Genomic DNA, 71925 nt, shown 5'->3' on the forward strand with positions numbered 1-71925 from the left:
TTTGAGATGTATTAACATGTATTAATCTAATAGGTTTTTCCATGCAGTTTACCTGTATTTATTTAGATTTCTTTTGGGTCTGGGTCAGGGTTCACCACAGGGGCGGATCTAGACAAATATTCATGGGGTGGCAAGAGGGTGGCATGGAGATTTTAAGGGGTGGCAGAAATATATATGCTAATTTAATACCAAACGATCCCATATATCAATATTTGCTTGGAAAACCCCCAAATGAGGATATTTTAACTCAAAAACATTCCATTATTGTGGTACATGAGTAAAGCATTGAATAGAAAACCAAAAGGTGGCATTAGAAATATATATTTTGATTTATTTATTTATTCATTTATCAACCCCTTAAATAGTAGGAGTGTCATCTTTTGCTGCATTTACTTGCACTCGGACATTTGAGTCTTGTAACAGAGAGTTTCCGAACAGCCACAATTAAAAAATAAATAAATAAACTGTCTGAAATTGGGGTGGCAACTAGGGTGGCAAGGCATTTTTCTAGGGGGGCAGCTGCCACCCCCTGCCACCCCCTAGAACCGCCTATGGTTCACCATAAGGCAACGTCCAGAAACCAGGATAAGACGTAAACATGCAACAGCGGTTTCTTTCAGAGAACTCCGGCCAGCATAATCGTGTTTCTCAAAACTGGTATAAGGGTTTATCCATGTTTCTTAAATAGGGATGTGATGTTTACATGCACAAACACAAAAACTACTTCAAAAACCGGATCATAATCAGGACACTCAGTCCGTGTAAACCTGGTCGGCGTCATGAGGTCGTCTCTTGAGTTTCTCCACAGCAGCAGCAGGAGCCTCTCAGGTGATCCTGTCATGAGGAAAAAGTTGGGTTTACTCCAGAGCCTCGTGTTCGTCCCGCTCCGGTCTCCGACTGGGGACGGTGTCTCTGGGACTCCGTCCCATCACTTCCTGGTTTTCCAGAAGTTGGAGGATGAAATGATCATTAATGTGTCAGGACCAGTGATGGGAGTAACGGCGTTACAAAGAAACGGCGTTACTAACGGCGTTACTTTTATCAGTAACGAGTAATCAAAGAAATTACTGTTTCCCCTGTTACAACGCCGTTACCGTTACTGACAATAAAATGCGCCGTTACTTGCCGTTACTTACTACTACTAATTATTATTATTTTATTATCCTATTCAAAAAATGTGCGTCTTGTGGAGAAAAAGCGGTGTGTCAATTTTCAAACCGGTTGGACTTTGCAGTTTTTTGTAACTTATCAACATGCATGGAGAATGACTGAGCACAAATAACAATACATATATGTGTTCCCTGATGGCAGAGCAGATAGTATCTCTGCCTGCCAAACAGAAGACCGGGGGTTCAGTTCCCCACGTGAACAAGCTGGCATCACTACTGTAATGAATTACTTTTTCAAAGTAACATGCCCAACACTGACAATGATAGATGAAATTTGACAGCAATGTCCACACTGCAACAGCAATGCAAAAATATGTGCATTAATAAGAGGATTTAAGAAAAGAAAAAAGTAATCATAAAATTACTTTCCCCAGTAATTTAATTACTCTTCTGCAGCAGTAATTGAGTAGTAATCAAAATTACTTTTTTACAGAAGTAATTAGTCATTGTAACTTATTAGTTTTGTGAGTAATTGGTCCCAACACTGGTCAGGACAGTCTGAACTAAATGAGCCGTCTCTTCTATTGGATTGGATTCATTCAGTCCAATCCAATATGAAATCCAATGTAAATCAAGCAAAAAAAAAAAAAAAAAAAAAAAACTGTCTGGCTAACTTTACTCTTAAACAAAAGAAGTTACCAGCGAAGTGTCTTCTGCCGCTGAAAGTGCTTTTTCTTCCTTTTTGTCAGCAGGTGGCGGCGGCAGGTTTTATTTTGGAGAGGACAAGGCTGAAGTGAGCCGAGCAGAGAGGCGGTGAGACGCCCTCACCATCTGCTCTGTCTGCTTCACAGTCACAGAAAACAGAGTGGAAAACACAACGTCTGTCACAACGCTCAAGTTTACCGCCGCAACTTCTGCTGCAGCGTCTTGTTTTTTTCACCTTTACCAGCTCAATTTAAAGGCTCAGTAGTTTTTCTGTTTGGAACTGAATGGAAGTGAAGGAGGTTTGGCAAAACTGATTTAAAGGACCCTCTCAGTGACTTCACATGTTTAGTGTAATATCCAAAAAGTTGAACATCTACAAATCTTCATGTTCCTCTGCTCTCCTCCCAAAGCGAGCAGTGGGGTTTCAGAGCTGCCACATCACTCCTCCTCCCTTTCCTCCATTCATTCCACTACGATATGAACATGAACTTTCAGAGCCTTCACACTTTCTTCACTCCAGTTTTCCATCAGCCCAATAAAGTCCTCCACATGAGTTTTCCTAAAAGCAGCAGCACTGTTGGCTTTTCAGGACTTTTTCACACTGAAACGCTCCCTCCTCCTCCTCCTCCTCCTCCTCCTCCTCCTCCTCCGCCGGGGAAAATAGTCCCTGGGGAAACGTTTTGCTTTCCACAGCCAATTATCAGCTGTGTGGTTTCTGAATGTTGAAGCAGGACATCATAAGGCGGCTGTTTCATCCAGAAACTCACATTTTGCTTCTGTGCTGTGAAATGTTTAGTCGCTCTGCACGATTTGCAGAGCGGTGAGTTTGCAGGCATGTGAACATTATGAAACCAGCGTGCCTTTATAGCTGCACAGATTCTCTTTTTCTCACTTTAGGTATAATGGCAGCTGCCTGCGGTTACGTAAACATGATGTATGGTGGAGTGTTATCACGGCGGCGAGCTGGAGAACGCATTAAGAACCCAACGGACTCGTTTATTTAGGAGTCACTATACGTGACAGTGAAAGGAGAAATTAAAGGCCTGCAGGAATAACTGTGCACTGTGCTCTGCATTTTCTCTTGTATTTTTAAATAGCCCAAGGAATGCTGGGACATTTTTGAGGTGAAGGGCTGATAGTTTCTCCCTGTCAGTATCAGCACCCGCAGCTTATTTATCCATTCATGTGGTTTGGTGTGTTTGTGCTGGAGTGTGGGCGGCCGAGTCGATTAAAGTGCCGGCTCTCTGAAGAATAAAAGATAATTTCCTAACAGCCGTCACATAATGGCAGGTAATTTCATCCCTTCACTTTTATTAATTACTCTATTTAGTTCTTGGTTGTTTGTCTGTTTGTTTATTTGGCCGTTTGTTCCTGCACCTGGACGTGTCCCTTGTACGAGGCTGGATTGGTAATTCTCACAGGGATGCTGTTTGTTTCTGCAGCCTGTTGTGCTGCTACTGTTCTCCTCTTCTGTTTAATGTTCTGGTTTAACTGTAAAGCACGTTGCTTTGTGTCTGACGGGATGAAATGTCCTTTATAAAAGTTTGGTTTAATAGTGAATAACTGTGGGAGAAGGAAGCACTCATGGCTTTGATCTGCTGTCAGCTGTAATGTAGGGGAGACTGGGGTAAGATGAGCCATTTTTCATATTTACGATCACTTACCCCATACACTTAATAAGTAATTAATATTTATTTTATTTATTTATTTATTTATTCATTCAATATTTCATATTTATTTAATATTTAAGACATTTAGGCTACAGCCAAAATACACTTATTAAGTGTATGGGGCTCCAGCTCAACTTACCTCTGGCCAAATGGCTCAACTCACCCCAGAGCTACCATTTTGACTTGTGTGCACTTTTATGCTAGGTTTATGACCTCATGTTGTAGCTCATAGATACCACAACTGGTGTATAAAACAAATTTAAAATGATCTGTTTTGGTCTTAACACAATTCTCATGAAACTGATGATAGATTGAATTCACTTTCAAGAGTAAAAAATATTTTTTTGGAAATAAACCACTTTCTAACCACTTTACCCATGTGGCTCTTACCTTCACAGACTCCATGAAATGATGCCTTCCTCCTAAATATTTGGTCAAATGATCAATGCTTTTTACCGTTTCCTGGTAACAGGGGGTGGCTCAACTTACCCTTAGGCTCAACTTACCCCAGTCTCCCCTAATTCATTTCTGACTTTTATTGAATCAATAATCTTTGTTGGTGGTAGAAAGATCCCCCATCAAAAGGCCTCTGTCCTCCTGCCAGTCTCACATTATTAACAACAACAAACAAGTGGATGCTCTTCATCCACTTTCCTGTTTAAAACCAGCCCAGCGAAGCCTTGGCTGTGACTTAAACAAAACAAAAAAACAAACAAAAAAAAAGGATATTTCTGACAGAGTCCAGCAGAGTTTATGTCCGTCCTCTGGGGGACCTCAACCCAGATTTAAGGGAAACCTGGGATGTGCAGCTCCAAGAGGCTGAGTGAAAAACAAACACGAGAGGTCAGTTGCCATAGTAACAGATGCTCTGGTGCAGCCCCGGTCGCAGGTTGACTTGAACCGACCCAGAGCTCTTGGTCAGGAAACCTGGAGCCTGCAGCCGTTCAGCAGGGATGTCTGTCGAGGCCACGGCCCGGTCCGTCCACGCCGAGCCCCGCCGAGCCCCGCCGGCCGGCTGGGGTCTGCAGGGACGGCCTCCTCCGCTGGAAACTGTCACAAAGTCTGCCGATAACAAAGTGACAACTCTGGCTTCTCTCACTGGAGTCTCCAATTCATATTTTCTTTGGTGTTACAGCCCTCCCATGGCAACAGCTTGACACCCCCGTTTTAATACTTTACTTTGGAAGGAGGCATTTTGTTTATTCCGCTTGCATTTTCCAAAACATTTTGCATAATCCTTACTCTCCCTTATTTTCTCTGCTGTCTCTTCTTGAGAAAAAGGAGAGCTGAGACAATCCTCGGATATGACTGAGCAAGCTGGGCTAATGCCAAGGGTTTTTTTTTGTTGTTGTTGTTTTCTTTCTGGTCAGATTTCAGCTGAAAAGGATGTGTGGTAGATCAACAGCTGGAACAAATCTTGTTTAATTGGTCAGCATTGTTCACCAGCTCTGCTCTCCTTTTGCAGCAGCTGCTGTTGTATTTTATTTCTTAGGAGAGCCTCTATCTTCCATAGAAATCGAATATAAAACAGTTCATACAGCTTCTACGCTATGGAACTGCATTTAACTTCCTCTACAGTCGTGGAATGTGCCCCTGTGATGTGTGATGCATGTGTGATGTATGGAGTTAGAGTATGGAGTGGTATACAAACAATTTATCTTAAATACGGTATGGTTGAATATGTATATTGAATGATTTCTGTGCAATTTCTGATTATTTCTATAGCTCCTCCTGCACCTTTTGGCTCAGCGCTGACACTACACTGGGTTTATCTGCACTCTGCTGCTGCTGGCTGTGTAAGTTCACCCTGAACGCACCGTGACACGTCCCAGCTGACTGAACTGAACCTGGGGTGTGTGTCATGTCGGGCTCCTTCCTCTCCGAGGTTGACGTTATGTTTTGGGTTGGTTAAGTCTCCCTCCTGAGACACTCCACAGTGCTGTTTCACAGGGAGGATGCACATTTAAATCAGCCTCTGAGGTGAAGTGTGCATCTTGTTCTCCTCGCTGTCAGACTGATGAGGCCCCGGCGCCGCGTGGAGCCGCGGCCCGCTGCCTCGCATGAAGACAGGACTCACTCCATCCTCCTCTTTATTTACAGCGTGCAAAGCTCCTCACTCTGCAGCACTGCCATTTTCTCACATCATTAAGCTCAGTTACAAAGTGTTTCTGTCAGGACCTTTCATTCAGATCAACAGTGCCCCCAAAGGCCAGAGCGAGCTCATTACACCAGCAGCCGACACACAGCTCTATGCTGTGATACCTAAAACTGTGATATATTCTTTGAGGACTTCAAACAATTTGATAAAATCTAGTTTATGATTCATATTAACACACACACACACACACACACACACACACACACGCGCAACGCATTATGATGTAAATCACACACACCATTCACCTGCAACATCTAGACAATGTAACCTTTAATACTCACTTTACCTCTTTATATTACATTATCTGTTAAAAAAAAAAAAAAAAAAGGACATCTAAAAGATTCATATTTTACTCACTGGACATTAATCAGAGATTCATCTGATCAGTGCAATTACAAAAAGACAGGTTTCTAAAACTGTCCGGACAAGAGAGGATGATTTAACAGTTTGACAGCTGATGGATCCAGGGGCGAGTGACACCCAGCATGAATGGAGGAGAGCGAGACAGAGAGACGACGAGCTGGAAGGGGGACGGAGGCGTTTCCCGTTCCTGCAGCGGCTCAACCAGAGTCCTGCTGCTGTTTACTGCCGGGCCGTCCGCCAGGGAATGACAGGTATTGCGATGAGTTTCTATCAGTGTGTGCCAGCTTCCACCGTGCCGTTTAGTCACTGCGGTGAAAAATAAGGCCGAGTGTCTCTGGAGGCTCTCCAAAGCCATCCGAAACCGTCCAATCAGCTCCCAGGGAGGCCAGGAGCCTCCGTCTGCTGTCAGAGCAAGAAGTAATCAGGAATAAGGAGCATCCTCAGGCACTGTGGGTGCACACACACTCACACACACACACACACACACACACCAGTGATTGGATGAGGCTGCGGCTGTGCTCAGTCGTCGGGCTCGATCACACACTGCTCCACGATCTCTCTCAGGTTGGGGTTTTCCATGGCGGCCGCCACGCGCTCCTTATCGTTGATCTGCTTGTTGACTGCAGACACAAACACAGTGTCAGGTCTGGTTTTATTTCTACAGCCCAAAATCACAAATTACAAATTTGTCTCAAGGAGCTTTACAGGAATACAACATCCCTCAACATCACATCAGACGAGGAACAGCTCCCTGAAAAAACCTTCAACAGGGAGAAAAAATAGGAAGAGTGTGTGTTTCTATGACTGGCAGGACAGAGTGAGACATGACAAAACACTACAGCTCACACACACACACACTCTCTCCACGTACTGAAGGCTCTTCGTGCTGCCCTTTTTCTCTGGTATCTGAACTGGACTGCAAATTATTGGCAGCTTCATTAATCGATTAGTCTTAGCATTAAAAATCAATTAACTGATTCATCTTAATTACAAAATACATTCAGTTTATGCTTATGAACATATTTTCCCTCTATGAAAGCTTTTTCTTTAACATTTAATATGTGGATGCTGGACTTTTAAAACATCTATGTAATAAATCAATCATCTATTAGTTAGAATTAGCAGTCAAATTCTTATTTGATCACAGTTAATTGATCACTGATTAACATCTAAGTCTGAAGAACCAGCTTTGTTTTACAGCAGGGAGTTACTGTGCTGTGGTGCACCAACTCATTTCCAATGAAACACTTTTATATCTGTTATATATCATTTATATCTCCACTGTACGCTGCAGCAGTCGCAGTGTGTTTCTGAACTGTTATTTTATTAATTCATATTTATTTTTTAAAGAGAGAACACGACCTGTTCAAAAGACATGAGAAATGACATGGAAAATTGTGTCGTGCCCTCTGTCCCCCTGTTCCCTCAAGCAGGTAGATAATTAAATATGTAAGACAGTAAATACATAAGACGGATATACCAGGACATAGTATATAGATACAACTGAAAAAGAAAGACAAAATAAATAAATTAAAATAATAAATTCAGGAATAAGACCAATATAGCCTATATAGCTCCCATTTGGTACTTGAGATATTAAGTGGAGGAAATGAAATGCAACAGCAAAAGTATGTTGATCCATTTTCTCCACAGGATATAAATATGAAGTTTTCATTCGAGCCCCTCGAGGCTCAACTTATTTTCTCAAGTTTTAAAAAATGCATCATATCCTGTCACATCCTGGGGTTTGCAATTTCTCCATTTTAGAGGAAAAATGTGACATGCATGCCGTCTTGCCCCCAGAGTGTTTGTTGATTTTTTTTTTTTTTTTTTGGTGTCGCAGTGCATTCTGGGTAAAGCAAGCCCTGGATTTATCGAACATTTGCTTCAAATGCACGCACAGAGAGCAGAGAGCGGCTCCAGAGCAGCACAGTGACGCAGCACAGGCTCAGCGTCTGGCTAAAGGCACTTCAGCAGACGGCGGGCGTCGAACCCGGCCTCGCTGGGTGCTGCTCAGCCACACCGAGACACCACCACAGCGCCGCACACACACTTCACTTCTCTGTACTGTGTAGCTCTGCTTGATCTGAGGTGGTCATGTGTGGGTTAAGAATATATAAACATGTACACACTTACTGTCCTCCTCGGTAGAATGGGTTCCTTCAGAGATGTAAATTTCCAACTGCAGAGAAGAAAGAGACATTAATGACATTAGAATGCCATTTAAATGCAGTGTGTGTGTGTGTGTGTGTATTTGTGTGTGTGTGTGAGCTTTTCATTCATCTGTACTGAGACTATTCTCGATGTCAGCTCGACCAGACAGGAAGGCCTGCAGGACGTCGGCGTTTAAGATTGAAAAACTAAACTTGAGTGTAACGTGTGAGGAGCACAGAGGAGCAACATCCTCAAGCTGCTGATGAAACAGCGAGTCAGAACAAAAGACACAAAGAGACTGAAATCACAGCCTCCATCATGTCGCCGCTCACAGGGTTTGAAATGTACTCCCTCAACGGGCCAGTCAGAGTTGTGTTGAAACTTGAGGTTTTGTCAGAATGAAGCCAGAGAGGAAACACTGATGGAAACGCCGGAGCAGGACAGCTGCTCCGTCAAGAGAAATTACATGAAATGAAACCAGGACTGCATTTTGTCCGGGCTAATCCCAGACAAAAGAGCAGACATGGAACCTGGACGGATGAAAAATTAATGTGAAATGTCTCCTCGCTGCCAGCGGACCTGCAGGCCTGACCGCTCACCTTGTGTTTGAACGGCAGACATCGCTGCAGCTTCACTTGTAGACACAGGCCTGCGAACACAGAGGAAATCACCATCAGACACACACACACACACACACACACACAATACTGATCTGTGAGATGATGAACTCAAACACAAAACTGCTCAGGAAAATAAAGATTACCAGGCTTTTATCAGGCTATTAATCTCTGAGGGGAAAATGAGTCGCTGCGGCAGGAAACAGTAACAAGACACAGCAAAGAGCAAACAACATAATGAACAAGAGATTAAATGAGGGTCCATCAGAGCACCTAATTACACTAATTAACAGAGAGCTTTATAATTATGGCATTTATGCAGAATGAGCGAGATAACATCAAAGTGACTGAAGAGAAAAAGAGTGAAACATGTTGTATAGACAGGAAGGAGAGAAATGAAGCACCCTGATCAACCAGCAACCTTTTACTGTGCAAACCAAACAGTGAAAATATGAAAACATAAGCAGTGTATGCTTTAAAATATACATTCACACTCTACTGCAAAGGCTACGCACATCTACACACACACACACACACGCACGCATGCACATACACACTGTGGACTGCTGGACTGCGAGACTGCACACTACTGGGTCTGCAACTCATTATTTTCATTGACAGTTAAGCTATTGAATATTAGTGCAATTAACTGATTCATTATTTTGCCTGTAAAGAGTCAAAATTAAAGCCAAAGTCTCATGGGAGGTGATCAGAGCCCAAAGTGATGACCTCACTTTGCTTCCTCAGTCTGAGCAGCAGCCAAAAAAATCCAAAATATTCATTTTATACAGATATGAACGGAGAAAAGTAAGACACTCATGGCATCTTGGTGATCTTGGTGAAATGGGAATCAGACAATGTTTGGTATTTTTACTAGAGATAGACCAATTAATCCGGTCGAGATCTGGCATTTTGAGATAATGGGCATTGTTGGATATCTGCACTCACTAAGCCGATAAACAAAAAAAATTCTGCAGGAACATCGGCTGCTGTGGAGCGATGTTAGCGCTCCCCCTTATCTGCTGATAAATAATGTTGTTAAGTGCAGTCAAATGTCATTTATATTTCATTCATATGTTTTTTTTATTACAAAAGTTTTTTGATTGCCTGTAGACATTTCTTTAGTTGATGCATTTTTTAAATTTAAAACCCCTGCACTGCAGACAGAGTGCACATCTACTTAAACATTAACGTTAAAGTCCCTGTGAAATAACCTCACGTGGCTTGTACTTCTTGTTAAACAGAGGATTTTAGTGACAGTGACATCATCCTGCACACGTGGGTTTAAATTAAAACTTCAGCCAATAAAACCTTCACATATCTTTAAACATCCTCTCTCGTTCACCTCATCCCCTCAAAATAAAATTCTGTTTCTCTGCCAAACCGAGATCCTGTTGGTTTGCACTTGTGAATGATCCTTCCCTGCACCCAAACTTCCTGTTTCAGCAGGAAAAACGTCAAATCAAGAAAGGAAGAGTCCATTTCATGGGGTCTTTAAATAAATTCAGCACAAAAAACATGATATAGGCATTATATATCAGCCTGCTCTCTAAGTTTCAGCATCGGTGGTGGAAAAATAAATAAATGATAAATGACTAAACTCACAAACCTGTTAATTTTCTGTTGATCAACTTGTTAGTTAATCAGCTAATTGTTTCTGCACTAATAATGTATATTCCCACTGGTGAATATGACATAAGCAGGTAGTTCATGTGCGCCTTCCTTGTGAACATGGTCAAAGTGACAGCTCTTGAAGGAATCCATCACAAAGGCATCCACCCTCCATGAAAAAACCCTGAACTATCCCTTTAACTCCCGGGCCTGCTTCATGTTGATGTCAGTTGTGTTATCAGCGGCCTGACTCACCAATCAGAGTAGCCAGAGAGCAGTGCGGGACAGTTGGGGAGAACCTGATAATGATGAGGTACTCGTCCTCCCCGATCTCCTGCACCTCCACACTTTTCTCCGTCACCACGTCCAGCTCCTCCAGCGTGTTGGGCTTCTCCGGGTCCCGGATCGAGCGGATAACATCTGCCAGCAAAGTAAAAGCTTATTAGTACACAAAAAAATAAAGGTAACACTTTGTGACAATATGCAAACCGAATTATCTTGTGTAGCGTGTGTTCCTCAGGTTAGGTTATTTTCCACTGCTGTTTAACTGTTAATACTTCTGTTGAAATTGTTCATATTCCTATCTTTTTATAATCCTTGTTCATAGTGTCTATATTGCTTACTGCTATTTATCATGTGTATACTGTATATTTCTTCTAAATTTGCACATTGACCTACCTCTATGCACATTTTATACACCCATGCACACGGTTTTTTCTGTTTTTTTTTTTTGTTGCACATTGCGTTTTGCACACTGGGTTGTACTTAGGTTATTCTGTTGTACTCAGATCTTATTCTGTTATACTTAGATCTTATTCTTTATTTCTGTTTTTTTATTTACTTAATTTGTAATCTGTGGATACTGCTGAAGAAAATGTGAATTTCCTGCGGGATGAATAAAGTATCTACCTACCTAATGCTTACTAAAATAAGATACAACATACAGCACCTGTTCTGAATTTCTTCTCAATTCTGCTGAATTGTTATGTCCTGTGTATTTATTTTAATGTCACTTCATTCATTTGCAAACACCACAACCACAGTGGCAGATCATATCCAATACTACCCAGTTACATTATGTTCCCTCCTGCAGATTACTAGTTATCTTTAGAGCCTTTTATCTGTTGTTTTATTGTACTTGTTTTTATTATTGTAAAGTGTCCTTGAGTGTCAAGAAAGGCGCTTATAAATAAAATGTATTATTATTATTATTATTATTATTAGAGAGTTACGCAAAACCCCATTCAAGAAACTGTCACTTTAATGCTGCCTTGCTCATGGGCAAACTGCTGGGAGGTAGACCATAAGTTAAGACCTTTCACCCAATGCTTACAATCCCCTTTAAAATTCGGCATAGACCCAGTCGACCCAGCAGCAGCCGATTAAAAAACCCTTCATCTTTCAGATTGGGTTCGCCTCGTAACCCCATAATCCTCTTTCATTAAACACACCGCAGAAAAGTAGTGTGACCCCAATCCAATAGTTTTACATTCTATTAAAATAAAAGCTTTTCTTGGCAGTATATATAGAGTTATAGAGTATATATTGCTGCTGCTATTTATTTATCATCTGTTTATACTGTGAATTTGGACATTGCCCACATCTATGCACATTGTATACATCGATGCACACTGGTTTTATTGGCTTTTTATCATCTATTTATCATCTGGGTGCTATTTATTTATTTATTTATTTATCATCTGTTTATACTGTAAATACATTGTATACATCGATGCACACTGGTTTTATTGGTTTTTTGCACATTGTTTTTTTTGGCACATTGGTACTTAGATCCTTAGATCTCGAGGGTCATCTTTTATTCTTTATTTTTGATTTACTCTGTGGATACTGCTGGAAACTGTGAATTTCCTTCGGGATGAATAAAGTATCTAACTAACTAACTAACTAACTAACTAACATAGCGCATGCCGAACTTACCAGAACACCCACATAAATCATGAAAATCTTGAATCATTTCCTAACAGGTACGGATATTTACTAATTATCAATGAAAATTAAAAACTGCGATTTTTTTCCATTGAGATTCGTGTCACCTTAATTCAGCGTTGAGATAAACCGACTCGTTTGGGGCTAAAGAAACAAAAAATCTCTGACTTGAATCTCTCAGGCTGAGTCTTGTCAAATGAAAGTTAGTAGTTTAATGATAAATTATAAATGTGAGGGTCCATGACTCGGCTAGCCTGGTTAGCCGCGGTAGCTAACGTTAACACTCCTCACCGTAAACCTCCAAAGCTTTCTCCTCCATCTTTTGGCTCCTCAGGACATCCTTCTTGTCGACCAGCCCGGAAAACTGTAAAACCTTCGTGACGGTGAGCGACACAAGGCTGGACACTACTTCCATTTTTCAGAAAACGCCATAACGGACAAACTGTGAGTGACTTTGACAGGAAAACACGAACTAAACTGAACATCGGACACAAGCGGACGACGGAGCGCAGCTTTAGCGGATCTAACAGCATGTGGACCGTCTCCGAGGCTGCGCTTAGCATCAGGCTAACCGCTCAGCTGTATACAGATCGATCACAGCGCAGCTAATCGCCACTTGTGTGTCGAGTCGCTTCAGACAAAAGCAATGGACGACCGATCAAGATACGCGGTTGTTTCTCGCTGTAACCGGCGAAAATGTCCTTTTAGTCGTTAATTTTTTGAATAAAATCATAATTTAAGGTTATTTAATTGTACTTAGCTGTGGACTTTCGTGTACATTTTGAGTTTACTGTTATATTCAGGGTTGCCAGGGTCTGTGAGACAAAAGCAGCCAAACAGCAACTCAAAACCAGCCCCAAAACCCAAAGCCCAACCTGGTTGGTATAAAAAGGGCCCAAAAATCAGCCCAATACCAGAACTCAAAATATGCCCATAAAAATCCATATGTGTTGCTTTTAAAGTCCAGCAGCATTGCTATAATTGCAAAATGCACTATAATATCTATAAAATAACACCATAAACATTAAAGGCAATTTCCCGAAACAGTTCTTTCACCTATTTAATTTACAGCAGGGGTGTCAAACTGGTGCCATGGAGGGCCAAGAGGCTGCAGGTTTTCATTCCAACCAACAACTCCACCAGGTGATTTCACTGATCACCCTACCTCCAAACAGAGAGGCGGGACTAATCAGTGAAATCACCTGGTGGAGTTGTTGGTTGGAATGAAAACCTGCAGCCTCTTGGCCCTCCATGGCACCAGTTTGACACCTGTGATTTACAGTATATCAGAACTTAAAATATAATATGGGATACCTTACTTCAGCTGACAGGCACTGGGCACGAGTGGTGCTGATGATGTGATTGGTCATTGGTTTGACAGGATTTGTGCATAAACATGGGTCATTCAAAATATGAATCTTTATTCATGTCTGCCCAAGCCCAACCCGCGGACAAAATTTGTTACACTTAAAAAGTAGCCCAATTTGGCGGAAAAATCGCGGACTTGGCAACCCTGGTTATATTGGTGTCGGCTCTCAGTTAAGTTGGACTAGTTCCATGTGTCCTATTGGTCAGGCTCGGTCAGCTGACAGCAGCAAACGGGACATGTGACTGTCAGTTTACATGTCAGGAAGATGCTTCATAACTTTGTGATGCCACCATCATTTTTCTCGCCTGGACGCACGTAAATAATAAGATTTGGTGATGAACTGACACTTTAAGATACGAGTTTAAGTTTAATACGTTTTCCTGTCGAAGCGTCAGCATGTTGGAGGCTGCTGAGCCGCGGGAGACGAGCTCCATCGAGGTGGCGGTGATCCCGGGGAGCGGGCGGTGTGAGGAGGTCGGGGCGGTGCGGAGAGCCGAGCTGGCCCCGGCCGGCTCCCTGCTCTGCGCCCTGGAGCTCCGCGGCGGCCTGCGGCTCTGGGACCCGGCGGACAGCGACGCTCCGCCGGCCACGCTGGACGGCAGATACAGCGAGTGAGTCAGACAGCCGGACCCTGCACTGAAATATCATTTATGGTCAATATGAATATGTGCAATGGGGGGTCAAACTCACTTTACGCTGCTTTTTATTCGCAGCGCAGAGTGGTGCACCCTTTTAGGCTGTCGTACGTTATCTATGTGACCTGCATTTGTACTGCAGTTAATGATTATGTCCAGTTTTGTTTTTCCATTTTTATTTTCATTAATCGATTGATCAAGTCAAAAATAATCAGAATCAGAATCAGAAATACTTTATTGATCCCCGAGGGGAAACTGGGTCAGCTGAAATTGCTCAAATTCTCAAGAGAAGAAAATATTATAAGCATAAGTTAAATAGAAGAAATAGAAAGAGATTAGAAAATAGAAATATAAAAAGAGAGATTTTTTTTCCTACTTATGCATTAATCCTGTTTTTTTATGTGCATTATTTATAAACATGTGCATAAATATTACAAGAATAAATACACAAATATGAAATTGAACATATCTAAAAAGTATGCACAGGGATTTTGCACTGTTGAATTATTGTGAAGTTCCACAGGCATAAATTATTGCACAGTTAAAAAGTTAAATGAACGGTTAAATAGTGTGTAATAACAAAAACGCAGAGCCCAGTGTGACATCTCCAGACTGCTGTATTTATAGTCCAACACCATCCAAAAAATTATAAATGACTGGAACGGTTAATCTGTTTTGAAATTCTAATTCTAATAGTTGTTAATTGATTAGTCAGGTAATTGTTTCATCACTAGTTCAGGTTACATATTTTCCTCAGTGGCACCAGCTGATGTAAGCCAGTGAAGACGGCTTCTTTCAGACAAGGGAAAATTCCTTTTTGGATCAGCAAGGTAAATGTATTTGTGTTGTGTTGCAGCTTTGCGTGGGAGGAGCCGTCAGTCCCGGGTCGAGGCTCCGGCGGCTTCAGGCTGCTGGCCGTGGGATCGCAGGGCGACCTGAAGCTGCTGGAGGTGGAAGCAGAAAGATCAGCGTCCATCTCTCTGCTCTGCGTGTCTGAATGCTCTGCAGAGCGGCTGCTGCAGACGCTCGCACAGCACGACCTCAGTGAGTAAAGTGTGACGGCTGACATCCTAAAACCACAGAAACACAAAAAACATCTCACACACACAGTTTTTAACCAACAGGGTCCGTGTCAAACACATGGAATCCATAGAGTCAGAATTTACCATGTCATTTGACGCGTTGAATTTCTGAAAGTTTTTTTTTGGCATCTTCTGCTTTTTAGGCATTTTGGTTAATTGAGTGTTTCAGATAAAATTGGAAGCATGACCAAAATCTTACAATCTAACAAAATAAGATTTCTTCCCCCACTTTAAATGTTTATTGCAAAGTTCACATGAATTAAACATGTTGTGAGGTTACAAAGCCACAGGGTGACCATGCACTTTAAATTTCCCATGAAGCGACCTCACATGACCTCTAACCCCTGTCAAACAGAGCTTCTTACACAGTGACATCGCAGTAATCCTCTGGAAATTCAACTCATCTGTCAAATTAATTGCTGCCGTATACCTCGGTTTACTTACATAGAAGATAAACAATAATACTGTACTAATAATGATAAAAGCCTGGTGATCAAAAGTAGGTCAGTTTAAAAAGCAAAAATCAGTGCAGCTCAAATTAGAGAAGAGCAGTGTAACACAGAAAACGGTGTGGCGTCTTTGAGTCGACAGGTATTTCCAGCTGTAAAATCAGCACAATGTTTCCTCGGCAGGTGCATCATTTATTCTTTATTCTTTATTTGCGTCCCCGTTCACTTGCAGAAGGTGGTCGCTCATCTACCTGGGGTCCCATGCAAAAACAGCAAATAATTAAAAATCACACTGCACCAATAACACAAAAAAGACAAATCAAGCCAAATGTAAATATCAGGAAATAAGTAAAATAACTCTGCATATAAAGCCTACAGTGAAAACAAACATTTAAATCTCCTGTTCTGCACGTTTTCCCTCTGATCTCTGAGCGGCCTCGACCCGGTGTGTGCCGTAGTGTGCCGTAGTGTGTCGTAGTGTGTCGTTGTGTGCCGTAGTGTGTCGTAGTGTGTTGTTGTCTGTTGTTGTCTGTTGTTGTGTGTTGCTGAGGGGAAGTCGACAAGGGGAAATGAAACGGCGAATGAAAAGCAGGAGCCTTCAGAGCTTCACACATCCCACAAGGCTGATGGGTTTTTCCCAGTCAGGAGCTCGAATCTACTCACACTTCACTGTTTTCATGCTGCAGCTTGAGCCTCACGTTTTAGGCCTAATTTTACTAATCAAAAGCAGCGCTGAATGCTCTACACAGTGATTTTTGACAATGATTAAAAAAAAAAAAAAAACAATGATTACCAATATGGCAGCTGATATAGTGAATTTTGGAGCTGGAATGAAAATAGACCTTTTCTGTGTGAGTTGCTGCACTGATTTTGCACCAATATGACAAAAGTGCTGTTTGCTTTCTTAGAAAAATACCTTTATTAAAGCATATTCAGCGTTATTATAATGAACATTGAGAAAATAAAGAGTCAGAATCAGAAATGTTTTATTTATTTATTCGCTGTGTGTTGCTGAGCCGTGTGTGTGTGTCTCTGCAGGTGTGTGTGAGCCGCTGGCGGTGCGGGTGCTGTCGGTGGCGGCGGGCCGCTGTTGGCTGCTGCTGAACGGCGTCGTGCTGCTGCAGCTGAGCGCCGACGAGCTGCAGCCGCTGTCCTGCTGCAGCGTGCGGCTGCCTGAGCCCAGCACACACACCGACACACACACCGACACACACACCGCCGTCCACCACTGTCTCTGCAGAGGAATCCTGTTCGTCCTCACCGCCTCCGGACTCATCTGTATCCTCTCAGCTGAAGATTATACTGACATTAATACTAATGATAACAATAATAACTGTAATGTTGCAATGGTTGGTGATATTATTTTTAATACCCCATTATTTGCTCTATTTGTGTTTATATTCTAACCTATGAACCTGTTTTTTTACATTACAGTCTAATTTAGCCTGATTTAATATCTAGTATAATCTGATGTAATATCTGTTTATGTTTTTTAATTTAATTTAACATAATCCAAACGGTTAAAAATGTCCAATTGGGTTTAATCTAATCGAATGTAATGTAAAATAAATGGTGTCTATTCTAGTGCCATATAATGTGCAATGCACTGTAATATAGCTAATGTAATCCAAATTATGTTTAATCTATTCCTCATTGTATATTAACTAACTTCATCTCGACTAATCATCTGATATTATCTAATGTAATCTAATCCCAGTAGTCTTTTATGTTTAAACTTTAAATGTTGAATGTATGCCTAATTGTGTTTAATCTAATCTAATCCCAGCAGTGTTTTCCTTAGCGTGACCTCCAGGTTTGTACGACAGTGTGGACGGCAGTCAGCTGGGCAGGGTGGATCTGCCGGCCTACCTGAGCTCCGGGCTCGGGGAGGAGGAGCCGGCCTCCCCTCCCTCCTTCTCCTCCTCCTCCTCCTCCTCCTCCTCCTCCTCCTTCTGCCTCCTGCAGGTTTCGGCTGATCTCAGCACAGCTGTGGCCGTCACCCAGTCCCACAGCGCCGTCGCCATCGACCTCAACCACTACTTCAGGTACCGCAGGAGGACCCGACGGGCTGAGAGGAGGGAGGGGATTCATGTTATTGTTTACTGTAAAGTGAGATTAAATTATGGGATTAGGGATTAGATGAGATTAAAGTGGTTAAAATGAGAGAAGATGAGATGAGTGGTGGAATGTAGGTGGTATAGGATGAGATAAGGTAAGATGCAATGTTGAGACAAGACAGCATGTTGAGATAAGATGATAAAATTGGCAAGGGTGAGATTTTTTTAGATGAGGAAAGATTAAACAAAATCAGCTAAAATGACATAACATAAAGTCAGATTACATAAAGTCTGCCTTTCCCAACATCAGTGAAAGAACGTCTGGTTCTAAAGAGCTCACTGAGTTCCAGGTGCTGCTATAATAGTGATGTAACAGGAAGCCACCGCTGCAACAAGTCAGCTGCTGAAGCTTCTTCCCTCCTAGATATTCCACCATCAGCTGGAAGTGGGATTATTGCAAAGTGGAAGCGTTTAGGAACCACAGCGACTCGGCCACCAGGGGGCGGCACCACGTAAAGCTACAGAGCGGGGTCGCCGAGCGCCGAGGCTCATAGTGCGTAAAAGAGTCCGACGCTCTGCCGCCTCAATAACTGCAGAGCTCCAAACCTCCTCTGGCATCAACATCAGCACAGAAACTGAGCGCCGGGAGCTTCATGGCCACCAATCAGTCTCCTCTATGTGTCGGTCTGATGGACAGTCTGGGTTTGGGGAACGCCAGGAGAACGTTCCCTGCCTCCAGGAGAACGTTCCCTGCCTGAGCGCATTGTGCCGACTGTGCAGTTTGCTGGAGGAGGGGTCACGCTGTGGGCTGGTGTTTCTGGGCTCGGCCTCGGCCCCTCAGCTCCACTGAAGGGAAATCTGAACGCTTCAGCTCACCGGCACATTTTGGACGATTCTCTGCTTCCAGCTCTGTGGGACCAGTTTGGGGAAGGAAGGCCCTTTCCTGTCCCAGCATGACTGAGCCCCAGTGCACAGAGCAGCTCCATAAAGGCGTGGCCGGCTGAGTTTGGGGTGGAAGAAGTTGAGCGGCCCGCACAGAGCCCCGACCTCAACCCCATCCAACACCTTTGGATCAACTAGGACGGAGACTGGGACAAAGGCTCTTCTGGACAAACGGGCAGAAACTCCCACAGACATTCCAACATCTGGTAGAAACTCCCACAGACACTCTAACATCTGGCACAAACTCCCACAGACACTCCAACATCTGGCAGAAACTCCCACAGACACACTCCAACATCTGGCACAAACTCCTACAGACACTCCAACATCTGGCAGAAACTCCCACAGACACACTCCAACATCTGGCAGAAACTCCTACAGACACTCCAACATCTGGCAGAAACTCCCACAGACACACTCTAACATCTGGCACAAACTCCCACAGACAGAAACTCCCACAGACACTCCAACATCTGGCAGAAACTCCCACAGACACTCCAACATCTGGCAGAAACTCCTACAGACACTCCAACATCTGGCAGAAACTCCCACAGACACACTCTAACAGCTGGCAGAAACTCCCACAAACACACTCTAACATCTGGCAGAAACTCCCACAGACACTCCAACATCTGGCACAAACTCCCACAGACACTCCAACATCTGGCACAAACTCCCACAGACACTCCAACATCTGGCACAAACTCCCACAGACACTCCAACATCTGGCACAAACTCCCACAGACAGAAACTCCCACAGACACTCCAACATCTGGCAGAAACTCCCACAGACACTCCAACATCTGGTAGAAACTCCCACAGACACTCCAACATCTGGCAGAAACTCCCACAGACACTCCAACATCTGGCAGAAACTCCTACAGACACTCCAACATCTGGCAGAAACTCCCACAGACACACTCTAACAGCTGGCAGAAACTCCCACAAACACACTCTAACATCTGGCAGAAACTCCCAGAGACACTCCAACATCTGGCAGAAACTCCCACAGACACTCCAACATCTGGCAGAAACTCCCACAGACACTCCAACATCTGGTAGAAACTCCCACAGACAGAAACTCCCACAGACACTCCAACATCTGGCAGAAACTCCCACAGACACTCCAACATCTGGTAGAAACTCCCACAGACACTCCAACATCTGGCAGAAACTCCCACAGACACACTCCAACATCTGGCAGAAACTCCCACAGACACTCCAACATCTGGCAGAAACTCCCACAGACACACTCCAACATCTGGCAGAAAGCCTCCCAGAAGAGTGGAAGCTGCTCTGCTGCAAAGGACCAACTCCAGATTAATGCCTCTGGGTTCAGGATGGAGCTCAGAGAAGCTCCTGCAGGTCTGATGTGGAGGTCCAGTCCAGTTTCTACACTGAAGGGAAAACAGCTGCAGACCTGTCCTGTGTTCCTGTTTGTCTCAGTCTGACTTCTCCTGGCAGAAAACTTCATTATCTCCATCATCTCTTTCATTAAGCCCGCAGACAGGAGCCGCCTCGGCCGGTCAGACTCGGTTATGAAGATGCACCAGACAAGCTGTCTCCATGGTTACAGCCTGATATTTAGTTTTCTTCATCTTCCCTGAAATCAATTGCAGCCGCTGAGATGAAGAGAGCAGCCTCCATCGACGTCCTCACAGCTGCCTCCTGGTTTCCCATCAGCCCTCGTCAGGTTTTATTTGGCCTTTATCTGATCGGGCGGCTCAGCTGAGGAGAGAAAGAGTTGTTTACAGCAGCAGGCGGGGGAACGGCAAGAACAACAATCATGCCAGTAAATTTTATACTGACAGAAACATGACAGCGAGGAAAAATCCACACAACACAGAGAGAAATGCAGAGCTGCACAAACATTTGAAGATTTTATTCAATGAGCCGCCTGCTGATGAGAGTTTTGGTTTGGATTTCGTATTAAACTGCACGCCGATTCTTTTACTTATACTTTTCTTCTGTAATTTTAATACAGCTGTGGTGCTTTTGCCAATAATTCTAGTTTTGTCCCATATCTGTCGCTATTTCAGACTTAAGTTAATTACCTCTAAAGCACCTGGACTAGTCTTAGTTTTGTTTTAGATAACAGGAAACAATGACATTCTGTGATTGGTGTAATTTCTCATGATTTAAGCTCCATGAGCATTTTTAATATTTTGTGTGAAGCACTTTGAGCTGCATTTTATGTATGAAAGATACTAAATATATAAAATGTGATATTATTATGTAGTGAAATTAAATTATTCTTCCTTCAGCTTAGGACGCCTCAGTTTTTGAGCAGTTCAGCTTTTTTCTTTGGAGATCTGAAAACAAACAAACAAACAAACAAACAAACAAACCTGGCATTCGAGTGACAAATAAACCACATAATAAATTCGACAGGCAGACACACACATTGTAAAACATACAGTTGTATAAAGGTAGAAGATGTGAGATATCATTGCTTTAAAAATAATAAAACAGTCAGGATTCAAAGTGCCTTGCGGTCTGTTGAGTTTGAATTTGGATGATTTTATGAGAGCCTGACCCGACAACCTCATTTTGAAAACTCATTTTGAAAGTTTGACCGTGACCTCGGTCCTGGTTCTCAGAGCGGATGCTGCTCAAACTGATGACTCTGTGTTTTTTTTTTTTTTTTCCCGCTGCAGAACGTTTCCGGACCACCTGCCGGGCGCCGGGCCGGCCGCTCGCCCCGCCCTGCGGCCGCAGCAGCCCTGCGACCAGGACGGCCTGTCCAGCTCGTCCTGCAGCCTCGCCGGCCTGGGACTCAGCTTCAGCCCCGACCGGTGAGCCACTGACCGCACCGCCTCCAGAGAGATAATAATCACAAATATAATCACAACATATGGTTATCATTATTATTATTATTATTATTATTACCACACACAGACAGATGTTAGATAGACATTAGACAGACGGACAGACGACTGATCAGGTAAAGCAAAATAATAAGATAACAACCAAAATATAAAGTTTGACCATGCAGAATTATGTTTATTTCTGAGGTTTTTTTTTGTTTGTTTTTTTGGAAATTATGATGAGCCCCACGTCTTATTTGTGATTATTTCAGCAGAATTAAATGCAGCTGATGATGACGATTCATTTTTCTTTTTTTCTTTTTTTTTTTAACATTTTGTGTTCATTGAACGTTGATGTGTCGTTCCTCAGTGATCTTGCTTTTAACCATCTGGGTTTGACCTGATACACTATTTATTTATTTATTTTTTTTTTTTTAATGTTATTTCTCCTTTGTCATTGCCAGTGATGTAGCTGAGATGTGTATCTCCATCAGTATAAATGTGGTATGAGATATCACCAGTAGGGCTGCAAGTAAAGATTATTTTCATAGCTGATGAGTTTATTGTTTGTTTGTTTTTTGGGAAGCAGCAAAGTGATGTCTTCAGACTGTTTCCTTTTTCTGACCAGCAGCCAAGAAAGTATGAATGCAACTGATGTGATCAGAGAAAAGGAAATCTTAGTGGTCTTAGTCAAGTCCAGCTACGCAAATGTTTGGGGTTTTTACTTGATAAATAACAAAATAATTATTAACACTAGCATGTATTAAGATTCTGTTGACCGACCAAATGATGAACCCGATAATATTTTCAGCTCCAGACTGATTCACGTCTTCCTCAGAGTTACTGAGGCTTGTTCTCCTGCTCAGGTTTCTGTGTCTCCTATCGGTTCTCCTTCACTCTGACCTCCAGCTTCCTCTCCACCTTCACCTCCAGGTCCTGGGAAGCTCGGCTGGCCTCCATGTACAACAAAGCCCAGCAGGCTGCTCCTCCTCCCCCTTCGCCTCCCTCCTCCTCCTCCTCCTCCTGGTTCTCCCTCCTCCCTCGTCTGGAGTCCCACCAGGCTCCCTCCTGGGCCCTCCTGTCCCGCAGCAGGGCGCCTCTGGGCGGGGCGACCGCTACGTTCTCTGTCCCCGAGGCGTCCGTCCCGTCCCAGCTCACCGTCACCGAGTTCTCCTCCCTGCTGACCTTCGTCTCCCCCGGCAACAGCCAGACCACAGTGGCCTTGTGGGATTTTGAGTCCCGGAGCGTGAGCTACCACCGGGCGGAGGGCGAGGCGGCGCCGGTCCAGCGCTGCGGAGAGCGACAGCACAGGCTGCTGCTGAAGGGTCAGTCACACACGGCAGATTTAATGAACTCCAACTAACCATGCTCAGTTTTTACATACACCGCTTTTATTGTGAAGGAGGAGCAGAGGAGAAAAACATGTGGAGCAAATTCACCAACAGGCAGAAATATGTGTTGTTCCCATGGCTTTAATAAGCCTTGAAGGTTTGTGGATCTGTGAGGAACAAATTCAGGCCTTAAAAGATTTTGAAAATAGATAGATGTCATAGAAAGGACTTGATTTTACATTTAAATATTTTACCCAAATTTATAAGTATGCCTCTGGTTTACAATTTTTTCTCCTCTTCATATCCTGAGGAAAACCTGATGATGGAGGTTTATGTTGTAACCCGAAATATGCAGATTTTCACTCCTTGAATTTCAAAGTCATTGAACTTGTAGTCCAAATGAGTGTGGGAGGTTTTTTTCACAACGTGTTTATGTACAGTAAGAAAATCTGAGCTGGAACAAACATCCAGACAGACGAGTACAGCAGGTTCAAAAAGGTCCCGGACGTTTTTAATAAAACATGATGGCATTTGTTTGGGACTTTTTTTTTTAATGCCACATCAGGAAACAGTCAGTATTAACTTACCTACCCATCAGCATGAACCAGGAAGTGTGTGTGTGTGTGTGTGTGTGTGTGTATGTGTGTAAGACGTCAGAGACTTAGACTGTTTAGACAAGGCAGCTTCATTTATGTTGCACATTTTCTGCACAGCAGTTTGTACAACGTGCTTTACATGAAAGGACAAACTACATTCAGTCGTTTATAGAAAAACTATAACAAGACTTTGAACCTAAAGCAAAAATAAATAGATATAAATACAGAACGACTAGAGGACACAACAAGATTATATTCAGGGTTCCCACGCGTCCTGGAAAACCTGTAAATGTATAGGTTGGTTTTCTAATCTGTAAAAATATGGAGGCAAAACAAGTTCAGCTGAGATTACATATTCAGATTTCACAAGTTTTAGGCAGGTTTTTGGCCACTTTGAATGATTCTGACGTGACCTGTGAGCAACAGCTGACATGGAATCAAGTCGTTGAAAATTCTTGATAAAACTCTTAATAAAACAGTGGGAACTTTGATTATTAATAATCAGCACAGAAACACTGAACACCTGAACAGCAGCAAAAAGTCACAGACAGAGACTGATGCAGCGAAATGCAGGAGATTAAGAGAAAAAAACACTGATGGTTTTCCTGTCTGTCTGCCTCTCTGTCTGCCTGTCTGTCTGCCTCTCTGCCTGTCTGCCTCTCTGCCTGCCTGTCTCTCTGTCTGTCTCTCTGCCTGTCTGTCTCTCTGCCTGTCTGTCTCTCTGCCTGTCTGTCTCTCTGCCTCTCTGTCTGCCTGCCTGTCTCTCTGTCTGCCTGTCTCTCTGTCTGTCTGTCTGTCTGTCTCTCTGCCTGTCTGTCTGTCTGCCTGTCTGTCTGCAGAGGCCGGTCTGTTCCAGGTCCTGTTCTCAGTCTCCCAGCAGGACCTGCTCAGCCGGCTCATGTTGTTTGGCAGCGCTGCGACGGTGGACGCCGTCTGCCACCTGAACAGCTGGGGGCGCTGTTCCATCCCCATCCACGCCCTGCAGGTAGGACCCCACAGCTCCTTCTGACCCACCTGAAGCCCAGCAGCTGATGTCCAGCCTGTTATTTCAAACCTTGAATGCATTGAAAACGTATTTATTTTTCCCTCGGCCTGTAGCAGAAAAGGCTTTATTATATTTGATTTATTGTTTTTCTTTGGACCTAATTTGTTGAAACTAAAATCAGAACAAACTGATACTAGGACGCACATTTATCCCAAAACCCATCAAATATTTTAGGAAATCAAATGAAGCTGTCAAAAAGTAGTTGCACTGTCAATGCATATCTATCTATTTATCAATCTATAATGTTATTATCATGCAGACATGACCTCCTGACCTCTGCCTGTAAACAGAGTCTCAGCCAGCTCTCTGTGTGTTTCAGGCCGGGCTGAAGAACCGGCAGCTGGACACGGTGGATTTCTACCTGAAGAGCAAAGCGAACGTCCTGGACCCGGCCGGCGGGGGGCCCGGGGCCTCCACACACAGCCTGACACACAGTACGCTCTGCTGACCACAGCTCGGCCGCCAGGGCTTCAGTGTTTTCCTCACAAAGAGTCAGACAGCCAGACGCAAACTGACAAACTGAGGCAGGGAGCACAGCCAGTCACTGACATGGCACATATTATAGATAGATAGATAGATAGATAGATACTTTATTCATCCCGCAGGAAATTCGCAGTTTTTCAGCAGTATCCACAGATTACAGATTAAGTAAATAAAAAATAAAAAATAAAGAATAAGATCTAAGTACAACAGAATAAGATCTAAGTACAACCAAGTGTGCAAAAAATAAAACGTGTGCATGGGTGTATAAAATGTGCATAGATGCAGGTCAATGTGCAAATTTAGAAGAAATATACAGTATACACAGATGATAAATAGCAGTAAGCAATATAAACACTATAAACAAGGATTATAAAAAAATAGAAATATGAACAATTTAAACAGAAGTATGAACAATTTAAACAGCAGGAATATAGATTTAAGTTTGTCTCCTTTCTAAATAAACACCCTGTGCAGAATACGAGCAAACCTAGAGACCATCCAAGGCATACTGTTCCGTTGAAAAAATATTTAAAAAGCCAATATTATTACATATTATTATTACATTTTTATTATTATTATATTATTACATTGCTAAGTTGCTGATCAACACGTTTCACCTCCAAGAGCCTTCATCAGGGTGCAGAGGGGCAGGACTTTACAGTCTGGTTTTGATTCTCAAATAAACATAAGAAACATAAAAAAAAAAAACAAAAAAAAAAAACATATATCAATACTGAGAATAAACCAAAAAAAAAAAAATGAACACCAATACAAACAATAGTGTAACTTAAATTAAAATTGCAGTTGCTTAGAATAATAAATATTGACTGCTAAATATTCAAAATACACGTCACCAAGGAAAGGAAAGAAATGAACAGAAACAGATACAGTTAAGGGATTATCAGCACAGTCAGCAGCAGGTTTTGAAGTGTCGCTGCTTCAATCGCTGTCAGCAAAGACGAGCGGCAGCTTTAAAAAGAAATCTGAAACGGTCTGGATTAACCGCATAATTTCTGCATCTCACCGCAGGAAAGCTCACAGCTCAGTCGGAGACGTGATGAAGTGAAGTTTTGTTTTCCTTCACGGCTGCAGGCGTTACATGAGCGTGTGCAGTGACGTGGACACTGAAAGTAGTTCCCTTTAAACTTAAAGCTACATTAATCAGTATTACATGCACTTGTCTGCGATGGACTGGCGACCTGTCCAGGGTGTTTCACTGCCTTCCGCCCTATGAGCGCTGGGATTGGCTCCAGCAACCCCCCGCGACCCTTGTGAGGATAAGCGGTTTAGAAAATGAATGAATGAATGAACATGCACTTGTTTTACAATAAAATGACCCCTTACAGCATAGGTCGGCAATTAGCGGCCCCCGGGTCACATGTGGCCCGCAAGCAAACACATCTGGCCCGTGAGATTGTTTGAACTAGAGAATGAAAATAAAAAAAATAAATTATACTTTTTAAAAATCAGACTGACAGTCTCAAAAAAGCTCTTTATTTGGAAACTTCATTTTTCAGAACAGAAACATTTCAATCGATCTAAATTCTTATTTGTTATATCTGGATACGAGGGTGAATGAGCGCATCAGCGAGGTGCAGCGTGGACGCTTAACATGCAAAAACAAATGATGTCAGCGGACAGCGCCTGGTGCTGAAATTCCAATATTATAATATAATATAATAATTATAATATAATATAATTTGGTTGTGGCCCGCCATGTAATGGCTTGGAAAAAATCTGACCCGAGGCCAAACTTAATTGCCGACCCCTGCCTTACAGTGTGAGAGTCGTCACTGTGGCTCTAATTTCCACCACACAGTTTACAGCCTGTTCTTATTTCCTGGTTTGATCTTTATAATAAGCTCCGCCTCTTCCTCCTCTTCCTCCTCTTCATCCCGACGCCTCTTCAACTTCTTTCAAAGCGTCTCTGAAACGTCAGATCAGTGGCGCGTCTGCAGCAAAAGTTCATTCAAAGCAGCTTCACCTTGTAGCTGAGAGCCTGCAGCTTCACCTCATGTTCAGACTGCAGCTCAGAGACAAAATAATCCCAGTTAATCCAGCAGGAGCGTTGTGAGCGAGGCATGCATCCCTCATTTACATAAAAAAAAAACAACACATTTTTTCACCTTAACTTTCAGTTTGGTACAACAACAACAAGCAGCCTGCTGTGAACCTGGAGGCAGGACTGAGTGAGTGTTTACAGTTTGAGCTGTCAGCGCCCTCTAGTGGTCAGAAATCAGTGGCAGCAGCTTGAGGTCAGCTGAGTAAAAACGTCATGTTAGGTAAACCTGCGTACATTAAAGATGATGTTTGAGCTGTTTTTCATGCATGTTGAGAAAAATGGTGGTCTGTTCCTTTAACTAAAATGACTCTGCTGTTCTCCTTTAAGCAGCAACACATAGAAACCCTGTGTTTACGTGCACGTGTGTTTACATGCACGTGTGTTGACATGCACGTGTGTTTACATGCACATGTGTTTACATGCACATGTGTTTACATGCACATGATGGAAAGTGTCTTGGCATTCAGCTCTGTAACAGCAGCAGGTGTGTGGATTGGCTCTAGGTGTCCATGAGGCTGTCCACAGTGTTAACAGGTGTGTGTGTGTGTGTGTGTGTGTGTGTGTGTGTGTGTGTGTGTGTGTGTGTGTGTGTGTGTGTGTGTGTCGCGTGCAGGTATCCAGGAGCTGTGTCCGGCGTTGGATCTGCTGTGCTCGGCCGTCAGAGACTCAAACAGCGAAGCTCAGAGTCGACAGTTCTCCGAGCAGCTGCTGCACATCACCATGAGCTTCATCCACACACAGCTGCGCTCCCTGCTGTCACACACACACTGTGAGCCCGCACGCACACACACACACACACACACACACACACACACACACACACACACACACACACCGAATTCACTCATGTTACACACATCAGCAACGTGTCTCTGTGCCACATATTTCACATCTCTCATTGATTCTCTATTAATATTTTTCTTTTTAATGACTTTTTTGAAAGCAGAGTTACAAAGTGCTTCACAATTAAGAGCAATAAAAGTCAAAAGACGGTCTTCCTGACCGAAACATCAGCTGCTTTTATGTTCTCAGGTCAGAAAGGCAGATGGAGTCGCCTAGTGCAGAACAAATTTAATCCACAAACTGAAGTTTGGAGGGAACGTCTCCTTCCATCCCTCTGAAGTGTTCTCAAGTGTGTGTGTGTGTGTGTGTGTGTGTGTGTGTGTGTCAGGTGAGGATGTGGGCGTGCGGAGCTGCGTGGACGTTCTGGACCGGTACGTCACTGAGCTCCGAGGCTACATGAAGAGGTTCCCCTGGCCAGCAGGGGGCGACGGCACCAGCACACACACAGCAGCAGCTCCGCAGGAGGAGTGGGAGCTCCTGCCTGCAGAGGTGACAGCAGCACAGCCACAGATTTACACACACACACACACACACACACACACACACACACACACACACACACACACACATTGAGGCAATATTGTAATTTGGAAAATGGTCTGAGGTGAATTCCCTCAAACTTGGAGAATAATTTGTTGTCGTGGACAGAAGTGAAACGCAGGAACTTTACTGGATTTTCATTAGTTTCATAATTCTGAAGTAAAATTCTGCAGTAAAATTGCTTTTTGTTACAAAGTGTGTTGGATGTTCTCATATTTCAGTTTTCATGTTTCAGTTCAGGAAAAAGTCTTGACTTGGTGTTTACTTTGAGATTTTCAGGATAAAAATCCATAATCCAATGTTGTCCTGTAGTGATGGCACATCCTTGGAAAAACTGCTAATGTCGCTCATTAAATGCGTGTGTGTGTGTGTGTGTGTGTGTGTGTGTCGCAGGAAGTTGTCCGTCAGGCCATCCTGACCAATCAGATTCCCCGGGCCCAGGCCTTCCTGCGGGGGCGGAGCCTGCCGGAGCGGCGGCTGTGGGACGTGAGGGCCGAGGGGCTGCGTCAGGTGTTCTCCTGCCTGCAGCGCCGAGACCTGCCCACGGCGTCCCGGCTGCTCGCCAACATGGTGAGTCAGAGTGTGAAGAGCCACCTGCTTTTATATCTGTTCAAACACAACAGAGCTGCAAGCAGTGATTATTGCCATTGCTGATTATTATTAGTATTTAATTTTTTTGGATTAAATGATTCATGTTTTAGTCTCTGTGAAACATAAGGACAGAGTCAGATGAAAAGCTGATCAGAGCCTCAATTTGACGAGCAGCTTAAAAAAAAATAATTTTTTTAAAGATGTGAACAGAGGAAAAGAGGACACTTTTAGCATCTTGGTGATCTCAGTGAAACTGGATTCAGCAAATATCTGGCATTTTTCCTTTACAATGACAAAAAACAGTCATTGATTATAATCAGAATTATAACTGATTAATGTTCTGCCCATTGACTCATCAGTTAATTAACTAATTCTTTAAGGAAGACTGTCAGTTGTCTGTTGGGTCAAATTAGTACCTACAGACTGAAGTCGAGTCAGAAATGAAATGCGTTGTGGTTCAGGTGTGGTTACAGTAACACTGTCCCTGCACAGGGTTTATGAGTGGCTCATAATTAGATCATTAATTAGGGTGTCAACATTTTGTAAATCATTAATAAACAATTATGAACAAGTTACAGCACAGTTTTCATACATCAGTGCAGGCTCGCTATTTGGCTGCAGTGCATCCATTCTGTTAAATCTTACATCTTACTATTGGTTTAGCTTACTTTACTTGATCTTGCCTAATAGTGAACCTGCATGGATGTATGAAAACTCAGTTATAACTTGTGTGTAATTGTTATTAATGATTTATAAATTCATGATGATTTATCGTCATTCATAAAGCCTCTGTAAGGGCAGTCTTATTGTAAAGAGGTGCTGAAAGTTTATACAGCGTAAGAATAAAATTAAAGTTAAAGGTCAAAGGTAGACTATGCAAAATTACCCAGGATTGAATTGAGGATTTGTGTTATCATAAATCAGTGCAAAATAAATGACAAAACATATAATTTAATATTTGGCTTCAGTGGTTTCCTGCATGTTTCTCCTCTGAGTCTGAGAGACTTAAATCAGCCCTGGTAGTTTTGGCGTACTGCACCTTTAAGAAAATGCCAGTGATGATAAATAATTTTTAAAGTGCATTCTGAGCATTGAGGACGTTGTTGGCAGCAGACGGGCAGTGTGTGACGCGCGCGTGTGTGTGTGTGTGTGTGTGTGTGTGTGTGTGTGTGTGACGGCTGGACTGTGTGTTTGCAGGGTTTCAGTGTGAAGAAGCAGCTGCACAGTATCTGCCTGTACACCGACGACAAGGAGCTCAGGGAGTTTGTGGTGAGCCCGGCGCCTAACACACACACACACACACACACACACACACACACACACACACACACACACACACACACACACACACACACACACACACACACACGCCAGACGGAGTGTGACACTGTTATTATCTTTATTTCACCAGGATAGAGATTGAGCGTAAAAGATTGTGATTAAAAACTGAGATAAAATTGTAAGGTTTCTTCTCCACACTTTCTTTTAGGGTGCACTTATCAAGCAATAATTAGTTGTGTATTTATGTGAGTATTAGTAATTGATTAGTTCTGTATTTTTCATTATTAACAACTTATAGGCTCCTCATTTTGTGTGCCTTGTTCTACTCGTCATAAACAATTATTTAGGACTTTTTCTCATGAAGCTCATAATTAATGCTGACTAATGGTTAGTAAGTAGGTAGTTACACCTCAATTAAATCCTTTTATATCATTATCTCAGTGTTGGACTAATAAAGAACTAATTACACAAGAATAATTAACTCTAACTAATAATCTCTAAGATTGAACTCTATAAACTTCAAATAAGTGCCTACAGAATATTGAGACTCCTAAACTCTTAATACTTAGTGCATCGAACAAGGCATGAAATGGAGAGCTAATAAGCAGTAAATAATGACTAATACAGAGCTAATAAATTCCTCACACTAATTAACACCTAGTTAATGTCTGAAAAGTGCTAAAAAAGTGTTAGCAGCAAATCTGCATCATATTAAAACTGGTGTGTGTGAAATGATTTCATTTTATAAGCACCATATGAGCTCTATTATGTGCACACAGATATCGAAAAATGACATAACATCATATCTGTAGTCTATAACCAATACACATCATTAAAAAAACACAATATGTAGCCTTTATAATGCAATGAACAGCCTGCAGATACACACAACACACAAACTGTGCATGAAAAATATCTGTACAGACTCAGAAAGGAAAGTTACAGGATGCAAACACCAGTGACTGAATGACGTTCATAAAGCAGAACATAACTAACCCAATAAAAACTAAAGGGGAAGTCTTGTTTTTACACTTGTGATATCACTATTTAACCCTTTAGCACATCGAGTGTGTGAAGTAAAAATCCAGCAGACGCCTCTTTCGCTCAGCAGGTTCATCATATTATCACCTCTTTCTGGGGCTTTTATTTTTTATGAAAATCTCGAATGAGTCTTGGCCGAGAGCAGCAGCACATAAAGTTTCAAACAAAAACAATTTAGACAAAGAATTTCAAATAAGCAAACACACAAATTGCACAATTCTAAAAAACACACCAGTATTGAATATTGAATAACATCAGTCATATTTCCATATGAGGTGAACGCAGCAGCACACAGAGACACTTTATTGGTTGTTAGCCTGTTTACGGCTTCCTGATCGTAACGAGGGTGTTGATTGGCCGGGGGTCAGGTGGAGGAGCTGGCGAGGCGGAGTTACTTCTCAGACGAGGAGATGCAGAGCGTCAAGTTCATCCGGGAGATGGAGGGGCTGGTTTCACTTCCTGCGACCCGCAGCCCGGCCGGCGGCGCCACGCCCAGGTAACGACACACACACACCGACATTATCAGCCGAGGAGTCGATTAGTGCACTGACGGAGGATTCATCAGGTTTGCTGTCGTTTATCAAGTAAAACAAGGTAAAAAATAATGTTGTAGATCAGCTTGTGTGAATAATTTTCTTGAATTAAGTGTCATTTTCTCAAACCTGGTGGCTGATCTGCCTTGTTTCAACAGATTTATACTTTAAAAAAAATAAAAATCCTGAAAAAAAGTGGGAAACAAGTGGGATTACCTCATCCCACTGTCCGATTTCTTACCTCATTTGAAGAAAAACAAGATTTTACAACTGGAAATGATTATAAAAGTGTAGTTCATTATGCAGATGCTCTCCGGTGCTCCTCGTCTCCCCCTGCAGGTTTGTCCAGGCGGTGCGGAGCGGCTCGGCCGGGGCGGAGCAGGTGGAGGAGCTGGTCCGGCTGAGGAGGAGCGAGGAGGCTCCGGGCCTGTGGAGGAGACTCCGGCTGGACTGGGTGACCCACTGGGACCAGACGAGCCGCAGCGGCGTCCTCCTGTCCCGCCTCCACGCCTCAGGTACCTGAACACACCACAACACACCGTGTCAGAGAGCCGCCGCTGAGCCAGGTGCATGGTGGGACAGCAGGTGTGGGCTCCAAGGCTGCTGAAAAAAAACATGGAAGGAAAAGGGAAAGGAAGAGAAAGAACATGAGAGAAAGATGGAATAAAGTAACAAGAAAAGAGGGAAAAGATAAAGAGGGTTTAACATTCCTGGCAGCTGGATTTCTGTCATGTGAAATGGTTTCCCCATTTGATTAATCTGGCAAATTTGCGTCTTTGAGACTGTTACTTCAAGATACTTTATTAATCCATAAAGGAAATTGGTGTGTCACAGCAGCAGCTTTCACACAAACACACACACACATAAAAAACAGCAACCCATAAAATATACAATTCATTAAATAAAACGGATTTAAATAATTAAAGACCCTCTAGTTGAGGTAGAACAACTTATTGGTCATTTAAAAGCCTTATGGCCGCGGGCAGAAAAGACCTTCTGTACCTCTCTGTCTCTCTGTCTTACCTTGAATAAAAAGTGATTTGCATTGGAAGTGCTTCCCATCTTCTTAGTGAGACGTCAAGAAAAGTGAGGATTCAAGGTTGTTTGGTGAGGAATCAAAGTGATGTTCTTAAAAAGTCCCGTCACTGCTGACAGGTCGTATTTCATAGATAGATAGATAGATAGATACTTTATTCATCCCGAAGGAAATTCACAGTTTTCAGCAGTATCCACAGAGTACAAGATTAAATAAATAAAAAATAAAGAATAAAAGATGACACTAGAGATCTAAAGATCTAAGTACCCAATGTGCAAAAAACAATGTGCAAAAAAACAAAAAACCAGTGTGCATCGATGTATACAGGGTTCCTTACAGAACACAGAACAAGGTGCTGCTGTGGTACAAATTCAAACCTGCCATATTAAGTCAAAGGCAACCAGACTTTCTCTGTGACCTTGAAGACGTTTGGCTCCTCATCCAAGATGCTTCCACAGTTCTTATGTGAGCCACGAGTTCCCTGAAGTTTTGGACGAACAGGCTTTAATTTCCCTCAGGATCAGTAAAGTGTCCACCTGTGTGTCTTTACCATCATGCAGAAAGTCCAGTTCCTTTGACCTCCCAGTAGAAACATCCTGATGGAGTCGACTGGGAGCCCGTTTAGTTCAGAGAGTGGAAGCATGACGCTGACCTCTCCTCACTCTGCTGTGTTTCCATCGTCCAGCTCTGGTTTCCTGCGACGCGGCGGTGTTGTGGCGTTACCTGACCTCCCTGCACGACCAGCGCCGCGTCGTCGACTGGATCCAGGACGGAGAGGCGTCCGGCGCCCCCCGCTGGCCGGAGCTAACCCCCGAGCTGGTCAACAGCGACACGGCCTGCAGCAGCTACATGAGGGAGAAGATCCTGGACCTGCTGGCCAGGTAACCACAGCTCCGACCCGCGGCGACACCAAGCCCATTAAAGGGCAACTAAACCCAAACAACAAGAATAATATGTAAAGTCTGACCTCTAGTGGTGACAAGTCGGCTGCCTGGCCTTTTTGTGTTCGGTGATGTCACCGCCCATAGAGCAAAGTGGTGACATCACCTCTCACCAAAAACCTTCCTCTGTCCTCGTCACCACCAGAGGTCAGGCTTCACAGAGATTTGGGTTTGGGGTTTAGTTACTTCTTAAAGATTTGTGAAGTCAAAATGTAAAATCAACTTTATAATATAATAATATCCAGATTTTAAAAAGTAACCCAAAGATACCTTTCTTGTCACTGTTCGCTGTACGATGCCTAATCAAGAAGAAGGGAACTCTAAACATATAAAACTATATAAAACTATACTATAAACATATAAAAGTAAAAAGAAATATAACAGAGTATAAGATACAAAAATATAAATACATAATATAACAAATAAAAGTTATATATACACAGAATAAAACAGTAAAGATCAATTTCTTACTCTAACCAGCAGTCAAACAAAAAACCCCAAATTATTAATTTTATGAATAAAGATATGAACGGAGAAAAGGAAGACAGTCTTCACTGTAGTGATCTTGGTGAAGCTATAACCCACAAATGTTTGGTATTTTTACTTAATAAATATAAATGACGGGCATGATGACTCATTTCTCAGAAGTTTAATGAGTTAATTTTCTGTCGGTGGATTAATTAACCAGAGAACTGAGCAGGACTCAAGGTTTCCTTTCCTAGGACGGCGACGGAATGAATTCACTGACTTAACATTCACTTTCTACAGCCTAACCCCAACCTTAACCAAGAAGCCAAAATGACCACCGGAAGTGTGAAAAATTCCCTCGCCATCCTAGGAAAAAAAAAATGAAAGTGTGAACTGAAAGTCCCTTCTACTGAGATTCAAGCTCTGTGGTGTTAACTGAGATATTTTGTGGACAAACACTCGTGGATTTTAAACTGTTTGCAGACTGACAGTGAAATGTGACGGTGTAGATCTTAGCAGTGACAAATACGAGTTGAATTGCCAGAAAAATGTAATCACATGTTTCTGAGCAGGAGAGGTGTGTTCGTGCCGGACGAGCTGGCTGACCTGGAGCAGCTGTTATGGCGGCTGGCTCAGGGCGGGGGTGTGATGGCCGCCTCCCCCCCGCTCCCTCAGCACCGCTCGCCCCACGGCCTCGACCTCCACAGCCTCTTCATCACCTTCTGCCTGGAGCGCAGCCTGCACTACCTGCTCTACAGCTACCTGGAGCACTACAGGTGTGGTTTCAGTCAGGCAGCAGCCGCTCCGCTCCTGAAGCTCCGATTAGTGACGTAAGCAGCTGCTAACGAGCGCGGCGTCTCTCCTCCGCAGATTGACGCCCAGAAACTGTCCCATCCTGGCCAACAGGAGTCTGTCGGAGAGCCAGCCGTGGTTTGACATGCTGGTGAAGATCCAGGAGATCACCAGAGATCTGTCAGGTACCGCCAGCAGAGCCACCTTGTGGATGAGCTGCCGGTCAGAAGGAAAACACAGAAAGTACCAGGCAGCAATTAAGATTCTGCTGTGTTTTTGGTTTAGCAGAGCCAGAACGCAGCACACTGCAAAAACTCAAAATCTTACCAAGATTATTTGTCTTATTTCAAGTCAAAAATGTCTTATTCCTAGTCAAAATATCTCATTACACTTAAAATAAGACATGATCACCTCAGAAGTAACTTGTTTTTAGACAATTGTCTCTTGTTTCAAGTGAAAATTTGCTTGAAACAAGTGAAAATTTGCTTGTTTCATTGGCAAAATTTGTGTGATGAGATATTTTGACTAGAAATAAGACATTTTTGACTTGAAATAAGACAAATAATCTTGGTAAGATTTTGCGTTTTTGCAGTGCACAGCAGGACTCTGGCTCTGTTAGACCGAAATGGAACTGAACCTTAATTAATGTTATTAGTTACACCTGCGTTCACCTACTGTTCGCCATGGCTGCTGTGAAAATGGTCTGTTTTGCTGAAAAGGGGCGTGGCTTTGCACAAACGGCATGGCGATTTTCAGCTGAGACTTTGGTGGAAGTCCACGCTCTGCCGTCTTCTTGTTTTTCCCTTTTTGTTTGTTGTTTAAGCTGAATCAAGTTGAATTACTCTACGCTAAAATCACTGCTTGAATTCTTATATTATGTCACATTACATTAGATTGGATTTGGACTTGATAAGAGAAAAAAAAAAAAAAAGGATAAGAACTGAATCCTTAGCTGGAAAGTTTACATTCGAGTGCCAGTGAGTTGTTTTAGTAACTGTCTGTCTGTCTGTCTGTCTGTCTGTCTGTCTGTCGTCCCTCCCTCAGATCCAGCTCTGGTCTTCCAGGCCAGTCTAACCAGTGCTCAGGTGCTGCTGCCGGGCGGCCAGGCCTCGCTCAGCAGTCTGCTGCTGGAGGGCCACAGTCTGCTGGCTCTGGCCACCATCATGTTCACACCTGGAGGGATAGACCAGGTAGAGCAGCGTCTGCATGTTCAGCTCCACTCTTTTCTCTAATAATAATAATAATCCATTTTATTTATAGGCGCCTTTCTGAACACTCAAGGTCACCGTACAATAGCAGCAACAGTCAAACAAGCAAACCACACAAAACATCAAGTCTATCTACGCAACATACACTACTCACAAAAAGTTAGGGATATTTGGCTTTTGGGTGAAATTTATGGAAAATGTAAAATGTTCATGCTACAGTGATATTATATCATGAAAGTAGGGCATTTAAGTAGAAGCATACACTGGTGATTTCCTCATCTCAAACAATTTCTTGAAACAAAAGCCAACAACAGTGGTGGATATACCACAACAAAAAATGTCAGTGTCAATAACTTGTCATGTGCCCTTGAGCATCAATTACAGCTTGACAGCGACGTCTCATGCTGTTCACAAGTCGACTTATTGTCTGCTGAGGCATGGCATCCCACTCTTCTTGAAGGGCGGCCCTCAGGACATTGAGGTTCTGGGGTACAGAGCTCCGAGCCTCTACACGGCCACTCAGCTGATCCCATAGGTTTTCTATGGGATTCAGGTCTGAGAAAGTGCAGGCCACTCCATCTGAGGTACCCCAGTCTCCAGCAGCCGTTCCCTAATGATACGACCTCGATGAGCTGGAGCATCAAACACCTGATGTGAATTTTGCCGTTAAACTCCTTGTTAGAGAACAGCAACTTGTGCAAAAAGTACTGAAACACTGAACAGTTGGACATGTGCATTCAAAAGTTTACAGAAGGTCACATTAAGTTCACCTGGAAAGGTTAGAATGCATTTTAGGTTCATCCTGAAATTTCATCCGAAAGCCGAATATCCATAACTTTTTGTGAGTAGTGTAGATGCAGAGAGCAGGGTGAGCTCATTCCAACTACAGTGAGTAGGCCCGTCTGAAGAAATGGGTCTTAAGTAGGGATTTAAACAAGGTTAAGGAGGTGGCATGCTGAATGGCCAGGGGGAGAGCGTTCCAGAGGCGGGGGGCTGCACGGCTGAAAGCGCTTGATCCCATAGTGGCTAGGCGAGCCGGAGGGGAGACAAGCTGGATCTGTTTCTTTTTTTCCTTCTTTCTTCTGGAGCCGTTGTTGCTGAGACTTTCTGCTGCTCTGTGGCCTCAAAATGACCCAATATGACCAATGAGAGATTTAGACATGAACATATTGCAGAGGAGAGTCACTGACTTAACATTCACTTTCTACAGCCTAACCCCAACCTTAACAAAGAAGTCAAAATGACCACCGGAAGTGTGAAAAATTCCCTCGCCATCCTAGGAAAAAAAAAAAATGAAAGTGTGAACTGAAAGTCCCTTCTACTGAGATATTTTTTGCAGACTGACAGTGAAATGTGACGGTGCAGATCTTAGCAGTGACAAATACGAGCTGAATTGCCAGAAAAATGTAATCACATGTTTTTGTGTAGGAGAGGCGTGTTCGTGCTGGACGAGCTGGCGGTTTTAGCAACAGTGCTGAAGTCACCTTGTTGCTTTTGGGAAATTTAATTTCTGTAGAAGCAGAGTAGGGCTTTCTGGCACAGTTTTTCTTACTACAAAGATCCATGGAGAATTTAAAAAAAGCAGTAGTCGTAGTGTTAAATGGTGTTACAGTCGATAATAAAACAGGATAAAATGTCGGGTCATGTGGGAGCTGGGGAGCTGAAGCAGCAGCTGGTGCTCAGAGTGACGGTGTGATGGTGCTGCTGTGTGCAGGTCGTGGTTCAGGGCGACAGGTCAGGCCGGGCGGAGCGGGCCGTCGACCCTCAGCTCCTCAAGATGGCGCTGGCCCCCCACCCCAAACTGAGGGCCGCCCTGTTCCCCACCGGGCCCCGAGGACACAGCCCCTCCTCGGACATCTCCATCTACCACCTGCTGCAGGTACGCACCCCGGAGCACATGTGTTAAAGCCTTGTGAAGAAATAAATGCCTGGATCACTAGAATTAGTTTTGTTTTGTTTTAATTGGTTTGATTTTTCCAACCAAACAGAACCTGAATGCAACACTGTTTACTTTGGGGGTCCTGGATGTCAGAATTTCCCAAAAGAACATAACAGCAATGATAAAGATTTGGCTAAAAAATAAAAATCCTGTCACGATGGGCAGCCGAGATGTGAATCAACATTAAAATCAAATCCAGCATGGATCCCTCTGCAGGAAGGTCAGAGGTCAGGCGCTGGTGGGGGTTCAGGGTTCCTCTGGGTGAACGTCGGCCTGTTTAAACACCTTCCATCCAGCAGGCAGGTGACCAGAGATCTGCCTGATGAAGCTGCAGAGATCTGACAGGCTCAGGCTCCATCCTGCTGTCAAGCTGCTTTCCCAGCATGCCCTCTGCTCTGATGCCGGGTTTTAATGAGCCCGAACATCCCGCGTGGCGTTCAGGGACCAGAGTTCACCAGCTCCAGTCTGCTGTTGGTCACGTCAGGTTGAGTCCTTGTGAAGTGATTCATCCTGAGTTTTCTCTGCCTTGTGTTGCTCTGCAGTCGCTGCAGCCTCTGGACCCGTCGCGGCTGTTCGGCTGGCAGACGGCGAACACGCTCAACTCCACCGGTAAGACCCAAGGTCACCGCAAGGTCACCGCAAGGTCGTTCTCCTCTGCCACCAGCCAATCATCACTCTCACTTCACTCCTCCTCACCAGGCTGAATGAGCTCCTTTAAAACTCTTAGAAACACTTAATGCATCTTTTTATTCTTTCTTTAATTTGCTCCACCTCAATTATGATGATTTATTATTATTAATATTAATAATCTTTATTCTATTTTTATTCTAGTTTAATTTTCTCTGTGCATTATTCTTAATTTGTTCATTTTTCATCTTAAGGGCATTGCACCTCTGTGATACAATGCAGCCTTTTTTATTATAACATTGTCCTGATTATTGTACCTGGCAGCTGCTGGTGTGATTTGTTGAACTGTATTCATGTGGAACTGGACGATCCCAGAAAAGTCCAGTTTCCCAGGGTCAGTAAAGTAAACATGGGCGTGAATCCTGTTGTGTTGGACGTGTGCAGAAACATCAGAGCTGCCTCACTTCTCCAGCCCTCACCTGGTCAGCAGGTTCGCCCTGGTGGAGAACCTGGACTACCTGTACTACCTGCGTCACGGCCGGCCCGCCTTCGCCTTCGCCACCTTCCTGGTCCAGCAGCTGAACGGCTGCAGCGACGTCAAGACGCTGTGAGTATGACCGCCTCAGACAGCTCCTCACTTGAAGACGCTTCATGTGGGTGGAGCCCGCACCAAATATCATTATCACAGACCCGACCCGACCCGACATTTTCGGGTCGGGTTCGGGCAGAATATGAGAACTCTAATCATCTGTAGGGCCACATCTGTAGGCGTCTAGCGGCCTCTGCAGGCGGGATTTGGAATAACACCCATCTGTGGAATTAGGGGCTGATGGGGTTGATGGGAAATGTGCTCTTAATGTGGAGAAAAAATGTGGTAATAATATCATGATGGCTAAGCACCCTGTCCACCCTGGTCTTTGGTGTGTGTGTGTGTGTGTGTGTGTGTGTGTGTGTGTGTGTGTGTGTGTGTGTGTGTGTGTATGTGTGTGTGTGTGTGTGTGTGTGTGTGTGTGTGTGTGTGCGTGCGTGCAGGCTGCAGCAGGCCTACAGGCAGGTGTACAGGCTGGCCCTGCAGTGTTTCAGCGTGCCGTCCGTGGCGTCGGCGGCCGTCTGCTTCTCGGAGCTGCTGGGCGTCTGCAGCCTCGCGCTCAGAGTCGACATCAGAGCCATGAACGCCGTCCTGCAGCACTGGAGCCAGAGCAACACACACACACCGCCGGCACAGCACCTACACACACTGGGTGAACACACACACACACACACACACATATAAACACACACTCCTCCACCCATTTCCACTCGTCTCATCTCTCTGTCCTCTCAGTGTCTAAAGGTGTGAAGCTGGCGGAGGCGGAGCCTGGAGCAGCAGAGGAGCTGATTGGCTACCTGGAGGCGGCGGTGACGGACAGTTTGGAGCGGAAGGGCATCGGCAGGTAAGCTCCGCCCCCAACACTGACATCACACACTGGGGTCACCTCTCCACGAGCTTCTGTCTCTACAGCAGCCACATCTCAGTAAAGAGCTCAGAGCCCCGAGGTCTTTTTTTTTAATTAGAGCTGCACTGCAAAAACTCAAAATCTTACCAAGATTATTTGTCTTATTTCAAGTCAAAAATGTTCCTAGTCAAAATATCTCATTACACTTAAAATAAGACATGACCACCTCAGAAGTAACTTGTTTATAGACAATTGTCTCTTGTTTCAAGTGAAAATTTGCTTGTTTCATTGGCAAAATTTGTTTCTTGTTTCTAGCTAATTTTCACGTATTTCAAGTGAATTTTCACTTTTTCCACTGGAAAATTTTGCCAATGAAACAAGCAAATTTTCACTTGTTTCAAGTGAATTTTCACTTGAAACAAGTGAAAATTGTCTAAAAACAAGTTACTTCTGAGGTGATCATGTCTTATTTTAAGTGTAATGAGATATTTTGACTAGAAATAAGACATTTTTGACTTGAAATAAGACAAATAATCTTGGTAAGATTTTGCGTTTTTGCAGTGTGGATCGAACCTGGTAGCCTCTCTCTCAGGTTAGATTTTCCTTTTTCAGTGAAGCCTCTGAGTCACAAACTATTCAGGAGCCAGGAGCCGCCTCCATCAAACGTCACATTTCTATTCCACAAACAGTTGCTTAACAAGTCTGTCCCAGTCTAAAGGATACAGCTCTAGTTCCTTTAGTCCACTTTGCACTGACTGAATTTACTGCAGTGGCGACAAGTGAAAGGAATGTGAAAACTACATGTAACGTAAGTGCAACTTGTTCATGATGTTATGCATTAATGCGAAATTAAACAATTAAATCTTCATCTCATCTCATTCATTCATTCATTCATTGTTATTTATTCCATTCATGAAAATGCACAGTAATGAAATTAGTACAAAAAAAAATTCACAACACATATTTCAAATTGATGCTTTTCATGATTAGAAAGGAGTAGAGAGAAGAATATAATTCTTATTTTTGTCTGCCCCTTACTTGAACACAAGACATCCTAGATGGGCCGTCATCTCTTTGCTCATCATTGACTGCATCCTTGATTACAACAACTTAAAGCAAAATAACCCATTAAGCAAAAATGTACAATCTCAAAACAAATAAAGATGAACATCCAATTAAATTTCAGAAGCATATTTCCTAATTTGTCTGTCTTTATACCTTTTTTTAAATTGCACAATCTCTAAACAACCCTTTAAGTCATTTACACCGGCAACAGAAATACACATTTGTTTTAAAGTGGTCCGAGTAGCCATCAATCTCATCTCCTGAGATCAAAAAGAATTGTGATATAAAATGAAGATTTACACTTTATTACATGCATTTTTTTCACTGGACTTTCTTGTGGGGTAATATTGAATAAGTAACGAGTAACAGCTGTTTAATGTTACGAGGCTGCGCTGGGATGAACCCCCCTGTGATGCAGGAGGGGGGGATCCCAGTCGGCCACCGTCAGCTAGAGGTTCTCCAGTCCAAAGGCCACACTTTCATAGAGCAAGTCCTTTGAAAACTGCAGCATCTGAAATGAGACACAAGTTATGTCTTCAACTAGTAACTACAGCGTCTAATCAGCTTTATTCACACAGCAGCTCTTATGGACATTTAGAGGCAATTTTGTTTATTTTTGCTGCAGATTTGAACGGTTGTGTACCAAAGTGCAAAAGACAGATGAAGCCCAAGACACCAGAGTGCAGCCTTGGTCATTAACAAGCAGCTTTCTCATTAATAAGATATCTAACCTCCACTAGCTAAATAAAAATAACTTATTGTAGTTGTTCTGTTCTGCTTGGTCTCTTTGAACTCCTCACTTACAATTTGAGGTAATGCTAATAAATGCTAATCTTTCTAAATGTTCAAAACGGCCACCATATGAATAGGGTCAATAGAAACGACTATTTCTGTTAGGTTTTCTGTATTTTTGTGTTTTTTTTCTGCATTTCCACTCTAAAAACCAGAGTAACAACAGCAGGACTGCTCACTCAAAATCTAAAATATGACACTCTTTGAAAGAATTCTCATAAATGGGTTATCTATGTCCTCTGTGTGTGTGTGTGTGTGTGTGTGTGTGTCAGGTCGTCCTATGAGGCGGCTCAGGAGTGGGTGCTGCCTGTTCAGTTCTGTCAGCTCCACAGTCTGAAGCTCAGCTCTGTTTACCCCGCCCACTGCGCCGATGACGGACACTTCATCCACTTCCTGTTGTTCGTGCAGCTGCACGGCTTCCCGCCGCAGCAGGTACACGCCCAACATCACACCTGCACATCGCATTTAACAAACCACCATGATAACCAGTGAAGGAAAAACACGTCATGCCAAGTCCCCCTGGAGCTGACGGCCGTCCTCCACACTCAGGCTGCTTCCTCCTGATCGCGTTGTTTCCTCTTCCTGTCGTCTCCAGGTGAGGTCGCTGGTTGGCAGGTTTGGCCCCGCCCTCCAGGCCCACCTGAGCCTGGCGTTTCAGGACCTGCAGGTGTGCAGCCAGCGGGGAGGCCGGGGTCCCGAGGAGCAGAGCAGCTCCCCGGAGAGAGAGGGGGTCCCGGGGCGGCCGGAGCACCCCAGGGAGCTGTTCCAGGTCCTCCTGCAGAGCCAGGAGGAGGCGTCGCTCTGGAGGTTCCTGCTGCAGGAGGCGCTGGCACAGAGCTGCCCGACGCTGACCGTCCTGGCTGCCTGCCACAAGGTACACACACACAGGTGGAGGGTCGGCTTCAGAGCTACTTTGGGTCAGCTACAGTTATCAGTGAGAGAGAGAGAGTTAAACACAAACAAAAAATATTGTTCAACTTCAGTTTTATTTGGAGCCTTTAATCACTATCACAGAGGACTTCATAGGGCTCACAGTTTATAGAAAAAAAATCTGTGGCAGACAGATTTGGATAAAATACAAAATAAAAATAAAACTAACTACCAGCTACCAGTATCCTGACAAATGAAATTTTAACAATAAAAAGTGACATCACTAATAATTGCTGACATGACTGCTAAGATACACTCAGCATGTCCACCAAACAATATTTAAAACCTTAATCAAACCATTTCATGTTGCAAAGTGATCAACCAGGGACATTAAAATGAATCAGCGACTGGCCAGTCAGACACTTCCACAAGAGTTTTGAATCGTAGAGGAATGTGAAATGAAATGTGTATTTGTTTTATCCTTTAACCTTTATTTATCTCAACCTTTAATTTAACCGAGAAAAGCCCATTTTAGATTAAAACCTCTTTTCCAGTGGGGTCACTGGAGGAAAACAGAGATGTAACACACAGAACAACTACTGCAATCAGATGAACAGCACTGAACAGTACATGGCAAAAACATGTTACAGCCAAGCATATGTGGGGGGGGGGGGGGGGGGGGGGGGGGGGGGGGGGGGGGAGCTCAAGAGAGAAGTGGAAGGAAAGCAGGAGACCAACAAACATCACATGATCAAAAAAAAAAAAAAAAAACCTTCCAATGGAAAACTGGTTGGTAAAAAAAGCCCCATCAGCACACAGAGCCGCTCAGCCCTCCAGCAAACACAACGAACGAGTCAGAAACCCTCAACAACAACAACACAGTCAGCATAAAGTGGAAATCCTGATAAAGGAGAATTTTTCATGAAGTCGCCCAGCGAGTGGCCGAGTGTAAACACGACTAATGAGACGAGGAACAGCAGGGCGTCTGAGCAAAATACAGAACACATCCGGGAGTGTGTGCAGATATGTAGAAATAATACAATATTACACAGGGATGGATGTAAATAAGTACATTGGGGTCCATGTAGAGATTTATACAGAGAAATGTAAAGTTTCATTGAGATTTGGTGAAGATTTATTCTGACAAATACATCCAGAAATGTGTTTTAGGGCTGTAATTAACATTTTCACTGTTGATTAGTCTGCTCATTATGTTTCAATGAATTATTCAGTCAATATAGTTTTACAAAAGTAATACTACATTATTAATATATAAAGACAAACACTCATGGGAAGTGATCAGAGGCGAGCGTGATGTCGTCAAATCGCTTCTTTAGTTTGACCAGAAGCCAAAAAAAATGTAAAGTATTAATGTTATAAAGATGTGAACGGAGAAAAGGAAGACATGTTAGTGTCTTAGTGAAGCTGGAATCAGCAAAAGTTTGGTTATTTTACTTACCAGATGACTTAAACACATTATCAAAGATGTAATCTGTTGATTTTCTGTCAAACAATTAATTAATTAGTGCCAAAAAAGTGAATACAGATGCGCTGCGTTGGTCCTGGATCAGGCAAACGAGGATCAGCTGCTCTTTGGAGAGGCTTAGATCAGTGGAAAATATGTTTGTGTTTGTCTGTTTTTTAAATTTAGTGAATATCAGAAGCCACGTTTTTAAATTATACTTAGCCATGTAATAATAAAGGCTTTTCAGTATTTTTAATATAAGTTTGCCGGTCGTGTTCTACGCAGGATGTTTATTTAAAAAAGAGATGAAATTCAACATATTTTCCAATAAATGGACAAACTGAGTAATCACAGAAGTGGTGATATATGGGATTCACGGTTCACGTCTCTGCCCGCCGCCGTGTGATTGACAGGAGGCGGAGCTGCTGCAGTGCCTGTGCGTGTGGGTGCTGACCTCCGTCGATGATGTCACCGCGCGGGAAGCCACCGCCCACCTGGCCGACGCCCCCGGACACCACGAGTGGAGCCTGCACGACCTGTCAATCATCTGGAAGACGCTGCTGGGGCGGGGCCACGTCAGGCCCCTCCTCCGAGGCTTCCAGCTCTTCCAGAAGGTGAACATCATCATCGATCCACGTTGTTGCAGGGTGATATCACAATGTATGAAGTGGAAAAATATATATATATATTTTATAAAAAGTCACGTATGCAGGTGTACATACAAAGATGAAGGAAGACTGACAGTATAAATGAGAGGGAGAACAGACTGTACCAAAACATAATAAATACAGTATTAAATACATCAAGATATGGGCAATATGTAACTGAAAAGAATGTGACAATGCAAATATAACAAATGAATGCATTGAATTGCATTGCATTGAATGTACTGAATACTTATTTTCAATGCCATTTAATCATTTGGCTAGTAAATTTATTAATTTTGTCAATGACTTCAGTTGTTTCAGTGCTAATTGAATGGCAGAGCTCGAGCAGACTGATTCTTTGATATAAATTATTTTCAGTGCTTTAAAAAAATCCAGCTGTGGAGGCTTTGCGAGGGCTCAAGCAGGGATTTAAAAAAAAAAAAAACAGAATAATTTGTGGTTCAGGCTTTGTTTCTCCTCCAGCCTCCTGACCTGTGAGAGTGAGACAGTTCAGTCAGGTCCTGTGTGTGTGCGGCTCAGTGTGTTGGTGTTACCTCACACACCAACACACTGTCTGACTGACGATGTGCTGTGCAGAAATACACGAGGTGAAATATTCATGGTGTTTGGATGTACAGCAGAACAGAGACAGGCTGAACTTTTTACAGACTTTTACTAAACCACAGACTGAGAGAGCCAACGCAGACTGCCTTCTACAATCCACTGACCTGTCTCTCTCTGTCTGTCTGTCTGTCTCTCTCTCTCTGTCTGTCTGTCTCTCTCTCTGTCTGTCTGTCTCTCTCTCTCTCTCTGTCTCTCTCTCTCTCTGTCTGCCTGTCTGTCTGTCTGTCTCTCTCTGTGTCAGGACTGTCCCCTGGTCCTGGTCCTCAGGATGTTCGAGTTGTGTTGTGACTACAGGAAGTTCTCCGAGGCCAAAGAGAAGCTGCTGGACTTCCAGAAGACCCTGATCACCGTAAGCCCCGCCCACCACAGCCGCGCTGTTGTCACGACAACAGCAACAACAGCAACCTGGTTTAATAAAAAAATATTAGAAAAATATTTTTAAAAATTAGAAAATATTAGTTGACTTCAGCCCAGACTCCATCATGTGATGATTTCTCAGAATCAGGTTCAAACCTCCAACCTGCCGAAGTGTCCTTGAGCAAAACACTGAAACACTGAATGACCTCTGAGCCTCTGACCATCAGAAAAACATAATGAGTTGATTATCCGGATGATTTGAACATGCGGATCATTTTCCCATAAAGCTCAGCCCTCGGGTTCGGGTCGGGCGGCGAGCTCTGGGTTTGTGGATTCCAGCCGCTGCCTTCGTCTCGGAGGACGGCGCGTCCTCGGTCGCTCGGCTCGTGTGAAGAATGAAACCTGCTCAGGTGTGCGTGGCGTCCGCTCCGTCCACATCAGAGCGGTCTGTCAAAGCCGACGACACGGCATCATCCCTGTCACACCCCTTCTCCACCAAAGCGGTCCCAGGACTGGTTCAGAGCCGGTGCCTGACTCAGCACTGGTTCTTTGGTTTTCCACCGCCCAAGCACGGGCCAAACCGGTTCCAAACTGGTTCCAAGCGAGCACCAACTCCGAGCAGGGGCTAAACAGGAGCCAGAGAAAGAACCGATGACGCAACCCACCACGTCATCGATGGGCGGGGTTACAAAACAAAACAGGAGCTGCGAACGCTATAAACGTCAAGCAATAAGCCCCGAGAAGCCGTGGGTTATACTGATTTTACAACGGCATGGAACGCAGCTCAGCCAATCACATTCAAGGATGGGAAGCACCCGTTCTATAACTAAACATAGTTGTCATTCGTTCTGACCACGAATACGACGGGTAGCCGGCAATAATTGTGTTTTTCGCCTCTGGATTGCAAAGTAGGCTTGTAAAGACACGAGCAGTATTTGCATCGCTAATAAATCCAGATCCTGCTCCACCCGGGGCCAGAAACTGTATCGGGAAAGCAGCGATATGCTTGACTGAGACGCGGCTCACGAACATCATCCCCGACTCACTGATCAGTTTCAGGTTATGAGTAAAGGGGAGTTTTTTATTCACATTGTTTTCTAATGAGGTCGAGGGCAGCAAAACCTTCAATTCCAGCTTCACCAGCAGCCCACCTGAGGAGGTCAGGGGTCAGAGGTCACCGCACACTAATGGAGTAAACCCTACAAACATCACACAATCAGCCATAACCAGCAGACAGTACCACAGTGGTGTTTTTACACTGCACCTCCCAAAGATCACCTGTCAATCAAACCACATGGGTGGGACTTGGCGGGGCCTGTTTGCATATTCATAGTTACTGTGCATTTTTTAATTTATTTTAATTTATTTATTTGCACAATAAAAGCAAAACATCAGAACAAAAATGAAATAGCAATAGATTATGCAGGTGAGATACAGAAAACCCCTTATAGGAGAATCCCACCTCAAACTTTGATTACATTAAAAAAAAATCTCAAATAATGTCAACAAACCAACAAAAAAGAGCAAATATACATTAGATCAATGCAGTAAATGTGTGTAAAAGTGTGTAAAAAGAGTGTATGGACCTATGTGAGTATGTGTACGTGTGAGTGTACACATGTTTATGTTTTTTGTCATGTAAAAAACTTGCAAATATGTAATACTGATGAACAGAGATGATTTTAGAGGCCCAGTAAATAACTAGACGAGGACTTGAACACTTAGTGGAAGCTGGTGACGTTGCGTGTCTTCCTCTCTAACCTGTCTCCTCCTCCTCCTCCTCCTCCTCCTCCTCCTCCTCCCTCGCGGTGCAGCTGAGGAGCAGCGGCCCCGCGGCCCCCGGGTGCCTCCCCCTGCCGTGGGTGGAGAGCCAGGCGTCGGTCCTGCTGCTCACGCTGCTGCAGCGCTGCTCCTCGCAGTACGACCTGCACCGCCTCCTGCAGCTGCTCGCCGACGTCGACAAGCTGCTCAAGTCCAACGGTGAGAACCGCAAAACAAAACGTGTGTGTGTGTTTCCGTGACGACAAGACGAGTGGCGGCCTTGTGCAGAGAGACTCGCAGCCTCGGCTCCCAGAGAGCATCACAGCATCACAGCTGACAGGAAGGAAGTGAGCAGAGTGAAGGAGTCACATCTGAGCAACACTTAGTATTTTTATATTGTAATTAGTGCTGAAACAATTATTCAGGTAATTGATTAGATGATTAACTGATTGATCAAGTAAAAATGCCAAACATTTACTGATTCCAGCTTCACTAAGATGTTAAGATTTTTAAATTTTTGGTATCATTACGAAATTAATACTCTTGGTTCTGTGGCTGCTGGGCTCTGATCACTTCCCATGAGACTTGGTCATTATTTTTGATGTTTTATATCCTCAATAAGAAATCAGTTAATCCAGAAATTCAGTGGATTAACGGACAGTTGAGTGACAGTCAGCTGCATCGCCGCTGCAGCACCATGTGATGCTGAGTCAAGGTTTCCACCCACTGCAGTGTTTGTTAATGTCAACATGGCCTTTGAACCGTGACACACACTGTTTTCTCCCGTCAAAAAAGTACAGTATATACAACAGACATAACTCACATGTATGTAGTCAACCTAAAATATTCATATACATTCATGGACAAATTTAGATTTGACCAGCAAGATATCATGACGATAAAGGGTAAAATTGCAGCCCAAATTGAATCATTTGTGTGTGTGTGTGTGTGTGTGTGTGTGTGTGTGTGTGTGTGTGTGTGTGTGTGTGTGTGTGTGTGTGTGCAGGTCCAGACTTCAGGAAGCTGAGCCAGCTCAGTGAGCTGCTGCAGGGCTCGGGCCTCACCCTGCCCCCCCGCCTGCTGCAGTGCAGTTCTCCGTCCGTCCAGCAGGAGGAGTTCCAGGCTGCGGTGGACAGCCTGCAGGCCAGGGGGCGCTACAGCCAGGCCAGGCAGGTCGCCCAGCTCGCCGGCCTGCCCGTCCACCGCCTGCTGCTCAGCCAGGTCTGCTCCGTCTTACCTTTACATTAACTTTAATTTTTAAATTTATGTTTAGCTTAATATTTTATATTTATATTACACATTTACATTTAATTTTAAGATTTTACATTTATTTTACTTGTATATTTTGCATTTTCAGTATGTTTTACATTTACATTTTACATTAACATTAATTTCATTATAGATTATATAATTTAGATTATATTATTATAAGATTAAAACTAGTCGTCGCTATTGTCAGCTCAGAAGACAGTAAATATAATTTCTACTTTAGATACATATTAGATTTTAGATTATAGATTGTCACTGCTCCTATCCTTCTCAGTGACAGTCTTACAGATTTAAAAAAAAAAAAAGAAAGAAAAGAAAAAACCTTGGTTGCCATGTTTGATGATTGAGACAGGAGGGATTGTGTGTTTTGTCTTTGTTCTATGTAGCTGCTCCAGGAAGTGAACTCCCAGAGGGCCAAGCGGCAGTGGGGGAGGTTGGAGACGCGAGTCGGTTTCTGGAGGAAATGTCACGAGCAGCTGAAGGCCGACAGCACTGATCCAGAGTCAGCCTCGCAGTTCTTCCTGTCCCAGGCTGAAACCGGGACGGCCGATTCCCAGCCACCGGGAGACTCCCAGGCCGAGCTGCTGGGCATCCAGGAGAGGTGCCTCCTCCTCGGGCTGGCCGCTCACTGGCTCTCCCTGCTCTGCCCGGCTCCCCTGGTCCAGCTGGAGAGCCTGGAGAAGCAGCTGTGGACCAGCCGGGTGCGGCAGCACATCCTGCGGGACGCCATGGAGAAGGAGAGCGTCTTCAACCTGCCGCCGCCCGCCGTCACGCCCGAAACCAGCTCATATGAGGCGCTGGTCAAGGAGTTCTCCTTCTCCAACATCTCTGCCCTTAACGAGGACGCACGCCTCAGCCTGGAGGGCCTCCCCGGCCCCGGCGAGCAGGAGGCGAGCAGCGACTCGGCTCCTCTGGGCGCAGAGGAAAGGAAGGTGCTGGCTGCTCTGGTTGGTCAGCTGCTGGATGACGGCAGCATCCATGAGGCCAGCCGGGTCTGCCGCTACTTCTCCCTGTACCACCCAGACCTGTGGGTGGTGCTGCGCTGCCGGGCGCTGGCCTCTGGGGAGTTGAACCCTCAACCAGAGGAAGTGACGTCAGAAGGCCGGAAGAGCATTGCGAGCTGTAAGCTTCCCTCTAGCCGATAGCCTCGACCCTCAAGAGCTTTTTGACTGGGAACAGCTTCACATTTCTTAGTTTTGTGCAACTGTGTAAAAAAAGACTAAGGCTTTACAAATCAAATCAAATGAGTAAATCACCAGCTTGAATCCAACTAGTTCTTACTTGGAATTTAATAAGGACATCACACAGACATACGAGTCCAGATGTTCAGGTCCAAATGTCCAGGCAACCCAAAGCCTGACCACATGAGGCCTTTGATGCACTAATAACTATAGTAATGGTCATAACTTTATTTGTACAGTGCTTTTCAACAAGAAAACTTACAGAGAGCTCTCAAATAACAGATGTAGAAACATGTTCATTTAAGAAAGTAAGTGGACAGCAGCATAAACTGACATCCCTGTCAAGATGGAGGCAGGATATGAACAATGCAAAGGGTAAAATGTGATAAAGCGGTTATACCAACAAGGAAAGGTCATGTAATAATGGTATCCATAATTTTTGTTGTGCAGTTTATACAGCAGAGTTGGTCGAGACCAGCAAAAGGCCTAGAGACAAGATTATAGCAAAAGAAACAGCTGTGAAGGTGAAACTGGGATACAGATTCTATATGCAGCACCAAAACCAATCTGCCACCCAGTTTGGAGACCCTTGTTATTATTGGAGACATGCATCATGGGTAATTCTGCCAGCTGATAAGTCGTTAAAATCTCATTTCCCGTGAAAACATCATTTGTGTCGTTGGATTACACTGGAGAGCTAATTAGCCGACTGACTGTGACTGTTTTCTGTTTTCACACTGAGGATGGATGACTCAATTTGGCAGTGACTTGCATCTCCGTCTCTCCGCCTCTCTGTTAGGCAACAATAATAATATTACTAATAATGGCAGCATTATTAGTGTAAAAACAAACAAACGTTACAGACTACATCACAACACGCAGAGACACAGACAAGACAACACAGGAGAAAAAGACAGCAGTAAAAAAAAAAATTGTAGATAGAGAAAAGGAGGGGACCTTAAAGGGAACCCTGAGGAACACCACAGGTGATTGTATTAGTCAGGAAGTTGTGGTTGATATTTTCCAAAGACGCACTAAATATTGGATTTTCTCTCCTTCTCCACCTCCTCCAGCCTCCTCGCTCAGCAGTTTGTCGTCCTTCGTGATGCTCCCTCCGCCCGACGACCAAGTTGTCGTTCAGCTCCAGGCTCTGGTGAACCAGTGTCGCCACGGCAACAACTACTGCAAGCAAGTCCTCGGCCTCTACCAGCTCTCCAAGGTACCGAATGATGGTCTGTTCTCTGTCCAGTGACGAGTATTTTATTTAGATGCGGCTTTTAGTGTCTTAGCTAATGTTGTCTCTCTTTATGTTATATGGCATAATACTGTTTCATTGTGTTTTATCTGTAACTTGACGCTGTTGTAAATGAAACATTTTCCTCATTGGTTCTTTAAAATGAAATAGAAGTATCCATGAATATCCGTGCATCCCTCCATCCTTGAGGGTAAATTTTGGAGCAGCATGATAAGATTCAGCATCGTAAATGTAGAGATGATAATACAGCAAATACAAGGGAGCAATTAAAAATCGGTGCTGTGTCACATGGTGTTTTCCTCGTCCTGCCCAGGAGCTGCAGTGTTCGTTCGGTCAGATCTGCAGGGAGGAGCCTCGCTCGGTGCTGGAGAAGCTGCTGCTGTCCGAGCAGCCGGAGCGCTTCAAGAAAGCCCAGGCCTTCATCCGAGGTCAGGCTCTGTGTGCGGACAGCGTGGCCCAGCTGGTGTCCTCCGCCGTGGTCCAGGCGCTGCTCGCCTCGGGCCAGGAGCCGCCGCCGCCTGGTGAGATCAGGCCTCCCTCGGGCCGCAGAAACTCTGAAAACATCACATGGTCTGGTTTTACTCAAGGCCTGTAACTCTGCAGGCCTCACGCTGCAGCCAGTCGGCGGCTGGTCTGAATTTTAAAATATCTCAACCCTCCAGGTGCCCTCGTGTTTGTTTTCTCTCTTACTCCAGAATCGATTGACCTTTAAGACTTTTACAACTTAAGTTCTGTTTTTAAAAGTCTTCATTCTTCATTTCTTCATTTCGTCTTCATTTATTTCAGCGACAAATCGGCCATCACAGAGACCTAAAATGAGTGTAGATTTATATTTTGACAGCTGTGGTGTTTTGATTTTTTTTTATTTCAAATACAAAATTGACCTTCCATTTAACTCTATGGGCTGGGTTCCACAACACAAGTAATTCAGATTAAAGCTGCAGTTTGCATTTTGACTGATTTTCAAGCCGCTGCTGCTTTGTTTTCTGTCGATGATCTGAAAATGTGTGAGAGTCAGTTTTTTTTTTTTTTTTTTGGTTACCAGCAAAGGAAAAAAAATACTGCATCTTCACCTCCATATTTCTTTGGTTTGTGATGCAGCAAAGTGACAGTTTGTCAGAGATTTGAGGACGACATGGTGTCAGAACTATGACGGTGTTTGTTTCCCCAAATCCAGCTGTCATCAGGTGTGCATTCCTTAAAGCTAACTGATATGATCTCCCTCTGTGTGTGTGTGTGTGTGTGTGTGTGCAGCAGAGAGGCAGGTGTTCAGGCCGTCGGAGGGCAGGGACTCGCTGATGCAGCTCATCAAACTGTGTGACGACCCGAACCTGGTCGGAGTCAAACTGCTGGAGAACCTCAGCTCTGTTCCACTGAGAGACCTGAGCTGCAGTACGACATGCACACACACACACACACACACACACACACACACACACACACACACATACACGCAGACAAAAATATCTTTACTTTAAATGTCTTCAGTTTAAATTCAGAAATCGATTGTGTTTGTATGAAGTGAGTCGAAGCCTCTCTCTCCTCTGTCCTGCAGTCGTGGAGCTGCTGATCGTGGCTCATGACTGTTTCAGTCTCACCTGCAACATGGAGGGCATCGTCAGGGTGCTGCAGGTCGCCCGTCACATCAGCCACGCCCACCTGGCCCCCAGCGAGCAGTACGGTCTGCTGGTAAGCCCCGCCCACCACACCGTGGCCATGTTTGCAGCCGATACCGATAATCCTGTAATCTCATTTTGGTGGAATGAAAATAAAATGATGGCTCTTTGGTTTGTGTGTGTGTGTGTGTGTGTGTGTGTGTGTAGGTGCGTCTGCTGACAGGCATCGGCAGGTACAATGAGATGACGTACATCTTCGACCTGCTGCATCAGAACCATCGCTTTGAGATTTTACTGAGGAAGAAAGTAGATACTGACAGAGGACAGGTAAACCACACACACACACGCTAATCTCATGTTAGTCCCATGTTAACACTGCATTAACATCACATTAAACCCATATTGTTCTCAATGTAGCACGTTATTATAGGGAAACCAAGTTAATTACATGTTGATTTCAAGGTAAACTCATGTTAATCTCATTTAATCCCATGTTTTTTTCCCATATCAACCCCTGATAATTCCACGTTAAACTCGGGTCAGCAGCATTTGTTCATTAAACATGTGTTAAATCAGCTAAGTGGGTGTTAATCCCGTGTGTCGCAGAGCTCCAGCCTGAAGACGGCTCTGCTGGATTACATCAAGCGCTGCCTGCCTGCCGACAGCGAGAAGCACAACATGGTGGCGCTGTGCTTCAGCATGAGGAGGGAGATCGGAGAAAACCACGAGATGGCAGCCAGGACGCAGCTGAAGATCATCGAGTCGCAGCCCTGGGGTGGGAATAATGACTGCATACGTTGTAAAATCTGTAATAATATAATAATAGTCATATAACGATAAATGAAGGCCCCTCATGAGCGCTCACACACATCACCTTTCACTAATCCTGTAGATTACCAAGACCTCAAAAATGACACGGTTTTGCATAAATCAAAAGTCTCACAGATAAAATAGTATAATTATTATTATTCCAGCCTAAAAAGCAGGTTATGCTGTCAGTCACAGTGTGAGCTGCTCATTATGTTGCAGAGATGAAAGATGAAGGATCATGTTGTGATGCTGCAGCTCATGAACCTGGGCCCTGTCCCTGCAGCTGGATTATCATCCCCGGGCTTTCTCTTACTTATCTGGCTTCACTTAACCAGACATTTTCGGTCCCATAAAGCCGGTTATCAACTCGCTAACTGAACCCAGGCTTTTCCAATCTAGATCTGTGTGCGCTCACATGAAAAGGGGCGGAGTTTGCTGCAGACGACCAATCGCAGACATGGAAAAATCCACCCGAGCCGCATACTTTACGACGGAGGAGCAGACAATAATCTGAAATAGATACGAGGAATATAAATCCATCATCCAGGCAAAAAGCAACACAGTTGCAGCTGCCAAGAGCCGCAAGGAATGCTGGGAAAAAAAATCGCCGACTGTGCCGATGCGTAAATTAGTGGGATTACAATCTTACTTCCCCACCATGCACGAGTAGATCTGACTACAGTAACCTTTATGTGTTCCATAGATTTATGTATTTATGAAATGTGTGGTTATGGCACGTGATGTCAGCCTTATTATTATTTCAGATGCAGCCTCAGGGGAGCAAAAAGAACGTGGGAGCAAATAAAAAATAAGTATAAAAACAGACTTCAAAGTGCTCAGTGCACTCAGTATATCTTTTTATTTTTTATTTAAACCTTTATTTTACCCGGCAAAAATTGCTTGAGATAAAAAAAATCTCTTTTACGAGCAAGGCCTGGCCACGAAGGCAGCAAGCAGGATACATGTACACACAATGGGCAGGCCACTTTCCAAGAGAGCTGATTGGTCAGTGGGTGGGGCTTTTCTACCTTCTGAGCTCTTATCCTGAACTTCACCTGCTCCGGAACAGGTTAGGTGTTCAGTGTATGTTACCACGGCAACGTACCCCAATAAAAAGTAAGCCACCTTTATGGTACAGAAAACCCAGCAGGGTTAAAGTGAAGTGGCCTCGCTAAGCCCAGATCCAGCTGCAGGTCCAGGCCTCAGGTCTTCCTCTCGTCGTGTTGGAGCCGTGTGCTCCTGCAGTCCAGCCTGACCTGACGCGGTGTCGTGCTCTGAGTGTTGGTGTGTTTGAGGTCGCTCAGTGTCGTGTGTTTCCTCCTCACAGTGGTGACCCCTGAGCTGAAGAGCGCCCTGCAGAAGGTGCTGAACCTGCTGAAGGACGCGGCAGAGAGCTACTCCAAGGTCTCATCCTGTTCTGCTGGTTCTACTGCAGCACTGGACTCCAGTAACGCCCCGTCCATGGAGACGTTAACTGTGTGTGTGTGTGTGTGTGTGTGTGTGTGTGTGTGTGTGTGTGTGTGTGTGTGTGTGTGTGTGCGTTCAGGACTCGTGTGTGCGTCAGGCCAGCCGCTGTGTTCGGACGGCCAAGCTGGTTCTTCTCCAGCTGCACTTCCTGAACCAGGGCTCAGATCAGCGTGTCATCAACCTGCGACCTGCGGAGCTGCTCGGCGCCATTGTGGCTCTGCCGCGGTGCTACCAGGTCTCACACACACACACACACACACACACACACACACACACACACACACATTTACATTATTGCAATACTACTTACCAGGACCTTCACTGACCACATTCATTCCCTAATTACCAGCTCATATCCCACTGCAAACCTCCTCTTCAGTCTAATCTTATAAACCAAACTCCTGAACCTAAACTTGTCCATTAGAGCAGCAACAAGGAACCTGCAGTTTGGGAACTTGCAGGGACCCGGGGACGTTTAGAATAACCACGATTGTCTCTTTGTCTTATGTAGGTCATACAGAGGCATCAGTGTTAAACTGAGTGTCATAACAAGAGAAAACGTCCCTGTCGTTCCTTTAAAGAAGTTCACTTCTCATTTTATTTGTCTCTCCGAGCTTGTGAGGACGTCTGGTCCTGATAAACACACAGACACAAGAACACAAACACAATTCACAATGCACTGATAGTTAACACTGCAGAGGTGCATGCTGGTACGCGACACAGGAGAGCAGGCCTGCAGACAGACAGACAGGCAGACAGACAGTCTGGACGTGTCGCTCTGCACGCAGACAGACAGACGGTGGGTGTTTTGTGTCTCAGGTGTTCGTGGTGGCCGAGGCGTACGACCACAGTCCGGACTGGGCCGAGGTCCTGTACCAGAAGGTGATCCTGAACGGAGACTTTGTTTACCTGGAGGAGCTGAAGCGCCACCGCCCGCTGACCTCCAGCCTGTTCGAGGACGTCTTCAAGAAGTGAGACAGTCCAGGTCCCAGTCAGCCTAATCTAATCTAGTCCAGTGTAATCTAGTGTAAACTCTAATGTGTGTGTGTGTGTGTGTGTGTGTGTGTGTGTGTGTGTGTGTGTGTGTGTGTGCTGCAGGCTGGGCTGCGCCCCCCGGGCCTCCAGCAGCGTCAGCCACAACGTGAAGCGCCTGCTGTCGTTCTGTGACGAGGCCTACAGCCACTACAGGCTGGCCTACCAGCAGCAGCTCTACGACGTCACCAACAGCCTGCTGCAGGACGCCAGGACCGCCAGCTACCTCAGCGACCGGCTGGCCAGCTGACTGACTGACTGCTGACTGACTGACTGACTGACTGACTGACTGACTGACTGACTGACTGACTGACTGCTTACTGACTGACTGACTGACTGCTTACTGACTGACTGACTGACTGCTTACTGACTGACTGACTGACTGACTGACTGACTGACTGACTGAATCACTGACGTCAAAGTCACCAACAGCCTGCTGCAGGACGCCAGGACCGCCAGCTACCTCAGCGACCGGCTGGCCAGCTGACTGACTGACTGCTGACTGACTGCTGACTGACTGCTGACTGACTGTTTACTGACTGACTGACTGACTGACTGAATCACTGACGTCAAAGTCACCAACAGCCTGCTGCAGGACGCCAGGACCGCCAGCTACCTCAGCGACCGGCTGGCCAGCTGACTGACTGACTGCTGACTGACTGACTGACTGCTTACTGACTGCTGACTGACTGACTGCTGACTGACTGACTGACTGACTGCTGACTGACTGACTGACTGACTGACTGACTGACTGACTGAATCACTGACGTCAAAGTCACCAACAGCCTGCTGCAGGACGCCAGGACCGCCAGCTACCTCAGCGACCGGCTGGCCAGCTGACTGACTGACTGACTGACTGACTGACTGACTGACTGACTGACTGACTGACTGCTTACTGACTGACTGACTGACTGCTTACTGACTGACTGACTGACTGACTGACTGACTGACTGACTGACTGACTGAATCACTGACGTCAAAGTCACCAACAGCCTGCTGCAGGACGCCAGGACCGCCAGCTACCTCAGCGACCGGCTGGCCAGCTGACTGACTGACTGCTGACTGACTGCTGACTGACTGCTGACTGACTGTTTACTGACTGACTGACTGACTGACTGAATCACTGACGTCAAAGTCACCAACAGCCTGCTGCAGGACGCCAGGACCGCCAGCTACCTCAGCGACCGGCTGGCCAGCTGACTGACTGACTGCTGACTGACTGACTGACTGCTTACTGACTGCTGACTGACTGACTGCTGACTGACTGACTGACTGACTGCTGACTGACTGACTGACTGACTGACTGACTGACTGACTGACTGACTGACTGACTGACTGACTGAATCACTGACGTCAAAGTCACCAACAGCCTGCTGTAGGACGCCAGGACCGCCAGCTACCTCAGCGACCGGCTGGCCAGCTGACTGGCTGACTGACTGACTGACTGGCTGACTGGCTGACTGACTGACTGACTGACTGACTGACTGCTTACTGACTGACTGCTGACTGACTGACTGCTGACTGACTGCTTACTGACTGACTGCTGACTGCTTACTGACTGACTGCTGACTGACTGCTTACTGACTGACTGACTGACTGACTGACTGACTGACTGCTGACTGACTGACTGCTGACTGTTAACTGACTGACTGCTGACTGACTGCTGACTGCTTACTGACTGACTGCTGACTGACTGCTGACTGACTGACTGCTGACTGACTGACTGACTGAATCACTGACTGACTGACTGACTGACTGACGGACTGACTCACTGACTGACTGACTGCTTACTGACTGACTGACTGCTTACTGACTGACTGACTGAATCACTGACTGACTGACTGCTTACTGACTGACTGCTTGCTGACTGACTGACTGACTGACTGACTGATTGAATCACTGATGTCAAAGTCACCAACACGCTGCTGCAGGACACCAAGACTGCCAGCTACTCCAGCGACTTACTGACTGACTGACTGAGTGACTGGTTACTGAGTGACTGACTGAATCACTGACTGATGTTGAAGTCACCAACACGCTGCTGCAGGATGCCAAGACCGCCAGCTACCCTAACGACTGACTGACTGGTTACTGACTGACTGACTGAATCACTGACAGATCTGTTGCTTTAATGACAATGATAATGGTTACTGACTGACCCACTGACTGACTGCCTGGTTACTGACTGACTGGTTACTGGCTGTACCTCCTGTATCCAGGTGCCAGTCAGTGAGACAGTGATCAGAACTGAACCACTAATCAATAACTGAAGTGTTACCATGTGAAATATGATTTTTTTTTTTTTGTATAAAAATAAATACATATTTTCTAATCAGTCATGTATGTAAATGGATTAAAATCAAGTGGCCTGTGTAATAAACTCACTGAGCAGAGTGACGTTGCTGTTGATGAATGAATGAGGTGTGACAGATGAACACACACACACACACGCTCCCGGCGGCTGTGTGTTGAACACACACACCGGAGGAAATGACACAACAGAAACACGTGTGCTTTATTAGTTTAGCTGCCAGCTGCATGAATAAATGACAGCTTCATCTTCTGCCTCGTCAGAAGCACAACCTCAGCATCACTTATTCTTTACATTTTATTTAACGAGTATTTAACCAGGAGAGATAGATAGATAGATACTTTATTCATCCCGAAGGAAATTCACAGTTTTCAGCAGTATCCACAGAGTACAAGATTAAGTAAATAAAAAATAAAGAATAAAAGATGACACTCGAGATCTAAAGATCTAAGTACCAATGTGCAAAAAACAATGTGCAAAAAAACAAAAAAAAACTGTGCATTGATGTATACAATGTGCATAGATGTGGGCAATGTGCAAATTGACAGTATAAACAGATGATAAATAGCAGCAAGCAATATATACACTATAAACAAGGAATATATAAAAAATAGAAATATGAACAGTTTTAAACAGCAGAGAAAAAAAAATTAAGAATTAAGAAAAAAGTCATTAAGAACAAATTCTACTTTACAGCCTGGCAGCCACACTGAGGCACTTACAGCTTCTTTTGTTTGAAAATTAAAAAGAGATGTGATGGCTGTTCAGCAACAGGCTGTGGGAAAAGCTGGTAGTGTGTGTGTGTGTGTGTGTGTGTGTGTGTGTGTGTGTTAAAGGCGCACTGTAATTTTAAGAGAGATAATTGTTTATATTTGCAAAGCCCGCTACTATCGTGTAATTGTTTGAATTGGTCCATCTCATTGTATCATATATTAAAAGAAAATAATTTTGAGACGCTTTAAACAGTAAATATATTTCTAAACAAAACCTCTGGCCCTGCTCTTGTAGACAACAAGAGTAAAATGGTGACTTGTCAGTGTCCCACAGGCCCAGTTTTTTATCCTGAGCAAAATGTTTTGTTACGCAAATTTTCAGATGCTGTGGGATTTTTCCACAATTTGTTGAGTTGAAATCTCATCTCCCAAAACTACAGACTGCAACTTTAAAGAGAGAGGGAGAGAACTTTTAGATTTACATGAGACGATCAAACATTTTCTGACAGCCAGTGAGTGTAATGGTTTGAGTACATTGATCATATTATTAGCTGGGGGCATCAAAAGGCAAGTGAAGCAGAAATTGACGAGGCAGCAGTGAATTAAGATAAGATGCACCTTTACTGATCTTCAATTTGATGAAGTAGCTTAAGGGAATGTAGTCAACATCAGAGAGAGAAATTTCCATAAATACCGATAATTAAAAAAATTAAGTAATATAAATAAATAATAATAATAGATACTAAAGGTCGTGTTAACAAGGGTGTAAGTCCCAGTTGTGGTCAGTGTTACTGTATAATATGTATGACAACTAACAGCAGGTGTTGAAAACTGTAGACTGATAATATGATGAGAGGAGGATTTTTGCTTTAATGCCACTTTCCACCAGAGGAGGATCAGTTTTTTTTTTTTTTGCTGCTGTGATTTCATTTCAATAAAAGGAGGTGGAGGGTGCAGTTCTCCATGTGTCCACCAGGTGTCGCTGCAGGCTAACTCGCCGCTCCGTCCCGAGGCCTGCAGAGCTGACAGATCAGGATTCAAGCCGGAGCAAATCCCTGCTGCTCCTAATCAATCAATAAACCGTCCAGAGAGTCTGCAGCTATTAAAATAATAATCATGATGATAAATAAATAAATAACTAAAATTCTGACACACTAATGATCTAAAATCAAAAGTCTCACTTACAGCCTGTAAAAGCGTTAAGTAGAGTTGCAGAGATGAATATTGGATATTATCTGTAATGTGAAAACCTGGGAGAGCAGCTTCATTTCGCTTTGTTATTTTCAGTTCTCAGGTTTTCACATTTTTCTGCCACTGAAGAGGTTTTCACGCGCACTCAGCTTAACCCTGCGAGCGGCAGATAGCCTGCTCTTATTTTTGTTTTTCTGCTCATTAATCCAGTATCACTGCAGAGCACGCTGAGCCGCAGAGGGGAGGCAGGAAACAGACCTGCCTGCTTCGGGACGGGAATAATATTCTGTCATCACGTTAAGAAAAAAAATCTGTCAGGAACGTGGCTTATTCTCATTGCATTTGCATTTCTTGTCCACTACCGCAGCGTTTTAACAAATTTCAGCAAACACCAAACTCACTCCACACACAGACGACCCGTGTGCCACTTCACATGCAGCTGAGAAACACACCAAGACTGCAGCGGTGTGGCTTGAAAATGTCAGTGGCTGAATATTTTACACCAAAGTTGCCGTTTCCTCCCTGAACAGGCTGTTTATTAGCACTAATGTCTCTAATGGGGAGAGTCATTACCAAAACGATCTCATTATTTAGAGCTAATTAGCAAATTAATCAGGAGTTTGTATCATGTTCAGCGGAGCAGAGCCTCCACACCGGGAGCTCCTCTTTCACTTTCACTTGTTGACTCCTCGCATGTTTTTGCAGCGGGAGGAAGGTCGTGACCTTTCGACCCTGATGGAGACCGGAGGCTTTGCTCCAGGGTTGCCAGGTCTGTGAGACAAAAGCAGCCAAACAGCAACTCAAAACCAGCCCAAAACCCGCCCAACCTGGTATAAAAAGGGCCCCAAAATCAGCCCAATACCAGAACTCAAAATATGCCCATAAAAATCCATATATGTTGCTTTTAAAGTCCAACAGCATTGCTATAATTGCAAAATGCACTATAATATCTATAAAATAACACCATAAACATTAAAGGCAATTTCCCGAAACAATTCTTTCACCTATTTAATTTACAGTATATCAGAACTTCAAATATAATATGGGATACGTTACTTCAGCTGAGTGGTGCTGATGATGTGATTGGTCATGTGCTGAGTGGCCTCACACAGCATTGGCATGTTATTTGTCTGTGGAGCAGGTGACATATGTGGATAGTTTATATGCTGATCTGGCCCAGAGACAGTTTGACAGGATTTGCGCATAAACATTAGTCATTCAAAATATGAATCTTTATTCATGTCTGCCCAAGCCCAACCCGCGGACAAAATTTGTTACCCACGGCAACACTTAAAAAGGAGCCCAATTTGGCGGAAAAAACGCGGACTTGGCAACCCTGCTTTGCTCTGAGCTGCTGACTCACCTGGACGTCAGAGCCGCTTCATCCACAGGTAGAGGAGCACAGACCTCCACCAGGTGTCCCTCACCCCGTCCAGACCACAGGCTGTGTGCCGACCACAACCCAGGAGAGACTCAGCAGCTCTTTGTATTATCACACGCTTTTCAAATGACACATTAAATTACTCTATGATTCTAATATAATACGACACAGTGCAGAAAATATACAGTGAAACTCCCAAAGTCTGGGCTGCAGCTGTTTTTTTTTTTTTTTTGTTTTTGTTTTGTTTTTTGTTCTCTGTGTGTGTGAAGTCATGACTTTCAACAGAAACTGAGTATGAATTAAAAAAGCAAAATTCAAAATTACTACTGAAGTCTCTTTCTCTCTCACATACACACACACACACACACACACACACCGCTCAGTGTCGGCTGTTTCACACGTCCTTTTTTACAGTCCTGAAGCCTCACGCTGTTTTGACCCCCGTGTGTTGACAGGTGACATCAGCCACTTACACTTCTTCTTACAGTGTTTTTCTCTCGTGTGTGTGTGTGTGTGTGTGTGTGTGTGTGTGCTCTGTCGAGTTTCTTCATCAGCAGTGTCTTTTAGAAACTCAGCACAACATGTCCCATAAACACAAAGCACATCCTGGATTTTTTTTTTCCACGCATGATCGGAGCAAACATGCCGATAACGAGATTAAAAAAAAAAAATATTCAGTGGATCAGCAAAGTAGAATAAGAAAAGAGAGAGAGAGAGAGCAGCGGTGGTCGAGCGAGCTAGACAGTGAACATTAAACAGTAAACATTTTTCAGAGGTTTTAAATGAACTCAACCACGAGAGGTTCTTCATCATATTCATGCTCATCATCATCATCATCATCTTCATCAGTGTCTGTGTTTGTTTAAGACGGTCCAACAGCTCAGGCTCCTGTTCACGTCTGCACACAGTCGGCCTGGGTTTTCCTCTCAAAATGAGCAGGAGGGGATCTGCTGCTGAGTTCCTCCTCCACGTCCGGACGGAGCAGACCTGTGGCTCGCGGCTCATCACCGCTCACACAGCTGCTTCACATCTGAAAATCAAATTACCTGCCGCATGCATTGTAAAAATAATTGGCAGAAACCTAAACTGGATGTCCACAGAACAAAAGAGGCTGAGAATAATGAGGCGCTTGTGCTCCGTTAAAGGCTTCAGCTCAGACTTCTGCAGAGGACGGCGGCGTGGGGGAATCAAACCCCCGGACGCGCCCTGATCTTCACGCTGTCAGCTGATGTGGAGGTTCAGGTCAGATTCAGAGAAGCTGCAGGGCTGAGCATCAACAAAAGGAGTACAACAAGCATTAGCAAGCAATCAGCTGTGGTGAAAGGTCCATTTTTTTTACTGGGGAAAAAAGAAAAATCTGATTTTACCGTCATATTGCAGTGGAGGATGTTATTCCTGCTGAATCTGTGGGACCTTATAAAATAAATCCAGAGCCCTGCAGGCTGATGGGGCTGAGGAAACATGTCCAGAACACGTGTAGATGTTCAGCAGCAGCGTCGGGAGGGTTTCTGGGTTAAATATTGACCACAGGGAGTGTGAGGATGTTTAAATTCTGTCCCGGTCTTGGAGAGGCTGCTGCTGCTTGTTCAGTGATGCTGTTTAGCCGAGGCTGGAGCTCAGAGCCGCCCTGCACAGGAGACCGACCAACAACAACAACAACAACAACAACAAAACCTTCTGGAAACTCAACTCATGATTCTTGGCCATTACAGGCCACTGTAAACCGTACCAGAAACCTGCCACTGTTTATATTTTTTGTTTATCAGTTTGTCTTTCTGGGACATTGATCAGTTTTGAAATATAAATGTGCCGAGGTTGACTCATTTTCATCAGCAGTGTTTAGCCAAGATTTTAAGAGGCTTTGCATAAAAGAGCAAGTAAGAAATGAATACAAGAATAAACACTGAAGTGCAATAAGTGTCTAAATACAGATCATAAAACGACATATTGTAACAAATGATATGATCATAAAACAAAATACTGTACAATCAGTACATTTGACACATTGCACATCATAAAACACACACACACACACACACACGCTGCTCAGTACACAAGGACAAGGACAATCTGAGAGAAAGCAGGACGACAGCCAGCCGACATCAACAAGACGGTCCAGCACCCCCTGCCCCGACACACACACACACACACACACACACACACACACACACACACACACACACACACACACACACACACACACACACCAAGGTCACTGTTTAACCCGCTCCAAAACATACTGATGTGTTGTTTCATAATTTGGTCGGTAGGTGATGGAGGTTGAATAAGAAAAAAAAAACTCCATCTGAAGGAGCATTTAATGGACATTTTAATGTGTTAAATACTTGAATCTAATTGGTCAATGAAGGCGCTCTCCATCCTGATATTTCTGAATAATGACCGTCATGAGCGTCCACAGGTTTTTTCACTATGACAGAGCCAGGCTAACGACTCCCATAGACTTCAAGTCTTTATGCTAAGCTAACAGGAAATGCTACACACTGGCACTGAGCCACTGGACGCACAGAGGAGAAGATGGTGTCCAACATCTGGTCTCAGTGTGGGGACGCCGCGAAATGGATATGCTGTTGTAGGAGTGTTCCTTTAAAGCTTACAAAATCATGTCAAAATTTATATGATTGTTTTCTTCCATAAGTAGTCACAACATTTTTTCATTTTTACAGTTAAAATGAATGAGTTCAAGTCCAAATTAACATTTCAGACATTTCAGTGGAACAGGCAGTTCTGAATATCAGGAGTCTGTTTAATATGTGGACTCACAGGACGTAGACGTAGACCGTCCCGCTGTCTGCACGTCACCGTTTTTTCTTAACGCCGCCCAAGATGACTGTGATTGGTCAAAGAAACGAAAAACGAGCCTCTCCAGCAGAAAGACGGGGTGGAGCAGACCTCCCTCCAGCGGGGGGGTCGTATCACATCTGATGTGCGTTCACTTCACCGTCCACTGTGTCTGAGTGTCTCCTTGATGGACTTACCTGCAGTTTCTCCACTGACAGCTAAAACAAAAATAAAATCAGATTCCCCTGAGGCAGAGCTCAGTATTGATTTCACACTGAAGGTAAATGCCACTTTAACTAAACTTCTTTCTATTCATTCAATCCAAACCTTTATGGCCTTGACTTTGGAAAAGGTCACTGGACTATAAAACCATTCCTGTGACCTCTGACCTCCCTGTGGAGGCAGGGTGGTGGGGGGGGGGGGGGGGGGGGGGGGGGGGGGGGACTATTTCCCTCGAGGGAGTGATAAAGTGTATTATAGATTATATCATCGTCCACTAACCAGAGTGATTTTCTGCCCGACGGCCACCGTGACAACACAGCAAATGTCATTCATTCAGTTGGATACAGAAGCTTCTCTGTGTCATGAGGAGAGGACTGACAGCAGACAGTCTGAGATCCGAGACATTTCAAACCTGCAAATGTGGTTTCAATCTGAATTCATGTGTGATTTTGGGTGTGCAGATTTTCTAAAATCAGTCTGGATTCAGTCTGACAGTAAACAGATTGGAGCTGGTCGTCTGAACCAAAGGCCAAAGTGACTCTGGACGTTTCAGTGTATTTTTTTTTTTTTTTTTTTAATATATTAAACAAATCTGAAAACGTGTGTGAAAATGTGTGTTTGATCATATTTTGCTGTAATCAGTTCACCTTCTATTCTTTTTTTATTATTATTATTATTATTATTATTATTATTATAATCTCTTACTTTGACAAAAGTCTTTCTACAGATTAGAGCAGTGCTGCACATTAGCGTCCACCACACACACCGTGCTCCGTGCGTTGGAGAGCTGCTGTCAGTGTGTCTGTGTGCTTTGTGTCGATCCCGATCAAATAAACCATAAATAGATAAACAAAATAAACAGGAGTAACGATGCGTTCACATGGAATCTGGTAAACGGGAGACTTCACATTCACATCGGATGTCATTTCTGCAGAAGCGAGCAGGACGGTAAACTCAGACGGCAGCGGCAGACGGAGCCGCCGTCACAAGTGAAAATATGTTTTCTCAGTATTTCTCTTCACCATCCTTCATGACAGAATTTACAACGTGGTGTCATGAAACGCATCACCAAACAGAAAATACAGCAGATTTGGACGACGAAGCCGTGACACCCTGAATTATATGGGCCGATTTAATGTACAACCAGTCCATGTTGAGATTTATATCAATATGAACTGCCTGTATTATTGAATAGAAAAACATAAAACAAACATAAAACAATTTTCCACAAACAATTTTTTATATTAAACAAATCTGAAACCCAAAATAAAAGCAGCCTCTGAGCTTTATGGCTGCATGTCGAGGCCGCGGTGCTGCGTCAAACACGGGGAGGCCAAGCGCCGCTGGAACTCCCAGAGCCATAAAATTCACAATTAAAATAAAAAAATAATAACCACCTTTGATGAGGAGCCAGTGAAGCTTCACTCAGCAGCCGCTAGCTCCGCCCACACTTCCTTTAAACGCTTTGCCCCGCCCCTCGCAGCTTCGTAACGAGCGGCGTGTCCGAATGAAGCAGCAGCAGGGCGCCGCCCACCGTGTGACATCATCATGATGACATCACAGCCTCAGCAGGCACAGACAGAGCGGGAATGGCCTCGGTTATTGATTATTGTTGGATACAATCACACACACACACACACACACACACACACACACACCTCCCCGTGCTGCCCCCCATTAATTACACACATACCACTCTAACACACAGACGCACACTCTCATGTACTCCCCTGTCTCACACACACACACACACACACATGCACACACACACACACACACACACACACACACACCGCTCCCTCTCAGTTTCCAGTTGTTCTCCTTTCTTCTTCTTCTTCTTCTTCTTCTTCTCTGTTTTTTTTTTTTTTTAATTTTTAATTTTCTATTTTTTTGGGAGGGCACCAACACACACATCCCCCCCCCTCTGGGTAAATCCTCTATTGATCTCCCTCTCTCTCTCCCTCTCTCCCTCCCTTTCTCTCTCTTTCCCTCTCTCCCTTTCTCTGTCTCATTGTCTCTATGTCTCTCTCCCTCCATTTCTCCCTCCATTTCTCCCTTTCTGTCTGTCTTTCTCTCTCTCTCTCTCCCTCTTTCTCCCTCTCTCCCTTTCCCTGTCTCTTTCTCTCTCTCTCTCACTTCTCCTCCCCCTCCCTCTCTCTCTCTCTCCCTCTCTCCCTCCCTGTCTCCCTTTCTCCCTTTCTGTCTCCATCTCTTTCTCTCTCTCTCTCTTCTCTCTCCCTCTCCTCTCTCTCTCTCTCTCCCTCTCTCTCTCTCTCCGGTGTTCTCCGTGCAGGAGGAGGAGCAGCAGACAGTTGTGATTCACCGGTGGAGATGGACGGTCGGATCTTCAGCCTCCTGACGCTCTGCTGCCTGCTGCACGGTGAGCACGCACACACACACACACACACACACACACACACACACACACACACGCACACACACACACACACACACACACACACACAGGCAAAGTCTGCATGTCGTCTCATTTGCAGCCAAAACTTCCGGCTGATGTTGATTTGAGATATTTTATTGAATCACAGTCATGAATTATTAGCCGGGTGTCGGTTTTCTTTGATTTTCCGTTCTCCTTGTTTCTTTATTCATGCATTCATTCATGATGGCTCATGCATTAAATTCCTCATTCATTCATTCATTCTTTTTAGTTTTGGAATAAATCTCAGAATATTTTTACTATTCTCTCAGTTTGCATTTTCCTTTTTAAATCAGTTTTTATATATATATATATATATATATATATATATATATATATATTTCCATTTTTCATTCCTCTGCTTTTTATAAAAGTGTCTTGAATGTCATAAACAAACATAATGGAGAGTTATGATGGTGATTATTAGCAATAGGTGTATTTGGTAGTCGTGGTATCAGGGTTCATTTAGTGCTGTAAAAACAACAAGGTCAAATTTTGGCTCTTGGCATATTCAAGACACGAAACGCACACACACACACACACACACACACACACACACACACACACACACACACACACACACGCACAGAGTCACTCCAGTGGTTGAGCAGCTGAGCGGACCTTCAAAGCGCACCTGCAGGGGTCCTCAGCTAAATCAGCATTAGTTTATATCATCAGTGTGTAATTAATACACCAGTTAGACCTGAAACAGAATAAATGAGTATAACATGAATAATACAGCGACAGGGATCTTTAATGTTATTTACGTGACATTTTTCAGAGCTCGGCCGTGGAAAACATAAAGAAACACAACAAATCAACTGCGAAATCGATGAGAGAAAGATGAGAAATGCAATTAAACATAAAGCAGTTTCAGTTATATAAAAGTTAAAGGGACATTCTGTCACATTTACACCAGTGGAATAAATTCAAGCTCCATTTTGAAAAAAAAAAGTTGAATTTCTGAAGACAAACACGCAACGTGACCGCCTCTGATTTAAAGAAGCTCATTTATCTGATTAGCACTGTGTGTGTGTGTGTGTGTGTGTGTGTGTGTGTGTGTGCATACATGCAGCGCTTCAAGCCGTCTAATCATGCGAGCGTGCAGAGTTTTACGGTCGGGATGTTAAAGTTGTCTCTGGAGACGAGCCGCGTCACGACGCCGCGGCCGCCTCCCTGCTGGCTCGCCGGCTGCAGATTATTCACCGCGTGACGGCCGGGGCCGCGACTCCGCCTCGGCCTCATTTGCATAAAATGATTGTTCAACATCTCAGATGAGCAAAGGAAGAGCGAGAGACTCGGCTTTTAAAGAGAATTCAGTGGAAAGCCTCCTGCTCTTTATAGAAGTCAGTTTGTCTTCGTGAAAGGTCCAAGTTTAATGTCTGAACTCAGGAAACCTCTCCTTCTGTGTGTGTGTGTGTGTGTGTGTGTGTGTGTGTGTGTGTGTGTGTGTGTGTGTGTGTGCAGCCGAGTGCACTGCACTGAGTTCACTGCAAAAACTCAAAATCTTACCAAGATTATTTGTCTTATTTCAAGTCAAAAATGTCTTATTACTAGTCAAAATATCTCATTACACTTAAAATAAGACATGATCACCTCAGAAGTAACTTGTTTTTAGACAATTGTCTCTTGAAACAAGTGAAAATTTGCTTGTTTCATTGGCAAAATTTGTTTCTTGTTTCTAGCTAATTTTCACTTATTTCAAGTGAATTTTCACTTTTTCCACTGGCAAATTTTGCCAATAAAACAAGCAAATTTTCACTTGTTTCAAGTAAATTTTCACTTGAAACAAGTGAAAATTGTCTAAAAACAAGTTACTTCTGAGGTGATCTTGTCTTATTTTAAGTGTAATGAGATATTTTGACTAGAAATAAGACATTTTGACTTGAAATAAGACAAATAATCTTGGTAAGATTTTGCATTTTGAAGGTTCCACATTATTATTAAACAGTTTTCTCCACAATGTTTTAAGTAAATGTTTAATTGATGCTGTATATGGATAGTCCACAATAACTCGAGAAAAAAAAAAAAAAAAAAAAAAAAACTCTCACATGACCATCAAGTATTGACCAGGGGTTTTCTGATTGGATGGTCAAGAAGCTGGACCAATCATAATCACAGCTCAACATAACAACACTGAGAAATACAGAAATAATTTCAGAAGCTACTTTATTGTCCTTTTCTGTTATTATGCTGCTGCTAAATGTGTGTTTTATCATATTTTGCTGTAATCAGTTCACCTTCTATTCTTTTTTTATTATTATTATTATTATTTTAATCTCTGACTTTGACAAAAGTCTTTCTACAGATTAGAACAGTGTTGCACATTAGCGTCCACCACACACACCGTGCTCCGTGCGTTGGAGAGCTGCTGTCAGTGTGTCTGTGTGCTTTGTGTCGATCCCGATCAAATAAACCATAAATAAATAAACAAAATTAACAGGAGTAACGATGCGTTCACATGGAATCTGGGAAACGGGAGACTTCACATTCACATCGGATGTCATTTCTGCAGAAGCGAGCAGGACGGTAAACTCAGACGGCAGCGGCAGACGGAGCCGCCGTCACAAGTGAAAATATGTTTTCTCAGTATTTCTCTTAGCCGTCCTTCATGACAGAATTTACAACGTGGTGTCATGAAACGCATCACGAAACAGAAAATACAGCAGATTTGGACGACGAAGCCGTGACACCCTGAATTATATGGGCCGATTTAATGTACAACCAGTCCATGTTGAGATTTATATCAATATGAACTGCCTGTATTATTGAATAGAATTACAGTTGTCCCTCGCTTTAACGCGGTTCACCTTTCGCGGCCTCGCAGTTTCGCGGATTTTTTTTAGTGCAATTTTGCATGTTTTTTTTTTTGTTTTTTTTTTTTTTACAGTGCATTATGTTCTGCGTCCTGATTGGCTAAGGGACTGTAGACCATTGTCCATCAATCTCCTCCGTGCCGTGTCTCCTGTACAGTACAGAATGCGTTCATTCTATAATACTGGACTTATTTTTCTACGAAGGTTTGAACTTTGAGAGTTTAAACAAGAGAGAAAAGTGAGGAAATGTTAATGCCTGTATGAGAAAAGTGTATAAAGTGTGTAGTGAGGGGTTTTACAGCCTTAAAACATCTAGAATAATTGTAAAAAATAAAGCTGACGACTTCGCGGATTTCGCCTATTGCGGGTTATTTTTAGAACGTAACTCCCGCGATAAACGAGGGACCACTGTACATAAAACAAACATAAAACACTTTTGTACAAACAAGCATCACCATAGCAACTCGTCGTCCTGCAGTGTTTTTTGCCGTCCTGCCGGCTCCATCGCGCTCTTTGTTGTTTTTCTTGTGCCAGCTGCCGTTTACCGCCGCCTTGATTTCACGTGAACGCACCATGGATGATTTAGCTTATTGATTGATCGGTTCACTGTTTGTCGACGTGTGTTTACCTCTTGGATTTATGACTTTGCTGGACATTTCAGTGCAAACGTCCAGAGATGAACTCCTTCACGAGCGGAGGAGGTCGGCGTGAACACACCTTTAATTGGTTTGGTTTGATTATACGAACTCTTACAGTCGGTCTCTCCAGATTTAGCGAGGCAGAATTTACCTGCATGCTGATAGGACGCCTGGTAGGAGGAGGCGGGGCCTGCGGGTTAACAGCACTTTTGTTGGTGGTGGTGGTGGTATTTAACGGCGTGCTGAGTCGGCGTGCGGCTCACGGCACAGCAGATGCTTCTGTTTTGAATCCTGCGGTGTTTTGAACTGAAGAGAACCGAACGGGACGCGAACTTTTCTTCACACGACGCTGGATCCTGATTGGCCGACAGCAGCGGCAGCCTCTCCGGGTCAGATGAGGGAAACCTGCTGAGTGGGCGCTTTCCACTTCAAATGCTGCAAAGTTGGACTGGATTAGCCAGATTGGACTGGATTAGGATTTCAGGAACCAATCAGAGACAAGTCCAGAGTTAGTCTGGATTTTTGAAATTGAAATAACTCTAAATAAATAAATAATGATATTTGCCGCGTTTCATCTTCACTTCACTTCAGTTAAAATGCTGCAAAGTGGCCAGATTAGACTGGATTAGGATTACAGACACTCTTTATTGAGGCAGTCCAGAGTCAGTCTGAAACAATGGGGATTTTTGAAAATGAAATAATTTTAAATAAATAATAATGATGTTCACTCGTCTTTGTTTT

At 44.0% G+C, this 71925-nt stretch overlaps 3 protein-coding genes across 6 annotated transcripts in view; 2 read left to right on the plus strand and 1 right to left on the minus strand.

The window, feature by feature from the left end:
• Positions 1-5895: 5895 nt before the first annotated feature.
• On the minus strand, positions 5896-13123 carry ciao2a (cytosolic iron-sulfur assembly component 2A). 3 transcript variants are annotated; one of them, XM_030053209.1, is made up of 6 exons: positions 12626-13123; positions 10643-10807; positions 8759-8808; positions 8142-8187; positions 6497-6625; positions 5896-6404 (listed from the first exon to the last, which is right to left on the minus strand). In XM_030053209.1, exons 1-5 carry the CDS (start codon positions 12747-12749, stop codon positions 6525-6527), a joined length of 486 nt encoding a protein of 161 aa, XP_029909069.1. In that variant the 5' UTR covers positions 12750-13123; the 3' UTR covers positions 5896-6404; positions 6497-6524. The 3 variants fall into 3 exon arrangements, with proteins under 3 accessions (XP_029909069.1, XP_029909068.1, XP_029909067.1); XM_030053208.1 differs by having other exon boundaries at positions 5896-6407; positions 12626-13122; XM_030053207.1 differs by having other exon boundaries at positions 5896-6625; positions 12626-13121.
• A 797-nt stretch (positions 13124-13920) lies between these two features.
• Positions 13921-57987, plus strand: spg11 (SPG11 vesicle trafficking associated, spatacsin). 2 transcript variants are annotated; one of them, XM_030053205.1, is made up of 40 exons: positions 13921-14314; positions 15195-15382; positions 16908-17147; positions 17683-17914; positions 21526-21663; positions 22609-23000; positions 24442-24587; positions 24967-25081; positions 27806-27961; positions 28364-28524; positions 28969-29145; positions 30364-30435; positions 31857-31984; positions 32361-32536; positions 33743-33938; positions 35039-35242; positions 35337-35443; positions 36303-36448; positions 38181-38345; positions 38948-39014; positions 39477-39639; positions 40065-40273; positions 40357-40465; positions 42598-42757; positions 42921-43199; positions 45074-45274; positions 46173-46280; positions 48103-48268; positions 49056-49270; positions 49705-50440; positions 51573-51718; positions 52068-52275; positions 53009-53146; positions 53310-53443; positions 53578-53697; positions 53977-54145; positions 55508-55584; positions 55727-55882; positions 56467-56618; positions 56746-57987. In XM_030053205.1, exons 1-40 carry the CDS (start codon positions 14100-14102, stop codon positions 56927-56929), a joined length of 7251 nt encoding a protein of 2416 aa, XP_029909065.1. In that variant the 5' UTR covers positions 13921-14099; the 3' UTR covers positions 56930-57987. The 2 variants fall into 2 exon arrangements, with proteins under 2 accessions (XP_029909065.1, XP_029909066.1); XM_030053206.1 differs by having other exon boundaries at positions 53012-53146.
• A 9640-nt stretch (positions 57988-67627) lies between these two features.
• The window catches only part of LOC115361315 (neuronal acetylcholine receptor subunit alpha-7), a 49770-nt gene continuing 45472 nt past the window's right edge, over positions 67628-71925 (plus strand). Inside the window, exon 1 of the mRNA XM_030054728.1 lies at positions 67628-67676. Within this exon, the coding sequence (XP_029910588.1) occupies positions 67628-67676 (49 nt within the window). The remainder of the gene's footprint in view (positions 67677-71925) is intronic.

Source organism: Myripristis murdjan, chromosome 6 (genome assembly GCF_902150065.1).
Source record: "Myripristis murdjan chromosome 6, fMyrMur1.1, whole genome shotgun sequence".
NCBI lineage: Eukaryota > Metazoa > Chordata > Actinopteri > Holocentriformes > Holocentridae > Myripristis > Myripristis murdjan.

Bases quoted from the DNA above. Each gene is read 5' to 3' on its own strand.
- ciao2a (XM_030053209.1), bottom strand. From the start codon at position 12,749: ATGGAAGTAGTGTCCAGCCTTGTGTCGCTCACCGTCACGAAGGTTTTA. The intron at 10,808-12,625 runs GTGAGGAGTGTT...CTTTGCTGGCAG, and splicing joins GAAAGCTTTGGAGGTTTACG to ATGTTATCCGCTCGATCCGG. The intron at 6,626-8,141 runs GTAAGTGTGTAC...TTGTGTCTGCAG, and splicing joins CCATTCTACCGAGGAGGACA to TCAACAAGCAGATCAACGAT.
- spg11 (XM_030053205.1), top strand. From the start codon at position 14,100: ATGTTGGAGGCTGCTGAGCCGCGGGAGACGAGCTCCATCGAGGTGGCG. The intron at 15,383-16,907 runs GTGAGTAAAGTG...GTGTCTCTGCAG, and splicing joins GCTCGCACAGCACGACCTCA to GTGTGTGTGAGCCGCTGGCG. The intron at 28,525-28,968 runs GTGACAGCAGCA...TGTGTGTCGCAG, and splicing joins GGGAGCTCCTGCCTGCAGAG to GAAGTTGTCCGTCAGGCCAT.